The sequence below is a fragment of the Hemitrygon akajei genome, unplaced genomic scaffold, assembly GCF_048418815.1.
Source record: "Hemitrygon akajei unplaced genomic scaffold, sHemAka1.3 Scf000048, whole genome shotgun sequence".
Classification (NCBI taxonomy): Eukaryota; Metazoa; Chordata; class Chondrichthyes; order Myliobatiformes; family Dasyatidae; genus Hemitrygon; species Hemitrygon akajei.
The window spans coordinates 2,610,100-2,682,188 of record NW_027331934.1 but is presented as its reverse complement, the minus strand read 5'-3'; the positions used below and the strand labels follow the sequence as shown (position 1 = coordinate 2,682,188).

Sequence of the window (72,089 nt, the reverse complement as noted above, 5' to 3'; positions counted from 1 at the left end):
GCATTCTGACAGGCTGCATCACTGTCTGGTGGGGGGGGGGGGGGGAGGGCGGGAGCGTTGCTACTCTACCGGAAGGAGAGATGGGGAGATGGGGAGTCTTATGATCATGCGGATGAGAGCTATGGATGGGGAGAACAAGTGAGCACTCAGTACTCAGTCGGTGAACTTTCCATGAGCGAAGCTGGCAGGCGACAATTACAGTCTGATTATTAAAGGAACAGCGGCATCTTACCATTCTCCGGCGGAAATCAGTGTCGAGACTTGGATGGCAGTGTCGCAAGGACGTGGCGGTGGAACGAACCCAAGTGCTGAACACGGGCGCGGAGGCCGAGTCTGGAGGTGTTACCGTCGTAGCGAGCGTGGACTGAGTGCCAAGGGAGTCTTTACCCGGAGTCTTGGTTTCAGTACAGAATTCAGGAACAATCCTAGACTTAGAACCGATAGTCCAAAGAACCATGGAACGAGGCTACTCGTACACGAGTCGACCAACAAACTGGCAGCTCCTAGTTGTGGTCACAGGGTTTTTACACTGCTTTTGCTGATGGAAAGCAGGTGTTTGTAGGTAGTGGAACCTGGGAATGATTGGGAATTAAACGAGATGATTCAGGCACAATTCCTGAGCCAGGTGCCAGAGGGGTCAATGATAGGCATCCTTTGATATGTTGGAATAATAATGCTGGAACTCTTCCCTGGTTGGGAACAGATTACTTGATGTTAATCTTCATCTTCTCCTGAATCTTTCCTTGTACGTTGTTACTCTGTGTGTCCAGACGCCACATTATGGCTGAAAATTTTTAAATTTCATTTCAGTTGATTATCCACTCGCACTGCTACATTTTCTCAGCCAGATCATGTGAACGTTCATTTACCTTTCGCACTTGAGATCCCTCCAATAATATATCATCAATGCCGCTAAATCTGGGGCACCAAGTGAGAGACAGCTAGTTACCGACCCGCTACCTATTGGATCGTGACATTCAGTCAGCCTATGTCAATCTGTCCAGTAATACTGAGAAAGTAATCATTTCTCAAACTCCACAGTGCTTCTCATTGATAATCGCCTTGTCAATTAGGCTCCATCAAATTCGCAATTTCTGATACAGCACAACAAGACAAAAACAGACAGCAGACGACAGGCAGCAAGACAGACGAGTAGATAGATAGATAGATAGATAGATAGATAGATAGATAGATAGATAGATAGATAGATAGACAGACAGACAGAGACAGATAGATAGATAGATAGATAGATAGATAGATAGATAGATAGATAGATAAATAGACAGATAGATAGACAGATAGATAGATAGATAGATAAATAGATATATAGATAGATAGATAGATAGACAGACAGACAGACAGACAGATAGATCGATAGATAGATAGATAGATAGATAGATAGATAGATAGATAGATAGATAGATAGATAGATAGATAGATAGATAGATAGATAGATAAAAGCACACAGACAGTTATGCCGACCGGCCCTGTGGCTCAAAAGGATAGGGAAAGGAAGAGGAAGGCAGGGAGGCAGTAGTAATAGGGGACTCTATAGTCAGGAGTTCAGACAGGCGATAATGTGGACACAGGAAAGAAACTCGGAAGATAGTTTGCCTCCCAGGTGCCAGGGTCCGGGATGTTTCTGATCGCGTCCAAGATATCCTGCGGTGGGAGGGAGAACACCAAGAGGTCGTGGAACATATTGGTACCAATAACGTAGGTAGGAAAAGGGAAAGGGTCCTGAAAGAAGACTATAGGGAGTTCGGAAGGAAGTTGAAAAGCAGGACCTCAAAGGTAGTAATCTCGGGATTACCGCCTGTTCCACGCGACAGTGAGAATAGGAGTAGAATGAGGTGGAGGATAAATGCGTGACTGAGGGATTGGAGCAGGAGGCAGGGATTCAGATTTCTGGATCATTGGGACCTCTTTTGGGGCGGGTGTGACCTGTACAAAACGGGCGGGTTGCACTTGAATCCCAGGGAGACCAATGTCCTGACGGGCAAGTTTGATAGAGCTGTTGGGGAGGCTTGAAACTAGTTTGGCAGGGTGAGGGGTGGGAATCAAAATGTGAGTGCAGGGATTATGGTAGAAAGACAAGAGCATGATGCGACGAGTTCTGAGTTGATGAGGAAGGGGACAGAACATAATTGTAGCCAGTTATAGGGGTTTTAATGTGTCTATTTCAATGCTAGGAGTATTAGGAACAAAGAGGATGAACTTAGAGCATGGATTAGGATGTGGATCTACGATGTTGTGGTTGTTACCGAAATTTGGTTGAAGGAAGGGCAGGACTGGATGATGCAGGTCCCGGGGTTCAGGTTTTTTAAAAGGAATAGGATGGGAGGTAGAAAAGTGGGGTTGGGTGAGTGGCATTGCAGGTCAGGGATAATATCACGGCTATAGAAAGGGAGAACACTGCAGAAGGAGTGTCCACTGAGTCGGCGTGGCTGGATGTCAGAAATAGGAAGGGATCAATCACTGTGCTGGGAGTAGTCTGTAGGCCCCCAAATAGCCCGCGAGACACCGAGGAGCAGATAAGCAGGCTTATTTTAGAATGATGCTGGAAATACATGGTAGTAGTTATGGGTGACTTCAACTTCCGTCATATTGACTGGCACCTCCTGGGTGCAAGGGGGATAGATGGGGCTGAATGTGTCAGGTGTGTTAAAGAAGGGTTAGTGACACAGTATGTGGACCTGCCGACGGGAGGAGAGTCTATACTGGATCTAGTTCTGGGGAATGAACCTGGTCAGGTGACAGACTTCTTGGTGAAGGAGCATTTTGGTGAGAGTGACCACAACTCCCTTAGCTTCAGCCTAGCTATGAAAAAGAAATAAAATCAGACTAAATGGTAAAGTGCTTAACTGGGGAAAGGCTAACTTTGAAGGGATGAGGCAGGAACTAGCAACAGTAAATTGGAAACAAATGTTCAAAGGGGAAAGCACAGAAGTAATGTGGGAAATTTTATGGATCACTTGAGCTGGGTTCAGGATAGGTTTGTCCCACTGAGGCAAGGAAAAAATGATAGGAAGAGGGAGCCGTGGCTGACAAAGCATGTGAGGCAACACCTCAAGAGGAAAAAGGTAGCATATATTAGATATAAGAAGCAGGAAGTAGGAGGAGCTTATGAGAAATATTGTGTAGCCAGGAAGAAACTAAAGAAAGGACTTAGGTGAGCTCGAGGGCGGTATGAGAAGGCCTTGGCATGTTGGATTAAGGAGAACCCCATGGCGTTCAATGCGTATGTGAAGAATAGGAGGATGACGAGAACGAAGGTGGGACCGCTAAAGGATGAAGAGGGCAACATGTGCCTGAAGGCAGAGGAGTTAGAGGAGGTCCTAAATTAATACTTTGCTTCAGTATTCACAAGTGAAAAGGATCTTGATCAGGATGAGGTCGAAGTTGAGAGGGCCTGTGCACTTGACAATGTGGAGATTAAGGAAGATGAAGTGCTTAAGACTGATAAATCCCCAGGGCCGGATATGATGCACCCCAGGTTGTTTTGGGAATTGAGAGAAGAGATCGCAGGAGCATTAGCTATGACCTTTGAATCCTCTTTGGCTGCAGGGGAAGTGCCGGAGGACTGGAGAATGGCAAATGTAGTTCCCTTGTTTAAAGAAGGCAATAGGGAGAAACTTGTGAACTATAGACCGATGAGTCTTACGTCGGTGGTATGCAAACTACTGGAAAGGATCCTTAAGGATAGGATCTACGAGCATTTGGCGAAGTACATTCTACTCCTGGATAGTCAACATTACTTTGTGAAGGGAAGATCGTGCCTCAGGAGCCTGATTGAGTTTTTTGAAGCGGTAACAAAAGAAATTGATGAGGGTAGGGCCGTGGATGTGGTCTACATGGACTTTAGCAAAGTATTTGACAAGATCCCTATTGAGAGACTCATCCGGAAAGTCATGAGGCATTGGGATGTGGAACCTTAGCTGTTTGGATAAAAAATTGGCTTAATGGCAGAAAGAAGAGGGTAGCTGTAGAAGTGTACAATGTACAGGGTATGTTAATTAAAATGGCTTCTTTGGTTTTCTGGAGTAGGAATGCTTTTATGTCTGATAAGTGTTTTCTCTCGCAGTTGTTTGGCTTTGGACTTGCTGATATGGGGATTGTATTCATTTTTTAACCAATGGGGAATGTTATTTTGGCTTGTGGGGCTGGGAGCTTGGGGGTTTTCGCGGGTTTTCAGGGGAGTCGGGAAGAAGACGCCGAGGAAGGTGGACGTGCGCCGCACTGCTCGGTCGACCAGCCGGGTGGTCCCAGGTGCGAGGACGTGGAGGTCGGAGGAGAGTGACGAGGGGTCGAATGGTTCGATGGTTGAGCTCCAACGATGTGCACTAAACTGACTGAACTTTGATAAGTTGGCGCCTTTTACTTTATTTATTTTCCTTCATATATACTGTATTGCATAGTACTCTTTTAGTTTTAGTAAAATCTTTAAAGTGTATTCCATAAAGGTATTTGGTGTGAGTTTGATATTGTGTGTGTATGCGAGGCGTAAACTTGATTCTCACAGCACCTGCGTGTACGGGAGGTGGAGTTGGTGAGCGGTTGGATCTCCTTTTCCCCTAGACATATACCGGCCTGTTGGGTTAGTGTTACAGAAGGAAAGTATTCTGCCTGGAGGTAGGTGACTACGGGAGTGCCGCAGGAATCCGTCCTGGGACCCCGCCTTTTGTGATTTTTATAAATGACCTGGATGCAGATGCGGAAGGATGGGTGAGTAAGTTTTCGGATGACACGCAGATTGGAGGAGTTGTGGATGGAGCTGTAGGTAGTAGAAGGTTACAAGAGGATATACACAAGCGGCAGAGTTGGGCAGGAAAATGGCAGATGGAGTTCAATCCGGACAAGTGTGAGGTGATGCAGTTTGGAAGCGCAAACCAGAGGACTGAATACAGAGTTAATGGTCAGTTACTTATCAGTGTAGATGAACAAAGGGACCTTGGGGTGCAAATCCATACATCCCTCAAGGTCGCTGCACAGGTTGATAGGGTAGTTAAGAAGGCCTATAGGATGCTAGGCTTCATTAACAGGGGGAATGAGTTCAAGAGTAGAGAGGCCATGTTGCAACTCTACAATTCTGTGGCGAGTCCGCACTTAGAGTATTGTGTTCAATTCTGGTCACCTCATTATAGGAAGGATGTGGAAGCTATGGAGAGGGTGCAGAGGAGATTTACCAGGATGTTACCTGGTTTGGAGAATAAGTCATATGAAGCAAGTTTAGCAGAGCTGGGACTTTTCTCTTTGGAGCGTTGAAGCATGAGTGGGGACTTGATAGAGGTCTACAAGATTATGAGAGGCATAGATAGGGTGGATAGTCAGTACCTGTTTCCCAGGGCACCAACAGCAAACACCAGAGGGCATACGTACAAAATTAAGGGAGGGAAGTTTAGGGGAGAAATCTGGGGTAAGTTTATTACACGAAGGGTTGTGAGTGCCTGGAATGACTTGCCAGCGATGGCGGTGGAGGCTAAAACATTAAGTGTATTTAAGAGCCTCTTGGAAAGGCACATGGATGAAAGAAAAATGGAGAGTTATGGGGTGGTGTGGGATTAGTACTTTTTTAAAGAATTACATGGGTCGGCGCAACCTGGAGGGCTGAAGGGCCTGTACTGTGCTGTAGGCTTCTATGGTTCAATGGTTCTATGGGAAGAAGTATAGTTCAGGTAATTGTGTGAGACGATGGACTTATGATGTACGACAGTAGATAAGCTGGCTCGGAAGACAGAGAAAGAGAGATTGGAAATGGATCAGGTAAAACTAAAGGCGTGTTGGAAATTGGAGCTGGTTGATGAAATCAACGAGCAGCGTCCAGGAAGTAGCAGCAATGCTGTCGTCTGTGTCCCGCGGGAGATTTCGGACAGTGACACCGCTGTCGGCTTGGAACACGGACCGTTCCACGTAGCCAATAAAAAGGCAGGAATAGCCGGGATCCATGCGAGTGCCTATGGCTACAAGGGTCTTCAAAGTGGGGGAGGGGTGGGTGGGCGGGGGATGTGAATATTTTTACAGGTACTGTACCTGTTATTCGTTCAGCGACAATTGCCAGTTCAACACATTTATTCGAATCTAATCTGAATTGGGTCTGGATGACCGCTGTCCTTACTGCCACTGATATCTGCGATTCATGTTTAGTAGTATGGTTTAGCTGACGGACGTGTTCGTATTCAGGTATTATCGTTATGTTTAAGATTGACAGGATAAGCAGTTTGATTCATGTGTGAAAATGTCACCACTAGTAGAACTATTTATGTATCGTGAAAAGACCGGGTCACATCAGATCCCTCCAAGTATAAACACAATACCATGTGATACTTAAAAATAAAACAGCGAGCTTTTTCTGTGAACATTTTGGGCTATTCCCGATATTATTGAGATCAGAATAACAACAAATAATGTTCCTATCTCCCTCTGTCCGTGTGGGCACTCAATGGGGCCCTTGTTCAAAAATATCTCTCCTCCAAACTCGATAATATCTAGCCCATAACAACTTTCAGGACCATTCTGTCCGCGGCAACAGGGATTGTAAATGACATCATTGATGACAATGGGTTTTTGACGATTGTAGCTGGATGGAATATCAGCATTTTATTTCTTGCAATACAGCGGACACTGGAAATGCATTTTTTTCGCCAGTGTGATCTCCGTTGTCCAGGAATAACCAGTACCTGCTGGAAATAATGTCTGCAGTACGGTTACAGGAACAAGGGAGACTTGTGCGGACCGCTGGTAGTCAATGGAGTCGCGCAGAGGACGATCAGCAGAAACCGGAGATGGGGGAGGGAAAGTCGTGCCTGGTGGTAGAGTGGCTATGGAGATGGTGGAAGTTACGGTAAAATATCTTGCATGTGGAGGCTCGTGGCGTGTTACCTGAGGACAAGGAGACCCAATCCTTTTTTATTATTCTGGGTGGGATGGAGTGATGGTACCTGGGGGAAATGCGTCAGAGAATGGTGATAGCAGCATCGATCGTGGCGGAAGGGAATCTCCATTGACTGTAAAATGTCTGGAGATGAAATTCTCATCAATGGAAATGATAGAATGGAATAGCACTTTGGCGAGTGTCCGTTTGGCAGAAAGTATCATCAGGATGACTGTTGGAGTCAGTAGCATGGCTTTGTAAAAGATGTCGGTAGATAATCTCCCCCTGGAGTTGGGAACAGAGAGATCGAGAGACAAGATTGGTGTCAGAACGGGTACAACCTGATCTGAGGGCGGTGTGGCAAGTTGTAGGCCGGGTAGATGAGACTGACGAGCTCAGCGTGGCTGCAGGAAGAGGCACCAATTCAGTTGTCAATGGACTCGCAGCAGCAATTCAGCCGCCACTGTCGGGAATGAACGGGTTGGTTCTGGAACACGGATGCCCTCGCAGGAATATGGCCTTGCAGCTGGACCAACGAATCGGGAGGACAGAGGAATGTACTGTGGAACCGTGGGGCGAAATGCACTACAATCAGTAGAGCAAAGAAGGGAAATGAGCCAGCGAATTCGGGACCAGCATTGCAGCTGCATAAGGGGCTTGTCTATGCAATTTCCGCTTGTTAGGTGTGATAGGAATAAGGATATCGCCGGGCCAAGAGGGACAGAACGTGCCCGCAATATATAGAACGTAGTGGTATCCGGACGGGCGACGCCGCTAAGTCACGACTTTTTCGGAACAATGAGGGCAAGCGGAGATTTTACCACATTCTTTAGCTGCTCCCTAAACTTGGCCTGTGTAACGGCGTAAAGGGCCGTGTTTGTACAACAGCTCAGAAGCTGCAGAATGATGCCCAGCTCTCGAAGGGAATCTGGCGGAAGCAAACGTATGGGAAGATAATTCAGCCGATCCCACGCAGAGAACACACTGAAAGGTGCCCACAGCAGGATGAAATTACCCGAGACCATCAGCAATAAAACGAGGGATTTCCTGCGTTTCTCCATCTCCGGGTCTCTGGCACTCTGTCCGTTACCGGGAACTCTGAGTCTCCTGCGGGCTCTGCTGGTGACTAAGACGTGCCTGACAGTGATTCCATTCGTAACCAGAACCAGCACAAATGGGAGTACAGGGGTGAGGAAGGAATAAAATAGGTCAATTTGATTCGTGAAATGTAAAAACTGATATCTCTGTTGACAGATGAATGGAGCAATTATCCATGTGTATTTCTCTGACAGTCGAAAATACCAGTAAATATTCTTTAAATTGCTGACCACAGTGATTGTCCCCAAAACCACGGACGCAGTTTTCCGCGTGCAATATTTCGTTTTCAACTTTTGACAACAAATGGCGACAAACCGATCAAAGGTGAACGAGACGGTGAACCAGACAGAACAGTCGGTTGCGGTGCAAATCAGAGCAGCGTGGATATTACACCCCTTGGGCATTGAGCGGGTGAAGACGAAGGGATGAATGTACTTAAGTGGAATCTTGCTCAATATCAGGTCCAGGATAAGAACCAGAAGATCCGCCGCTGCCATGGCAACCAGATAGCAAGTGACAACTCTGGAGAGGCCGCACTTTCCCCGAGACAGGATGAATATGGTCACCATGTTCACTGCGAAGGAGAATAAACAATCAGGGCAAATACAACAGGAAGAGCTCTCTTAAAACGAGTGTAATGTGTGTCAATGATTGAAATGAGTGTACCTGACGGAATAATGTAATCGTAGCGATTACCAGTTGAATAAAATTGAACCATTTTGCAAAGTAGTGTAATCTTAGCGCAATCTGTTCGATCGAAAATCAGCAACGAAACGGAAAGCGAAGAACACAGGTAACGTCGGCCGATGGTTGTGAAATTCCGTACATGCTGAGGGAAAAAGATCCGAATGATGCTCCGCGGAATCTCCGTGAAATAATTATCCTTGACACTCACCATCTCTGGCTGAGGCGCAAATTCCCGTCCCTGATCCTTAGCCAGGGCGGCTGAATTTGCAGATGTAGTCCAAAACCTTATTTTTGCACGTCACTTCCTGTTTGCCAACATTGAGTGAGTATTACCTTGAAATCGTACCACGAGTCTCACCAGCTCCTCCTTGTACTTCTGCCTTTACAATCCTATGCCAGTCATTAATGTCTCGAAAATGCCTTATTTGTTCAGCAACAGTGAAACTGATTTGCCACCAGAACAATTCGTCATGGTCAGCATTTCAAGAACTTACAGTGGTCTATCATGTTTTCAGGGGAAAAAAATCATGTTTTCAGAAAGATGTTCCTTAGGCTTTACGCACGGTCAAATGCAGCTGGCGTGAAAATATATATTAAAGATCATTGCATTTTACAATTTTTGGGTCCCAATCGGAAAATGCATTTGATGAACACAGTGGGCAGGAGGGTGGCCAGAGCCAGAAGATGCAACCAGTGATTATATTCCGGAGACAATGCTTCCTTTGCTTCAGCGGCACCTCGGTCAGCACATGGAAGTTGGAAAGGAACTAACGAATTTATTAACTTTCTAATCCGACCGATGTTGTTGGAGATGATCAGAGAGAAACGGAGGAGGGGTCGTCACACTAACGTCATTCTTTCTGCTGGAAGGCAGATAATTAGACGATTTATCCAACATAATTCTGCGGCAGCCTCACGCTGCCAACTGAAACGATAGGAAAAGAAATGTGGATACAGAGCTGGCGAACGCAAAACGCGCGGAAGCGGAGCCATTAAGATAAATGTTCACAGTTTAGAGAACGTAATGCCGCTGCTGAACGACACCCAATGTGGAAACGTGTAGAACGAACGGCGTTTTCTAAGGAACTCCTGCAAGCCTATAGGGCGAGATAGGAGCCAAAATGCGAAAGACACTTCGATAATGTGGTCGCCACGGCCGAAGGTCCTGACAGCGGAGTGACCTGGTTAAGTTCACGGGAATCCTGGACTGCAGATGACCGATCAGATCGATTAGCCACGGAAAGACTAGGGGTTGGAACCCAGTTTAATTGCAATTGACCCTCAAGTGAGGGGAAACAAAATCTTGATTCATCGCAGACATTCTCGCGGCGAGGAGAAAGCGAATGGAAAGCGGAGATCCATTTTAACATGCAATGATTCAACGTTTCGGTGGTAGGCTGCTGTGCTGAGCGACTGTCAGTAAGTTCACTCGTCAGAAATTTAACCATTACATCAGGAGCATTAACTGAACCAGCCTGACCACGCCACAGGACCATAAGCTACTTAAATCATGATTGACGTGTTTCCCTTCCAAAACTGTCTTCTTACCTTCTCTACATAAACGTTGATGTCTCAGTTAAGAACCGCTTAAATTACGCAAATACGGGCACAGGGCCATCAAACGCGCCTCATACATGAGATCGTTTAATCGCTGGACCATTCTCGTAAACCTGCTCTGTATCAACACCACTGCCAACACATACTCTCTTGAACAGAGATCGTCGGGACAGAAAACTACCAAAGTGCATAGGAAAAAGGTTTGTTTAATTAACACATTGTAGTGCGACAGCATCATTAATTATTAGAATGAGAGGTACACGTGATAAGAAAAATGCGGTGACGTATTAAAGAGAGACTCACCAGGAAGAGCAATAATGGCGAGGACGGGGAAGAAAACCACTTGAATGGCGACGAGAACATATGTAACTCGAAAATCTACCGGCACCCAATAGTCTGTAGAAATGTATGGAAACATCCAGAAGACACTTCTCCCATTTCCCGTTATATTCCAGGCTGCGCTTCCCGGATTCCGATCCATGACAGAATGAGCCAGTCCGTCCTCACTCTCCCTGACACTGCAGCTCCGCTTATCTGTCCGTGGCAGGGGAAGCTGCTCTCGCTGAAACTGAGGGAACCGAGTGATCGGGGCTCTTATTAAACAGAGAGAAAAATAATCTCCGGTGACGTCAGTAGCCTACCCTGAAAAGACTCTAATTATTTTCCGCAAAGCTACAGGAAGAGTTAACCCTTGGTCTACCAGGTGGCTGAGGAAGAAGTGTGTAGATAAATGCTGCTGTGGCCACATATCCTGAAATTACTAAAATAAATTTTAAAAATATCCCACTGCACTGGTTTAGCACAGTTTGAAGTGGAAATAAGTCCAAAATGAGCAAATATATGCATTTTCCTTAAAACACCCGGGTTAGCAAAGCGGTAAATTAGTCAAAATCACATTTGATCCATCTTGGCTGGTGTAAGATGAATGGAAGAAAACAGCGGTTCTGAAAGAGAGCGGCATTAGCGTGGAAAGTAGAGGTTTTATGAGACAGAAAAGGACTGTCAGCCCTCTGTGCAAATGTGCTCTCATGTTCGACAGGAGTAGCAGGTGGACAAGAAAGGTAGACAAGGGGAGGAAGGGAAGAGTGAGAGTGAAAGAGACAGTCAGAGAGAGAGAGAGAGAAAAAGGGAGGGAGACAGAGAGAAAGGGTGAGAGAGAGAGAGAGGTGGGGACAGAGAGAGACACAGAGAGAGAGAGATAGAGAGAGAGAGAGACAGAGAGAGATATACAGCGACAATAACGATGGAGTTAACTGTCGGCAACTGGGTTCCCTCCAGCGCAATGCGGATCAGATCACTGAGTGGTCAATAAGTATTCTTTGCGACGGTTTTTCTGTGGTTTCACAAGAGGCTGTTTATTATTTTTCATGTCATCCTGATATACTAGTAGATTACCAATCTTCAACATGGGCACTGTGTCTCACTTTCCTGTAAAATCCTGATGCTGTTGAACCAGAAATTAGCAAGAAAAATAGAGTGTTTTCCTTACGGCCCATAAGCCTCCCCACATCGCATACAAAGCCCAGGCCGCAGACAAACAGAGATTTCAACTGTATGGCAAATGATGCTGTTCCGCTGTGTGCAATGTGTCCGTGTGATTGGATGTGCTTTAATCCAGGCAGAATCAGCATTTTTCTGTAAAGTGACTTTTTATTTGTTGGCAAGCAAACGTGCCGCTGTAACTTTGTACAATTTACCCTCGATTGAAGATCACACAGAAATAAACATCCACCAGTGATCTAAATGTGTTATTCGGATTATTTTATTATTATTTTTTCCTCTTTATTCGGTTCTTTGGAATGTTTCCTCTCACTTGAGCAGTGTCCGCAATCCTATGGTATTTCAACAAAGTCTATGGAAACTAGAATTGTTTTCATTTTCCACAGACATGTAAGCCTGCAAAGGCTGAACAAAAAATTCTCTTCCTTACTGTTATTTATCTCTGTTGCGTTTGCAATGAATTCCCTTAGAATTCAGCTCAGAGATCTAGAAGCAGCGGAACGGGCACGTTTATTCGAATTGTCGATAGCAATAAATTTGAAAAAGAATGTGTTTCAAGCTGGGAAAATTTTGATTAAAAGTATATATGTTCTATTAAACATATTTCTTTGCCACAAAAAAAAGTCAGGCAAGCACAGTCGTGTAACGTTCAATAAACCATTGCAGAGTCAGTGCCGAAGAAATATATCATTGCATGCTCCTGTAGGCACCCTTATGTCCAGCCATTGGATACTAACGGCAGATGATTATGTAACTTCCGGTTCTTTATATGCTAATCAACTGAACAGCAATCACATTTAGATTTGACGTATTAGCCCCAAATTTCTTCGGTGTGTGTGCAAAGAATCCCTTTAGTCCTACTGATGTGTAACCCTGTGTGATAAGAACATGGAATTGTACAGCACATTACAGGCCCTTCGTTGTGCCGACCCTCAAACCCTGCATCCCACATAATCCTCCCCCCCACCTTAGATTCCTCCATATACCTGTCTAGTAGTCTCTTAAACTTCTGTAGTGTATCTGCATCCACCACTAACTCAGGCAGTGCATTCCACGCACCAACCACTCTAAGTAAAAAAAAACTTTCTTTAATATCCCCCTTGAACTTCCCTCCCCTTACCTTAAAGCCATGTCCTCTTGTATTGAGCAGTGGTGCCCTGGGGAAGAGGCGCTGGCTGTCCACTCTGTCTATTCCTCTTAATATCTTGTACACCTCTATCATGTCTCCTCTCATCCTCATTCTCTCCGAAGAGGAACGCCTTAGCTCCCTTAATCTCTGATCATCATCCATACTCTCTAAGCAGGCATCATCCTGGTAAATCTCCTCTGTACCCTTTCCAATGCTTCCACATCCTTCCTATAGTGAGGCGACCAGAACTGGACACAATACTCCAAGTGTGGCCTAACCAGAGTTTTATAGAGCTGCATCATTACATCGCGACTCTTAAACCCTATCCTCGACTTATAAAAGCTAACACCCCATAAGCTTTCTTAAATACCCTACCTACCTGTGAAGCAACTTTCAGGGATCTATGGACATGTACCCAGATCCCTCTGCTCCTCCACACTTACAATAATCCTGCTATTTACTTTGTACTCTGCCTTGGAGTTTTTCCTTCCAAAGTGTAACACCTGACACTTCTCCGGGTTTAACTCCATCTGCCACTTCTTAGCCCACTTCTGCATCCTATCAATGTCTCTCTGCAATCTTCAACAATCCTCTACACTACCAACCTGTGTGTCGCCTGCAAACTTGCCAACCCACCAGCATGCGCTTTCTCCGGTCTATTCGGTGTGCTACCCCTGCCCAATATAATGATAAAAATTAAACACAATAAACGTTCTTCCGCAACGACTTCAGTGTTTACTGATATTCTTGCGATAAAAATCAGCATATGATCATGCTGTTGAGGGTACAGGAAATCCCATCAATGATGTAAATGCTGACGTGTTGACTGTTCAGTTTGGTTCTCGCTGAACAAACAGCTTTTATATTTGCCGGCGTGTGAGCGGCCATTGATATTATGGATATTGTTACACCTGTCCTTCGTAACCTGTGACAATGCAATACTCCGCCAGATGTAATGTAGTAAATGCTGATTATGATTTATCCACTGCATATGTTTATGGTAGACAGGTAGAGTATTAAATATTGTTTGTGTGGAAGCTAAAGTTGAAATGAGTAACGTGTCTCCACGAAACTGCATTACTGCGATCTTAAATCACAGCCTCGTCGCTCGTTCTGTAAAAAAAAAGAACTATCTTTTGATGTGCATTTGATATAATTTCCAATCTAGTGCGCAGTGGATACCTATACTGCATAAAAACCAGACCAGATGCAATTTGACAAATTCCAATCTTTTAGCATTGTGATAACGTGATATGAACTGCACCTTTAAGGGAAAATCCAGTGCACGGTGTAGGCGGTGATCCTGCTTTAGAGATTAGCGGTGAAGCTGCAGGACAGTAGCAGCTGGAATAATTCTCTACCTGTGCTGCTAGTTCCGCTGTCACTTTGAGCAGTATTGTCATTGCGGTCCACGCAGATAAAAACGAAACAAGTAATGTACAGAAAACAGGATTGCACTCTGCTGATCACTTTCATCTGGAGAATCGAAAATCAGCTGGCTGCAAGGTTCACAACAGCAGTGAATAAATCGCCAATTGAATTCTATGCATAGAGGAGGAATTTCAATTATTGGTGTCTTTGGAATGGAGTTCAGCGAGTGACCAGGAATCGCAGTTACATCATCACTGTGGTCAGATTTAAGACTCCAGACACAACAACATGAGTAACATGGTCAACGATGGGCGTGAAATAGTAATGAGTTTATCCGCGAGGCCAGTAGTGAGATCATCATCTCAGTTCAGTCGGCTGAGGTTGAACCGCAGTGACAGTGATGTAATTCAAGCAATGATAACTTCAGTGTGAGCAGTGACCTGTTTGACAGTGTAGAACATTCTACCTATTGAAATCAAGAACCCGTGATCATTCCGACGTTACATCATGACACTCTGCTTCCTGCAACACTCACACAATGCTGCTGGAACGCAGCAGGCCAGGCAACATCTACAGTCGACGTTTCGGGCCGAGACCCTTCGTCAGGACGAAGTGAAAGGAAAGATTGTAAAGGATTTGAAAGTGGGAGGGGGAGGGGATATCCAAAATGATAGAAGACAGGAGGTGGAGGAGCTGGAAAGTTGTTTGGGAAAAGGGAGAGGGAAAGGATCATGGGACGGGAGGACTAGGGAGAAAGAAAGGAGGAGGGAGCACCAGAGGGAGATGGAGAACAGGCAAGGCCCGGAACGTCAACTGTACTTCTTCCTATAGATGCTGCCTGGCCTGCTGCGTTCCACCGGCATTTTGTGTGTGTTGCTTGAATTTCCAGCATCTGCAGATTTCCTCGTGTTCGACTCTGCTTCCTGTCCGCTGATCTGTAGTTCCATTCCAGAGAGTGGCTGTTCATGAGGTCCCAGAGATGAGTCTGATTGTGATCGGCGAAGATTTCGGGCAGATTGATCAAGACCGTGTTTCACATCCGTCCCCTTTTCCAGAGAACTCTGTCTTGAATGTTCACTCCTATTGGAGCAAACATGTTTAATTATTGAAAAATCATTATCAATAATGTGTGTTATTTCATTCTATACAAACATGCGGCGTGTTCCATGCTTCTGCATGTGCTGAACTAAGAAGGGTTAGCTACATCTATTTCTGACAGTAATTAATCTGATATGTGATGTGAAATAATTATCTTTCTTTTTGTGCATAGCCTGGTTGAAACGACATTTATTTGCAGTATCACAATATGTGAAACGTGTTAAACGTATCTTTAGACGCAGAGAGTATATGTTAACAATTATATTTACTACATCATTGACACCTTTGGACATCAGAAAAAAAATACATCTGAAGAAAGCTGTAATTGAAGTAAACAGGATATTTTTATTTTTCCCGGTGTGTTCCATTATCTGCACCACTGAGAACAAGCTGCACCGTTTTCATACTTTAGGTTCTTTATCCTCTTCTCCACTGGAAAATGCCCAGAGATTTTTTTTTCTGCAGATGGACCAAATAAAAGAGTTGTAAAGATCTCCTTTCCTCCGCTAGACTGCAGGTCACATTTGAGCAAACATGGTTAGCAAACCTGCTTAGCCCACTTCCACCCTCCACCCCACCGATCAGGGGTACATGCAGTTATGTGAGTTGGTGGAAGATGGTCGTATGAGCAGTTGGTGTCTATCACAGGACCCGGTTATGCGACGATCCACTAACGTCGGACAGATAATCTTTGAAGTGTGCTGATTGTCGCTGGGGTAATCGAACACAGGGACGATTTATTGTCGTTTTAGTCAATTGACATTAACGATTAGAATGAGATCGTGTTGCAGTTTCTGGAGGAGATTCTGGAGAGGGAACGATCTTTACCAAAGGGACGGGTTACCCTTGAATCAGAGGGGTCTAATGGGCTGGTGGGCTGGTAGGCTGGAATTTTCATGTGGGTTTAAACAAAATTGCATTCAATCGGATAAGATGGAACGTAAAAGGCGAGAAAAATAGGAATGGGTGAATACCGGACTGAAGGCGTTCTATTTGAATGCACCGGACATGGTTGAAGAACTTCTCGCACAGTTGCATATGGGAATACGTGTATAGCATGGTGTTAGAATCACTGAATCATTGCTGAAGGAAGATTGTAACTGGGAGATTAATTTCAATGATATACATTGCAGTAAAAGGTTAGCCAAGAATGGAGAAGGGGCAGTGTTGCTCTTTTGGTTAAATGTGAAGTTAAATAATTTAAAAGAGGTGACATGGGGTTGCAAGGTGTTGAATCCTTGTGGATAGAATAATGAACTGTGAGGATTAAAAACCATTAAGTGAGTTAAATTTACAGACAACCCAAACCAGAATAAGGATTTGGTCTACAAAATATAACATGAGATAGAAAACGCCTGTCGAAAGGACAGTATGATAATCGTCATGAGGGTTTAAAATATTCCGCAAGACTGGAAACATCATCTTGATCCCGGAGTACAAGAGACAGAATTTCGAGAATGCCTGCGCGGTGGCTTTTCAGAGCAGCTCGAGGTTGAGCCCACCGGGAGATATTGTGTAAAGAGCCGGAATTGATCAGAGGGCTTTGGTGAAAATGATCACGATATGATCGAACTCACCCTCAAATTTGAAAAAAAAGGATGCATCAAAATTACAGCGGAGTAGAGGGAATTACAAAGCCTTTTGAGAGGAGTTCCCCAGAATCGATTGGAAAAGAACACAGGCAGGCATGACAGCAGAACAACACTGGCTGTAGTTTCCGAAAGGAATTTCAAAAGCACACGATATATACTTACTAAAGAGGAGATGTGTTATAAAGGAAGATGATACAACCGTGGCGCAGAACTCTATTCAACGCCAACATCATAGACATAGAGAAGGCATGCAATACAATAAGTATTAGCGGGAAGTTAAATGATTGGGAAATTTTATATGCCCGCAGAAGGCAAAATAAAACACATTGAAAAGTTAAAGAAGGAATGCAATATAATGCTAGCCAATATGGTTAAAGAAGATACCAAAAGTTTTTTTGTTCAGATACACAAAGTGTACGAGAGAGGCGAAAGTGGAAAGCGATGATCGAGAGGCAGTAATGGGCGATAATAAAATGGTGGACGCACTGAATAAGCATTTTGCATCAATTTTCAAGTCGAGTCAAGTCACTTTTAACTGCCATTTCGACCATAACTGCTGCTACAGTACATTGAAAAAACGAGACAACGCTTTTTCAGGACCATGGTGTTAGATGACCATGGTGTTAGTCTAGTACAAAAACTAGACTGAACTACGTTAAAAAAAAACTACACCAGACTACGGACCTTCCCAGGACTGCAAAAAGTGCACAAAACAGAGCAGGCATTACATTAAATGATAAATAAGACAGTAGGGCAGTAAGGTGTCAGTCCAGGCTCTGGGTATTGAGGAGTCTAATAGCTTGGGTGAAGAAACTGTTACATAGTCTGGTCGTGAGAGCCCGAATGGTTCGGAGCCTTTTCCCAGACCACAGGGGGGAGAAGATTTTGTATGAGGGGTGCGTGGGGTCCTTCATGATGCTGTTTGCTTTGCGGATGCAGCGTGTAGTGTAAATGTCCATGATGGTGGGTAGAGAGACCCCCGATGATCTTCTCAGCTGACCTCACTATCCGCTGTAGGATCTTGTGATCTGAGATGGTGCAATTTCCGAACCAGGCAGTGATGCAGCTGCTCAGAATGCTCTCAATACAACCCCTGTAGAATGTGATGAGGATGGGGGATGGGAGATGGAGTCTTCGCAGAAAGTAGAGACGCTGCTGGGCTTTCTTTGCTATGGAGCTGGTGTTGAGTGACCAGGTGAGATTCTCCGCCAAGAAATTTGGTGCTCTTGACGATCTCTTAACGAGGAGCCGTCGATGTTCAGCGGGGAGTGGTCGCCCTCCTGAAGTCAACAACCATCTCTTTTCTTTTGTTCACATTCAGAGACAGGTTGTTGGCTCTGCACCATTCCGTTAGCCGCTGCGCCTCCTCTCTGTAAGCTGACTCGTCGCTCTTGCTGATGAGACCCATCACGGTCGTGTCATCGGCGAACTTGATGATGTGGTTCGAGCTGTGTGTTGCAGCACAGTCGTGGGTCAGCAGAGTGAACAGCAGTGGACTGAGCACACAGCCCTGGCGGGGGGCGTGTTCAGTGGGATGGTTTTGGGGATGCTGCTCCCGTTCCGAACCGACTGAGGTCTCCCATTCAGGGAGTCTAGGATCCTGTTGCAGAGGGAGGTTTCGGATGAAATGTATGAATGTCGGAATTTTTACTGTATTCGCGGGTATTAGATAAAGGTTGGGAGGCGATGGTACTCGCTGCTATTTACATCATTGAGAGGACACTTTATCCGCTTGTTTACATAAATGGGTTGAGCGGTTGCTAGTAATATGTAACATGACGAGACATCTTGACAGCAATGTGGACAATATGTTTGCTGTTGTAGGGGAAACTCAAACAGGTGAAGATAGACGAGATTATTTTTACGAGGGGGACTAGTGTGTCTTTGGAATTCTCTTCCTCAAATAAAAAAAAAGAAAAAGCAGGAGATTTTTTTTAATGTTTAATTCCGCAGAACAGTCAGTTTCTTGACAGGCAAGGGAGTGACGTGTTGCAGGCTGTGCAGGCTTGGGCCGCTGAAATCAGAGTTCAGTTGAGGTCAGAGAATCAGAGAATGGTGGAACAGGACTGAGAGGCCGAATGTCCTGCTACTAATCCAATATGCCAGCAGCAGCCTCGGCGAAATAAGAGTCCAGGTGAAATTAATGTTCAGAGTTTTTCCATCCGTCACTGATAAAAAACGTTTGATGTAGGTGTAAATTAAATGCGATGTCAGGCAAATTCAACAGCCAGGAAATGGTCTAAATTTCATATGATTGCGCTGTGATCCTGCAATTTGTTTCCAGTCAGTGAACAATAAACTGAAGGAGAAATGCATCCTTGTCTTGCTGTCGACTTTGACGAGTAGTTATCTCTGTAAAATGGTAATCTCGGCACAGCTGCTCCCGAGTTTCCCATTACCAAAATGTTACAACTGCAGACAACTGTTAAAGATAGCTTTTAAAAGGACCAACTTAATATCAGTGCATGTCCAGGCTACGGGGGCACAGTTAAATCTGGAGAAAGGGAATGTCCGCTGATCGAAAGAGAAGATTATTTCAAATGCATAACATTCCATCAGAGTGGAGAGCGCCCTTCCTTCTGCTGTCTCTGTGCAATAAACCCACAGCGATCTTTGCCCTGAGCTGTTGCTGGAGTTTATAATCTGACAATAAACTGGTCCCTGGGTGAACAATAAATTCAACGTGACGGCACCAACCAAACTGAACCAGGATGCGGGTTGTGATTCCCCTATGGAGGTGGCAAAATTTCGCGCACTTAAGTATTAATTCTGCTTCGGACCACAAGTTAGAAAGACTCATTCAAGCAAGGTGAGTTTTTGTGTGGTTTAACACAAGCGTTGTAGAACAGGGTGTGGTGTTACATTCTGAATAGGGTGAAGTTCAGATTTATGAGCGTGTTATCAACTGAACATTGCTCAGGGTGTGTTCACTTACTGTTAGGGACATAACATTCAGAAACTTGGATTCGCTGAAACCAGACCCAGGAATCCTGCATCAGGTAGGAGCTTGGACTGTATTCGGCCGTTTTATGGTGTTTTAATAAGCACACTTGCAACGGCAGTATTTCTAATTTCTACCATATCAATATTATCATTGAAATCGTACGGCTTCACGGATCTGGGTGCTCGATTATTTTGTATGTGTGTGGTTTTTTAGGGAAGACGAGGAAGCTCTGGCACTGATATTTATATTAACAAATATTGTGGTAATTCTCACTGGCCGTAGACAAAAATAGCAAATTCTACACTCAGTGGGCACTTTACCATGTACCTCCTGTCCCTAATAATGTGGCCACGGAGTGCATGTTGTTCCCCGTCCATTTCAACGCTGACCACTGCGCTGTATTCGCTGGTATTCGATTACGACGGGGTTTTGATTGCATTCGCTGTTATTTAGATGGAGGTGAGGAGATTTTATCCGCTGGTGGTTACATAAATGAATTAAGCTTTTGCTGGAGACATTGAACATCACGCCGATTCTGAACAGGAATATCGAGAACATGTTTGCGACTACAGGGGTAGCTGAAACAAGTGAAGATAGATGAGGTTATTTTTCTGAGGTGGAATTAGTACGTCTTTGAAATTCGCTTCCTCAAAGAAAAAGTGTTTAATGTGTTTAATTCCGCAGAACACAGATTATTGACAGGCAAGGGAGTGCACTGTTGCAGACGGTCGCAGGGATCTGTCACTGAGATCACAGTCCTACTGTTATCATAGAGAATGGGGGAACAGGACTGACGGGGCGAATGTCCAGTTACTAATTCAATATACCTGCAACACACTCTGACAAATAAGAAACACAGTGAATTTAATGGTTTTTCCCCATCGTACTCTGACGAGGAATGTTACAAGCATTTGTAAAATAAATGCAATACTGGTTGATGTATGTGTGAATTAAATGGGTTGCCCGGCAAATTCGCCAGTGGGAAATGATCATAATTTCAGATGATTGCTGCTGTGGCATGGTAGATTGTTTCCAGTCAGTGAGCAATAAACTGAAGTAGAAGGGCGTCCTTATCTTGCTGTCGACTTTGACCAGTTGCTATCTCTGGGAGATGGTTATCTCGGCACAGTTGCTCTCCAGTCGGCCCATTACAGTACTGTCCAACTGCGGCAACTGATAAAAATGGCTCTTTATAAACAGGGTGACTTTGAAGTCAGCTCCAGGCCGGGGGTGGGGGAGGCACAGTAAAATCTGGAGAAAGGGAATGCCTCCTGTTCAAAACAGAACATTATTCCAAACACATAATATTTCATCAGAGTGGAGAGCGCCCTTCCTTCTGCTGTCTCTGTGCAATAAACCCACAACGATCTTTGCCCTGAGCTGTCGCTGATGTTTATAATCTGACAATAAACTGGTCCTGAGTGAACAATAAATTAAAGCGACGGCACCAACATTAGCGGAACGGGATGCAGGTTGTTCTCGTTCTCTGAAACAGATCAAATGTTAGAGAGAAACGTAATCTTTGTCTCGCTTGCACTGAAGTATTAATTCTGGCTCGGACCACAAGTTAGAAAGGCTCATTGAAGCAAGGTGAGTCTTTGTGTGGTTTAACTCAAGCGCTGTGGAACAAGGTGTGGCGTTACATGCTGAATAGGGTGAAGTTCAGGTTTATGAGCGTGTTATCAACTGAACATTGCTCAGGGTGTGTTCACTTACTGTTAGGGCCTCAGAGGCTCGTATTCGCTGGAGTCTAGCACCAGGTCAGAACAGAACCTATACGGGGAAATGTTATGGTGTTTTATTACGGTAGTATTTCTAGTGTTTCTACTAGTTCAATACCGTGGATTAACGGATTCGTGTGTTTTTTTTTTCGATTCTGTGTATGTTTTAGTAAATAATGTGTATATCTGTCAGTGATAAAATAAAAACCCAGCAGTAAACCCCACCGGCAATTGAAAGAAACATGGCAGTCTACTCTCAGAGGGCATTTTATTTTGTTCATCTTGTCCCTAATGACGTGGCCGCTGAGTGTGTGTTCGGGGTCTCCTGCTGCTCTACCCCGTCCAAAATCAGCGTTCGGCGTTCAGTGACGATCCTCTGCACCCCACTGTTGGACGCGTGGTTATTTGAGTTACAGTCGGCTTCCTGTCGGATTTAATTAGTCTGGCCAGTCTCCTTAATATCTCATTAACGAGGCGTATTCACCTTAGATCTGCCGCGATTTTGTTTCCGCACCATTCTCAGTAAACCGAGAGCGATGTGTGCGGGCAAATCCAAGGAGAAGGGCATCCAATTTGCTATTTTTCGCTACTAAAATAAAGAACTACATAAAGGAAATGTGTAATGCAAACAGATAATATTTAAAATGATTAGCAGATTGAGGAACATCTGTAGCGGCCAATTCTAAGCAAACCAAGTTGACATTGCTGGCGACTCCCACGGACTTGATATACTTGTATGACGGGCCCTCGGCTCCAATAAAGGTTGTTTTAAAAGTCAGAGGTATGTTCTCGATCCTTTATTAGCAATCTGCAAACGTACAATCTTGAAGCAAAGAAGCGAAAAGGTACACAAGTTTAACTTCAGCGTAAGTGAGCCGATGATAACAAATGATACGGTCCCCAGCTGAATACTGCACCGAACAAACGACAAATACGTAACTGATTGTCCTTGCGTTTACCAAGTCCCCACTGATGCGACTAGTTACCATAAAAAGCATCATGAACACGCAGCACAGACTGGAATGCAGATGGAGAACAGATACATGGCTCCTACAGACAGGCTCAGCTCTCATACGGGGTTTTCCACCTGGAATATTAACAGCGTCTGTTTTGTTGAATAATTCCAGTATTTTTGTTTATTTATTTTAGATACGTTTTTGTCAGCTTGCACTTTTGGGTGTATGGCGGGACTACATTGTGTTTAACAGCGTCATGTAACTCTGATAATAGCCAGCAGAATAGCCAAAGAAATCTTGAACGGAGTTTAGGCGTTAATTATGGTCGTAAAATCCTGCTGGACAAACTATAGTGCTTCAGGACAATGCCAGGCGATGTTAAACTGAAAGGAGACGGTGGGAATCAGGTGAGACTGAGAAATCTGTATAATTCAGTGACGAGAGGAATAGATGTTCCATTGGTCAGCAGAAATGTTTCAACCCACACTGCTGTAACGGTCATCCATTACTCACCATAGCGCCTCCAGTGGTAGGAGGACCACAGTGGAGCAGTAGGCGCTGTCTGCTCAACCTGCCTTGCCATTCCATTGACACATCATCCCCGGTCCAGGACACAAGATTGGTTCCTAAAAGGGAATTGCTGGTAATATAGTGAGTAGCTGCCCTAGAAAATCCTGGCTTAGTATACAATCCATGGAGAGCGCGGAAATGGACATTGTGTGGTTGTGGGTCGATGGCCGCAGGTAGATCAGGCCATGTCAAGTGTTCAGTGGATAGGTTCAAGATGTTTGGAAGCGTGCGACTCAGTTAAAAAAAAAGTGTTCGCATTTACACCTCAAATAATGTCTGAGCATCCTGTTAATTTTGTTTGTTAGAAAGCAGTAGAATCTGACCAGAACTGTCTTCGAAATGGGTAACGGAGCGAGCAGTGGTGGAGTTCCAATGACGTCAACATCGGGAAAGGACACAGGTATGCTGGCGAAATACATTAATTTATAAATATTGTCTTGACTGTGAGTCTGGGTTTAATTCAATATCGGCAATTCACAAAATATCTGTGAAGGGACTGGGTAGAGACATGACAGAGAAGGGGCATTAACTGAGTTAGAGAAGACACTCCTCTTCATAAACATTGACTTCCCTCACTTCCGCTAATTTCCCCCTCCCCTTCGTAAACTTTGACTTCTCTAACTTCCGTTCATGCCTCTCCTCCTCTTCGTACCCCATCCCTTATTCATTTATTATAATTTTCCCCTTTTTTTTCTCTCTCTCTTTTTTCTCCCTCTGTCCCTTTCTCTATAACTCCTTGCCTGCTCTCCATCCTCTGGGCTCCCGTCCCCCTTTCTTTCTTCCTAGGCCTCCCGTCCCATGATCCTCTCCCTTCTCCAGCATTGTATCACTTTTGCCAATCAACTTTCCAGCTCTTAGCCCCATCCCTCCCCCTCCTGTCTTCTCCTATCATTTCAGATCACCCCTCTCCTCCCACTTTCAAATCTCTTACTATCTCTTCTTTCTGTTAGTCCTGACGAAGGGTCTCGGCCTGAAAAGTCGACTGTACGTCTTCCTATAGATGCTGCCTGCCCTGCTGCGTTCACCAGAATTTTTTGTGTGTGTTGCTTGAATGTCCAGCATCTGCAGATTTCCTCGTGTTTGTATATATATTTCGGACTGTGTTTGGTGACCTGGCGCACCACCTTTAGGTTCCAGAGGAACCCAATAGGAGTTTGGTAATAACGTTAATCTTCCCCATTTTCCTTCACAGGTCGGAGCTCAGTGATCACAGAGCTCCTGGCGAGCTGGGACGATTTCCAGCTGCTGCAGTTGACGGACTTCTACCGGGACAGGCTGGAGCAGGCGATGGAAGGAGGGGTGCACGGAGTGAGCCTGGCGTTAACGGCCGAGAATCAGTTCAGCGGAGAGGAACATCGGGTGAGTGGAAGGGAGAATGGGTTTGAATTTTCACACATCACAGGACTGATGGGTGTCGGGACTCTCACTCATCGGATATTAAATGAGATAAAGGAACAACTGGGAAATAAATACCGTACAGACAATCACAAAAATGTGAATCTGAACCAGTGATAGAAAAGGTGAAACGACCCTGCGGACTGCTGGGTATCCCCTCAATATTCAGAGCGAGTTGAGTCGTGTGTGCTTGAAGTATTAAATTGAAATATTACTGGAAGTTTCGGTTTGGGAAAATGTGCAGTGTGATGGCAGGATGACAGTGAGAACCGGGACATCATCAGTGGGTGCCACAGGAGCTCGAGTGTGTTCTGTTCTGGGTGGAGATGATTGTGTTTCAATCTGTAACTGCAAACAGTCTGGATCGTAGAATACTGCCATGTTGTAATGTGTGATCACAGAATAATCCTCCACTGGAAAAGGCAAAGGAAAGGCATCAGGTGTCAGCCAGTAATCCGCTGTCATGTTCGACACTGGGGAACTGAGGGGATGAATCACATCATCTTTTCTGCAACTTCTCCGAGACTGCTCACTCTGTTATAAAAACCCTCCTGACTTCTTTCTTCATCTGTGATCGTTATTTTCTGATTTCTGTTTTACACCGTCAAATCCAGTGAGGAATTATTTATGGATTTGGAGTCACGTCAATAAAGCGGTCACAGACCAGCCAGGATCTCATTGACTGGTGGACCAGGTTCACGGTGAATGTCCCTCCGTGTGCTCTGCACTCAGAATGTACAGTCCATGTCCAGACAGGATCAGCACCCGTCCTGGTGACTGCTCAGTGTGATCCCGTTACAGAGCACATCATTTACTTCTCATTCTCTGTGTGAATCTGTCAGTCCCCAATATGTTCACCGTTACTCTTCACAGAAAATCTCTGATCTCGCTGATAAGGGAGAGCGGGCGGACAGTTCTAAACTCCTCCTGAGCCTGGTGATGGAGAAAGGCTCCCGCGCCCGGAGGGTGATGTGGGAAACCTTTGTGAAAATGCGGATTGGTGTCCCAAAGTTGGACAAAATACTGAAAGAAATACAGGAACATGGTGAGATATCAGATGTTAATTTACTTTTGGATTCAAATATTTCATACTTAAAATTTGAGGAATTGAAACGTGTAAAATTATTTTAAATCTGAACAGGTTGTGTTCCGGTCCATCGACCCGTACCGGAAATTCCCAGGGAGCTGAAAGGTAAGTGAAGAAACCGCTGTTTCCATCAATGGTTGATGTTGTGTAGGGAGCTATCGTTGCTGAGCCAGGAGGATTTGATCAGGAAAATGTTCCACCGTGTCACAACACACAGTGAGACACATGGAAAAATGTTTACTGGAGGGAGAGTTTTCACAAGACATTATGAGGAAGCACGCAAAGAGTTGGAGGCTTTGCTGAAAGAGATCACTCATCCCTGGGTCCTGCAAAGACAGGTCCCCCTACCGTGGTCAGAATGGAGAAGAGGGCAATCTGAGGAGCGAAACTATGGGAAATTTCTCACTCCGAAAAATGAAATAATATCCCTACAACCACCCAACCCAACACCCTAATCCTAAATCACATTTCTAAACTGCCTCAGATGCGACAGGTTATCATTTTTTAGAATTGGGAGTCCATTGAAGTCCTCGTCACAGAATAAGCATGACAACGTCCATTTAGTGAGAAAAGCAGGTAACACCCCAACTAGTCTGTTTAATCCCAGAGCTGCATATGAACCCCACTCTCTTCACATTGGCAACCCCTTAGTGCAAACACTGCTAAAGTTATCCAGCTCAATCTCCCACTCAATAATCCTGGAATTCCATCAGGAAACAATGTTAGTGAGGGGGAGATCAGAGACTAAATTCTCAGCTGAAATTCATGTGTGCCTGTGTTGTGTGGACACTGTGGAAGGGTGAGAGATGGGAATTAGGACAGAGAAACCGAGGGTTGTGGGATTGTAGCAAAAAGGTGGAAAGGACTGAAAATATCTATAAATAATATTGCAATTAATTAAATTGTGACCGTCTGGATAAGAAATTCACTACATCCGTTAGCACATTGTGTCACCGAAAATGCAACTGGAATCTCTTGGGCTCAAGAGATTGTGAGGCTTCATCATCGCAGACAGAGTTGGACCACTCAACTGCACATTCAACAGAGGAGAGGGCGAAGGAAAGACAGATATCGTAAAGATTATTAATCTCACAGTAGCCCATGCTTTAACTGATTACTCGAAGCCCTTGAACAGAAATATAAGGCCACAACCTTCATTCAGCCTGTCTCATTTCCAAGAACAAATTCCAAGGAAGTTAATTTTCAAATGGTAACAGGATGTTTTCAAACTGTTCACGCCTCTGTCGTCTGTTATTGCTTTCACCACCGACAGGGTCCTGACACACTGTTAGATCCCAGACACCACTGATAGGTTCCTGACACTCCGTGAGACCCAACACACCCCCTGACTGGGTGCGGACACACTGTGAGATACCACACACCCTTGACAGGATCCTGATACACTGTGAGACCCCGCACACTACTGACTGCGTCCTGACACACTGTGAGACCCCGCACACCCCTGACAGGTTCCTGACGCACTGTGACGCCCCACACAGCCCTGACAGGTTCCTGACACTCTGGGAGACCCAACACACCTCTGACAGGGTCCTGACACACTGTGGGACCCCACACACCCCTGACAGGGTCCTGACACACTGTGAGACCCCACACACCCCTGACAGGGTCCTGATACACTGTGAGACCCCACACACCCCTAACAGGGTCCTGACACACTGTGAGATCCCACACAGCCCTGACAGGATCCTGATACACTGTGAGACACCACACACACCGGGCAAGGTCCTGACACACTGTGAGATGTCACACACACATGACAGAGACCTGACAGTCTGTGAGACCCAACACACCGCCGACAGTGTCCTGGCACATGGTGAGACACCACACTCACCGGGCAGGGTCCTGTCAAAGTGTGAGACCACCCACACGCCGGGCTGGGTCCTGAGACACTATGAAACCCCACACACCCCTATCAGTGTCAGAAAACACTTTGAGTCCCCTCACACCTCTAACCGGGTCCTGAAACAGTGTGAGACACCACCAACCCCTGAAAGGGTCCTGCGTCACTGTGAGACACCACACTCCTGACAGGGACCTGACACACTGAAAGACCCCACACACCACAAACAGGTATCCGACACGTTGTGAGACAGAACACACAGCTGATATGATTCAGATCCACTGTGAGACCACGCATGCCCGTAACAATGTTCTGATACACAGTGAGACCCCAGACACCTCTGACAGTATCCTGACACTGTGAGACCATACACACCCCTGACAGGATCCTGAAACACTGTCATACCCCACACACACCAGGCAGGGTCCTGACACAGTGAGTGACCCCACACACCCCTGACAGGGTCTGACACACTGTGAAACTCCACACATCCCGGATAGGGTCCTGACACACTGTGAGAACACACGCACCCCGGACAGGGTCCTGACACACTGTGAGACGACACACAACCCTGACCGTTTCCTGACACACTGTGGACCCCACAAACCCATGGCAGGGTCCTGACACACAGTTGGGCCCCACGCATCCTGACAGTGTTCTGTCACACTGTGAGTCCACACACACTCCTGACAGAGTCCTGAAACATTGTGAGACCCCACACATACCTATCAGTGTCCTGAAACACTGTGAGTCCCCACACACATCTGGCAGGGCCCTGACACACTGTAAGACCCCATACACTTCTGACACTATCCTGATACACTGTGAGTCCCCACACACCCCTGACAGGGTCCTGACACACTCTGAGACCTGTCACTCCACTGCTAGGAACCAGTCACACTTTGAGACCCGACACACTTCTGACAGGTTCCCGACATGCTGTGAGACCCCACTCATCCCTGACAGCGTCCTGACATACTCTGAGACCCCACCCCCCTGACAGGGTTCTGACACACTGTGAGACACCGCACACCAGTGACCGGATAATAAAGGACTGAAAGACCCCACATACGCCTGCTAGGGTCAGAATACTCTGTGAGACCCCATGCAACCTCGACATGGTCCTGACACATTGACAGTACCCAGAAACACATGAGAGGGTACCGACACACTACGAGATCCTACAAACCCCTGACAGGGTCCTGGCCCACTGTAAGACCCCACAAACCCCTGGCAGCGTGCTGACAAACTGAGAGACTCCGCACTCACCGGGCAGGGTCCTGACACACTGTGAGATGTCACACACACATGACAGAGACCTGAAACTCTGCGAGACTCAACACACCTCCGACAGTGTCCTGGCACATGGTGAGACCTCACATATATTGCGCAGGGTCCTGAAACACTGTGAAAACCCACATATCCCCCGGAGAAGGTAGGATTCAAAGGGGGTAAATGGGCCACAGTGGTTTGTAAAGGAAGTCAGAGATTGCACAGCATTAAAAAAAAAACGTAGTATGACAGAGCTAAGGTGAGTGGGAGAACAGATGATTGGGAAATTTTTAAGGAACAACAAAACTTAACTATAAAGGCAATACAGGGAGAAAAAATGAGGTACGAATGCAAGCTAGCCAGGAATATAAAGGAGGATAGCAAAAGCTTTTTTAGGTATGTGAAGAGAAAGGAGATAGTGAAGAACAATGTTGGGCCCTTGAAGAAATTGTTATGGGAAACAATTGGGCGAAATTGTTATGGGAAACAGAGAGATGGCAGAAGAATTTAATAAGTACTTTAGATCTGTCTTCACTAGGGAAAACATAAGCTATCTCCGAGATGTGTGGATTGGCCAATGACATAGGGTAACAGAGGAAATGAAACAGATTGACATTAGGAAGGCAACGGTGATGAGTAAACTGATGGGACTGAAGGCTGACAAATCCCCAGGTCCAGATGGTCTGCATCCTAGGGTACTAAAGGTGGTGGCCCTGAAAATTGCGGATGCATTGGTAATCATTTTCTAATGTTCCTTAGATTGAGGATCAGTTCCTGAGGATCATAGAATGGCTAATGTTATCCCACTTTTTAAGAAAGGAGGGAGGGAGAGAACAGAGAACTATCGTCCTGTCAGCCTAACATCGGTAGTAGGAAAGATGCTAGAGTCCATTATTAAAGATAAAATAGTGGCATATCTAGATAGCAGTGATAGGATTGGGCCGTGTCAGCATGATTTACCAAGGGCAAATCATGCTTGACGAATCTATTGGGAGTTTTTCGAGGATGTAACCAGGAAGTTAGACAAGGGAGATCCAGTGGATGTAGTGTACCTCGCTTTTCAGAAGGCATTTGATAAGGTCCCACATAGGCGATTGGTGTGCAAAATCAGAGCTCATGGCATTGGGGGGAACATATTGACATGGATAGAAAACTGGCTGGCAGATAGGAAGCAAATGGTAGCACTGAATGGGTGTTTCTCGGAATGGCAGGTGGTGACTATTGGGGTGCCAGAGGGCGCTGTATTGGGACCACAGCTGTTTACGATTTACATCAACGATTTAGATGAAGGCATTGAGAATAACATCAGCAAGTTTGCTGATGATACTAAGCTGGGTGGCAGTGTGACATGTGATGAGGATGTTAGGAGAATTCAGGGTGACTTGGATAGGCTGAGTGAGTGGGCATATACTTGGCAGATGAAGTTTAATGTGAATAAGTGTGAGGGTATCCACTTTGGGAGTAAGAACAGGAAGGCAGATTATTATCTGAACGGTGTAGAGTTAGGTAAGGGAGAAATACAAAGAGATCTAGGAGTACCTGTTCATCAGTCACTGAAGGTGAATGAGCAAGTGCAGCAGGCAGTGAAGAAGGCTAATGGAATGTTGGCCTTTATTACAAAGGGAATGGAGTACAAGAGTAAGGAAATTCTTTTGCATTTGTACAGGGCCCTGGTGAGACCACGCCTGGAGTATTGTGTACAGTTTTGGTCTCCAGGGTTAAGGAAGGACATCCTGGCTATAGAGGAAGTGCGGTGTAGATTCACGAGGTTAATTGCTGGGATGTCCGGACTGTCTTACGCACAGAGGTTAGAGAGACTGGGCTTGTCCACGCTGGAATTAAGGAGATTGAGAGGGGATCTGATTGCAACATATAAGATTATTAAGAGATTGGAAGAGATAGAGGCAGGAAATATGTTCCAGATGCTGGGAGAGTCCAGTACCAGAGGGCATGGTTTGAGAATAAGGGGTAGGTCATTTAGGACAGAGTTAAGGAAAAACTTCTTCTCCCAGAGAGTTGTTGGGGTCTGGAATGTACTGCCTCGGAAGGCAGTGGAGGCCAATTCTCTGGATGCTTTCAAGAAGAAGCTAGGTAGGTATCTTATGGATAGGGGAATCAAGGGATATGAGGACAAGGCAAGAACTGGGTAGATGATCAGCCATGACCTCAGAATGGTGATGGAGGCTCGAAGGGCCGAATGGTCTACTTCTGCACCTATTGTCTATTGTCTATATCCCTAACAGAGTCTTGACACACAGTGAGAGCCTACACACCCCTGATAGAGTCCTGACACACTGTGAGACTCCACACATCCCTGACAGGGTCCTGGCACACTCTGAAACATGTCACTCTCCTGCTAGGGACCTGATGCACTTTGAGACCCGGCAGATTCCTAACAGGTTCCCGCCATGCTCTGACCGGGTCCTGACACACTGTGAGAACCCTCACCCCTGACCGTTTCCTGACACATTGTGGAACCCACAAACCCATGGCAGAGTCCCGACACAATGTTGGGCCCCATGTATCCTGCGAGTGTCCAGTCACACTGTGAGTCCCCACACACTTCTGACAGAGTCCTAAAACATAGTGAGACCCCACACACACCTGGCAGGGTCCTGAAACATTGTGAGACCCCACACATACCTTACAGAGTCCTGCCACTTTGACAGAACCCAGACAGACATAAGAGGGTCCCGACACACTGCGAGATCCTACAAACCACTGACAGGGTCCTGGCACAATGGAAGACACCACAAACTCCTGTAGGGTCCTGACACAGTGTGAAATCCCACACACACCTGACAGGGTCCTGACACAGTGTGAGATCCCACACACCCCTGACAGGGCCTTGACACAGTGTGAGACCCCACACAGCCCTGACAGTGTCGGGAAACCCTGTGAGACCCCACGCACCCCTAACAGGGCCCTGATACAGTATGAGACAGCACCAACCACTTTCACGCTGTGAGAATCCACACACCCCGACAGTATGCTGTCACACTTTGAGACCTCCATACACAGTCCAGGTACATTGCGAGACCCCTCACACCCATGGAAGGGTTCGAACACACTTTGAGATCCCACACACACCAACCAGTCACACACAGTGCACGTGCTGATCAGCAAAGCTGCCTCTTTGCAATTTGAATCAGTGATGCTAGGAGGGGGAAGCTGTGATTCCCTGACCTGTTCCTTTGGTAGAATTCCCACTACCCTCTTTGCTATGTCTATACACAACATCAACACAGGGGATTAAAAGTTTCTTCCACAGGAACAATGATATCTGTGGCAGTAGTGGGAGTTTGACAAGTACGGGACAATCTGGGGTCAGTAAACTACCAGGGAAATTCTTACCTTCATAGCACAGTTAATGTGGAAATGTGATGACCTGGTGTTTATCTGGACCAGGTCTCTCTGTCCAGTCAGCGGTCTGTTAATCAAATTTACTTTACTGTACGAACATCCGTTGATGAATCCAATAATGCAATATCTTTGAGATAACTCTTGTGTGCTTAAATACTGAGTTCTGAGTTGAGGCATCTAACAGTTTGTCCACTGTCTGTTCCCATGGAAGATGTTCAACAGAAACACAAGGAGACTCTGCGGGCACAAACTGAAAAACTCAGAGTGAACACGATCCTGATGAGGGAGAAGGTGAAGGTTTTCCAGCTGGTTGATCGATACGCTGAGCTGACGGTCATTTCTACTGTTCGAGATCGGAGACTGGTGGAACATGAGCTGCTGGCAAGAGGCAGAGACCACGAGAAGTGGAGAGAGCAACATCTCCACAGAAAGCTGGAAAAAATCCGGACTGATCAGTTGTTCCAGAGCAGCTTTTCCCGGAATAAATCCAAATCTGGGAGTTCGGCAGCAATGGCTGGAGTCCCGGGGATCGGGAAAACAACAATGGTACAAAAGATTGTTTATGACTGGGCCACGGGGAAAATATACCAACAGTTCCAGTTTGTCTTCAGTTTCAAATTCAGGGATTTAAACTCCATTAACTGCAGAATAAACCTGAAGGAACTGATTCTGGATCAGTATCCTTACTTTGGGAATATCCTGAAAGAGGTCTGGAAGAACCCAGAGGGATTGCTGTTTATATTCGATGGTTTGGATGAATTCAATGACAAAATTGTTTTTACTGACAGTCAAAGAGACACAGCACCTCGGTCCACATGCATAGATCCTGATTTCAAGTGCAAGGTTTCTGACATTGTGTACAGTTTAATCCAGGGCAAGCTGCTCCCAGGGTGTTCAGTGCTGGTGACCACCCGCCCCACTGCATTACATTTACTGGAAAAGGCTGAGATCAGTGTCTGTGCTGAAATCCTGGGATTTGCTGGTGAGGAAAGGAAAGAATATTTCATCAGACATTTTGAAGATCAGACGGTGGCGGCAGCTGTTTTCAAACACGTGAAGGAGAACGAGATCCTGTACACCATGAGCTACAACCCCTCCTACTGCTGGATCCTTGCTCTGGCACTGGGCCCCTTCTTCACACAAAGAGTCAGGGACCCGCAGCGAGTTCCCAAGACCATCACCCAACTGTACTCCTACTATATTTACAACATCCTGAAAAACCACGGCCGTGAGATTGAGAACCCCCGTGATGTGTTACTCAGGGTTGGTCAGATGGCCTTCAGAGGAGTGTCCGAGAAGAAGATTGTGTTTACAGATGGAGACCTGATCAACTACAATCTGCTGCCGTCCCAGTTCCTGTCCGGGTTCCTGATGGAGCTTTTGGAGAGAGAGGATTCTGCCCGGAGCGTGGTGTACACATTCCCACACCTCACCATCCAAGAGTTTGTAGCTGCAGTTGCACAATTCCTGAATCCACATCCCGGGGATATCCTGAAATTCCTCACTAAAGCCCACAACATGACAGATGGGCGATTTGAGGTATTTCTCCGTTTTGTTGCTGGTCTCTCCTCCCCAATGACAGCTCGGGGCCTGGAGGAGTTTCTGGGTCCATTTCCTCATCAAACAACCTGCCGGGTGATTGACTGGGTGAAGGAGGAGGTTAAACGTCAGAGTAGAAACACGGGGAGTGAAGCTGGTAAAAGGAGCCGCCTGAACACATTGCACTACCTGTTTGAGTCTCAGAATCGTGGACTGGCTCAGGCCGCACTGGGATCTGAGGAAACATTTTCATTCAGTGGAATGACACTGACCCCGATTGACTGCGCGGTCCTGTCTCATGTCATCGGACTCTGTGATACAATAAAACACCTCGACCTGGAGAACCGCCACATTCAGTGTGAAGGAATCCAGCGGCTGGGACCCGGGCTGCACAAGTGCCAGGAGTTGAGGTAACTTGATTTATCTCTCACTCTGAACAGTGAAATTGTTCCAGTGTGTTGTTTCAATGTAAAGGAATTTCAGTAAATTTGTAGTAAATCAGATTGTGAAGAATTGTGACAAATCCCCAGGGGATCGGTCAGTAATTCCCCAAGGACGGGAGGGTTCTGTGGCTCCTTGTGAAGGGATGTTGGAGACTTCATCAGATCAGTGAACAATGGGCCATTGGTTTAATGGTAGTAAGTCACAGGAATAGCCGTGTTTCTCACTGCCTGTGACACGTCCATTGACAATGTTCCTTCTCACTGTTACTGACACCCAGACCGACACTGACTGTAGCTGGTGGGTCAGAGATTCACAACCCCTTCCCAGTGAGGGACAAGAGACCGTCAGCACACTGTCCCAGTGAGAAAGAAATAAATACCATTGTGAGATTGTCCTCCCCTGCCATTCCCCGTGTGTGACTTTGCTCAATTCCAGATACGGAAAGAGCAAGGGCGCATCTCCTCTGGGTCTCTGTTCAGACCCAACACACACGTACAAAAAAATTCTGCATCCTCTCGTCTTGTAGGATAATTGTTTACCCTTGGAATCCTCCTGTGGGAATTTTCATCCCAATCCCCCTTCCATTCTTTGGAATCTCGCCCTCATCCCCATTCCTCCTGTGGGTTATCTATTACTCTTTCCTCATCCTCCTGTGGGTTATCTATTACTCTTTTCTCATCCTCCTGTGGGACGCCTTTTCCAAACTTCCCCTTCCTATGCGATCTCTCTTCCCCATCCCCCTTCCTTCTATGGGATCTCTCTTCCCTATCCCCTCTCCACATGTGGGATCTCTCTCACCCATCCCCCTTCCTCCTGTGGGATTTCTCTTCCACATCCCCCTTCATCCTCTGGGATATCTCTTCCCCATCCCCCTTCCTGCTACGGGATCTCTCTTCCCCAACCCCTTCCCCCTTTGGAATCTCTCTTCCGCATCTCTCTTCCTCATTTGGAATTCTCTTCCCGAACCACCATCCCTCTACGGGACTTCAATTCCCCATCGCTCTTCCTCCTGTGGGATTAATATTCCTCATCCATATTCCTCCTGTGGAGTCTCTCTTCCCCTTCCCCCTTCCTCCTACAGGACCTCACTTACCCACCCCCTTCCACCGGTGGGTTCTCGCTTCCCCATCCTCCTTCCACTGTGGTGTCTCTCTTCCCCATCCCCCTTCCTCCTGTGGGATCTCTGTTCTCCATCCCCTAATCTTCTTGTGGGATCTCCCTTCCACATCTTCCTTGCTCTTCAGGGATCAAACTCTTCCCCATCCCCCTTCCTCCTGTGGGATCTCTCTTCCCTATCGTCTTTCCTCCTGGGGGATCGCTCTTCCCCATCCTCCTTCCTCCTTTGGGATCACTATTGCCCCTCCACCTTCTTCCTGTGGGATCTCTCATACCCATCCCTCTTCTTCCTGACGGATCACTCATTCCCATCCCCCTTCCTCATGTGGCGTCTCTCTTCCCCATACCCCTTCCTCCTACGGGATCTCTGTCCCCCATCCCCTTCCTCCTTTGGAAATTCTCACTCCCATCCCCTTCCACCTGTGGTATCTCCGTTCCCCATCCCCCTTCCTCCAGTGGGATCTCTTTTCCCCAGCTCCCTTCCTCCTGGGGGACATCATTTCCGCATCTCCCTTCAGCCTGTAGGATCTCTCTTTCCCATTCCCCTTCCTCATGTGGCGTCTCTGATCCCCATACCCCTTCCTCCTACGGGATCTCTCTTCCCCATCCCCTTCCTCCTTTGGGAATTCTCATCCCCATCCCCTTCCTTCTGTGGGGTCTCTCTTCCCTATGCCGCTTCTCCGCTCTTTCCCATCTCCCTTACTCCTACTGGACTTATCTCCCCCAGCCCCCATACTCCTGTAGGATCTCTCTTCTCCATCCCTCTTCCTCCTGCGTGATCTCTCTTCCCCATCCCCTTTCCTCCTGTGGAATCTCTCTTCCCCATCCCCCTTACTCCTGTGGGGTCTCTCTTTCTTTTTTCAATCTTTTTATTAGTATTAAAAATATTATGAACAAAATACAGTTAATATATTAATAAAGGGATTACAAACATACAAATTCCCATTACACATGAAGGAATACATAAGCAATGAATACAGTATAAATAAGTTTTCCCAAAACATGAAGCATATAGTATATATATGAACAAGGTAAATCTAGATATTTCATAATATGTAATATATAAAAAAAGAAAAAAGAAAATAAAATATATGCAAAGTTACTAACCTACGAATCTAATATCTAAGGAAAAAAAAGAAAGCAAAAAAAAAGAAAAAAAAACTAAAGAAAAAGAGAAAAAAAAGGGGCTGTTTATAGTATCTCACAAGAATACATAAACATCAATGTCGTCAACTCCGATCCTCTCAACATACATACAATTAAAGCTGAAAAAACCAATAAGCTTGGCACAGGGCCATATTACATCATATGAAAATATTGAATAAATGGTCTCCATATCTTTTCAAATTTAATAGAAGTATCAAATACAGCTTCTATTTTTTTCTAAATTTAGACATAACATAGATTGAGAAAGCCAATGAAATACCGTGGGAGGATTAATTTCCTTCCAATTCAACAAAATAGATCTTCTAGCCATCAAAGTGAGAAAAGCAATCATTCGACAGGCGGAAGGAGATAAATGGAGTGAGTCCATCATCGGTAAACCAAAAATTGCGGTAATAGGATGGGGTTGTAAATCGATGTTCAGTACCGCAGAGATAATATCAAAAATAGCTTTCCAATATTTTTTCAAAAGCGGACATGACCAAAACATATGAGTTAAAGACGCGATTTCTAATTGACATCTGTCACAAATAGGGTTTATATAAGAATAAAAATGAGCTAATTTATCCTTGGACATATGGGCCCTATGTACAACCTTAAATTGTATTACTGAATGTTTGGCACATATAGATGATGTATTAACTAATTGAAGAATTCTATCCCAATTCTCAATAGGAATAATAAGATTGAGCTCTCTTTCCCAATCATTTTTGGTCTCATCAAAGGGCACTGAACGTAGCTTCATAATTATATTATAAAGTTTTGATATAAGCCCTTTTTGAAAAGTGTTTAATTCAAACAAACTCTCCAAAATATCTAAAGACACAAAATTTGGAAACATAGGAAGTACCGTACTTAAAAAATGCCTAACCTGTAAGTATCTAAAAAAATGAAATCTAGGCAAATTATATTTGTTAGATAATTGCTCAAAAGACATAAAACAGTTGTCCAAAAATAAGTCGGAAAATCTTAATAAACCCTTAGTTTTCCAAGCCGAAAAAGCTTGATCTATAATTGAGGGGTGGAAAAAACAATTAGATACAATAGGACTATTTAAAACGAATTGAGTCAACCCCAAAAAATTTCCGAAATTGAAACCATATACGTAAGGTGTATTTAACTATCCGGTTGTCAATTCGTTTCGGCAATTTAGAAAGAGCAAAAGAGAGAGATGTCCCTAAAATAGAACCCAGAGCATAACCTGATACAGATTTAGTTTCCAAACTCACCTAATGAGGGCCAAAAGGACCATCCCATTCTTTCAACCAACATAACAAATATCTAATATTAACTGCCCAATAATAAAATCTGAAATTGGGTAATGCCAACCCACCTTCCTTCTTTGTCTTCTGTAAATATGTTTTACCTAACCTGGGATTTTTATTCTGCCATATATATGAGGAAATTTTTGAATCAACATTAGTAAAAAAGGATTTCGGAATAAAAATTGGTACCGCTTGAAAAATATATAAAAATTTAGGTAAAATAACCATCTTAATAGCATTAATCCTACCTATCAGAGATAAAGATAATGGTGACCACTTAGTAAGCAAGCCTTTAATCTGATCAATTAAGGGTAGAAAATTAAACCTAAATAATTCTTTATGGTTTTTTGTGATTTTAATCCCTAAGTAAGTAAAAGAATCATTAACTAATTTAAAAGGTAAAATACCATAGCTTGGTACCTGTCTATTCAAAGGAAACAATTCACTCTTATTAAGATTTAACTTATACCCAGAAAACTCACTAAATTGAGCCAACAATGATAAGACTGCTGGAATAGATTTCTCAGGGTTAGAGATGAATAATAATAAATCATCTGCGTACAAAGATACCTTATGAATATCTGTTCCACGATTAATACCCAAAATATCCTGTGATTCTCTGATGGCAATTGCCAAAGGTTCTAAAGCGATTTTAAATATTAATGGACTAAGATGACAACCTTGTCTAGTGCCCCGAAATAAACGAAAAAATTGAGATCTTTGATTATTAGTAAACACCGCGGCTATTGGAGTTTGATAAATCAGTTTAATCCAGGAAATAAAGGTCGCACTGAAATTAAACTTCTCCAGCACATAAAATAAGTAAGGCCATTCAACTCTATCAAATGCTTTCTCCGCATCTAATGAAATAACACATTCTGAAGTGTTATGTGAAGGAGTATAAACAATATTCAGTAATCTCCTAACATTGAAAAAAGAATAGCGATTTTTAATAAAACCGGTTTGGTCTTCCGAAATAATTTGGGGTAATACCTTCTCCAACCTGGAAGCCAGTAACTTGGAAAAGATCTTAGAATCCACATTCAATAAAGATATTGGTCTATAAGATGCACAGTCAGTAGGGTCTTTATCTTCTTCACTATTAAGGAAATGGAAGCTCTATAAAAAGATTGTGGCAAATTCCCCAATCTAATTGCTTCTTCAAAAACCTTGCATAGCCAAGGAGAGAGAGTAGCAGGAAACCATTTAAAAAATTCTACCGTATACCGATCTGGACCTGGTGCTTTCCCAGAATTCATTGAGGAAATAACCCCTTTAATTTCCGCATCCGTGAACGGAGTACCTAATACTGAAAGATCATCGGATGATAATTTTGGAAAATTCAATTTCCCAAGAAAATCAGGGATTCAGATTGATACAGGGAGGTATAAAAGTCTTGAAAAGACTTATTTATCTCATCATGGTTAACTGTCAAATCCCCATTCTGCTGACGAACCTTAGTGATTTGACATTTAACCCAAACATTCTTCAGCTGACTAGCTAACAGTTTTCCCGATTTACCAATATGTATATAGAAATCAGATCTGGTTTTCATTAATTGATTTTCAATCGGAGATGTAAGTAATAAACTATGTTTCATTTGGAGTTCAACCCTCTGTTTGTAAAGCTCCCTACTAGGAGTAGTCGAATATTTCTTGTCAATCTCTTTAATGTTATCAACCAATAAAAGAGTTTCCTTCTTAATGCGTTTTCTCAGACCAACAGAGTAAGAGATAATCTGTCCACGTATATACGCTTTAAAGGTGTCCCAAAGTATTCCGCAAGAACTATCTTCCGTGAAATTAGTTGAAAAGAAGAAATTGATCTGCTCCTTCATAAATTTAATAAAGTCCGGCTCTTGCAATAAGGTAGAGTCAAATCGCCATTGTCTAGCACTTAAAGCTGTATCCGTAAAATTAATAGAAAGTTTTAATGGAGCATGGTCAGAAATAGCTATAATATCATAATTACAACCAATTACCGATGGAATAAAACAAGAGTCAATAAAAAAATAATCAATTCTCGAATAGGAGTGATAAACATGTGAGAAAAAAGAAAACTCCTTATTATTAGGATGACGAAATCTCCAGATATCAAAAACTCCATTATCAGTCAAAAGGGAGTTAATACAAGTGGCCGACTTATTGGGTAAAGTCTGAATAGATGTAGATTTGTCCATCAAAGGATTTAAACAACAATTAAAGTCACCACCCATTATTAACTTATATTCATTTAAATTACGTAAAGAAGTAAATAAGGACTTAAAAAAGTCAGGACCATCCACATTTGGAGCATAAACATTAACCATTGCAACCTTTTTATTACAAAGTAAACCCGTAATTAACAAAAATCTACCATTCGGATCCGAAAGGATATCATGTTGAACAAATGCAATAGAGGAGTCAATAAAAATTGAAACTCCCTTAACTTTGGCATTCGAATTCGAATGATACTGTTGATCCCGCCAAGACCTAAAAAAGCGATATTTGTCCTCCTTCCTCAAATGAGTTTCTTGTACAAAAATGATATGAGCATTAAGTCTTTGGAATACTTTGAAAATCTTCTTTCGTTTAATCGGATGGTTTAAACCATTAGTATTCTAAGACACAAAGTTAATGGTTTGAGCCATGGTTCTAAAGTCATCCATTTGGTATAGAAAGGGTTAACCATATTATAAACTCATGCACCCGGAAGAGGAACAAAAATAAAGAGCGGACCCGTAAGTGACGACATCGTAGACATATTTGTAGTTCAAGAACTGCCCGAGTGAAAAAACTAAAACAAATTGATAAAATAAAAATAAAAAAGGAAAACAGACCAACCCCCACCCCCACATGAAAAAGAAAAAAAGCCAAAATATGGCTAGAAAAAGGAAAAAAATGAGACTAATTCTACCCCCATATCAGCGGCAGACCACTCCGTATTTAAAGGATATATGAAAAAGAACCACCCCAACTTTAAGAATTATGATCGCAATACTAAAATCTGCGCTTCTTAATATGCTTAGTTGTAAAAAAAAAGAATATAATCACTAAAAGTTTATAAATCGGGTTATAACCCAAACAAATCAAGAAGTATTTAAACTATGATAAGCGATGCATTATAGGAAGAAGACGAAAAAAGAATCAATAACGCCATCTTATACAAAACCAAGAATATTTTGCAAAAAACTACCATCTTGATAATAAAAAAAAAAATTCCCTTCGAAAGGTTTAAAATATACCTTCAAGGGAACAAAAATAGTAGTCAAAAATATAGTATAGTGGTTAAAGTGTATGAGACAGAGCGATTAATATAACGAAAGCACACTTTAACTTAAATATGAAGTATAGGATAACCCTACACCAATAGCCAGAGACTAACCCTGGTTTAAGGAATCGAAAACCATCTTTCACGATCAGAATCACTCATTTAATGGAGAGTAGTGTCTATATCAGTAGGGAAGTTCTCCTCCAAATACTTTTTCACTTCAAAAGTAGAAAGAAAAACCTGGCGAGGAGCGTTCGGCGGGGAGATTCTGAGCTTCGCCGGGTATAAGAGCGCAGGTTTTAGATTTTTCTCATAACATTCAGACATCAGAGGTTTAAAAAGAAGCCTTTTTTTCATAATTTCAGGACTAAAATCTTCCTCCAAACGGAAGTAGTAATTTTGAAATTTAATCATCCCAGCCCTCCGAGCCTCACGAATGAGTTGTTCTTTGTCGTGTACATAGTGAAACCGGACAATTACCACCGGGGGTTTGGCTGAAGCACTCGATGAACGACTCCAAATTCTATGTGCTCGGTCAAGTACCGGGGGGTTCTCTGGAAAAACCGACGGAAACGCATCTTTTAAAAATTGAGCAAAATATTTCGAAGGATCGCCTTTTTCTATGCCATCTGGGAGACCAAGTATGCGTAGGTTCTGTCTTCTGGACCGATTCTCCAAATCGACACTCTTGGCTTTAAGTGTTTCCACCAGTTTAATGGTCGAAATTAAATCCTGTTGCAATTTTTCAATTGTCAAATCTCGTTTCCGAGCTTCTTCTTGCAGAGACGCGATAAGCACTTGCTGCTGGTTAATTACTGAATCCGTCTTAACCATATAATCTTGAAAAGCCTTTATATCTTGTTTAAAAGCTTGATGTTGTTCATCAAATTTTCTATCCAAAACCTCCATAAGCAGTTCATAAGTTAACTCAGTGCGTTGCGGTTGAGCTTGCTTCTTTCCATTGCCGTTCGGGTTACGCCCCGGTTCTCGTCCTTTGGATCTAAGAGCCATTTCTGTTTGCATATCTTCAAGAATTCACAATAAAATCTTAACGATAAGCCCGAGAAAGTTGGCAGGAATCTTTTGGTGTAGGAAACAATAAGTTGAATAAGGGTGATCAAAGGTTAAAAAAAAGTAAAGGTTATGGAGCGGATCTGAAACAGTACTCACTCCATGAGCGTCTCCCGCTGACCTGGGGATCTCTCATCCCTATGCCGCTTCTCCTGTGGGATCTCTCTTTCCCATCTCCCTTTCTCCTCTAGGATCTCTCTTGCCCATATCCCTTCCTCCTGTGGAGACTCTCTTCCCCTTCCCACTTCCTCCTACTGGACTTCTCTCCCCCAGCCCCCATACTCCTGTAGGATCTCTCTTCCCCATCCCTCTTCCTCCTGTGTGATCTCTCTTCCCCATCCCCCTTACTCCTGTGGGATCTCTCATCCCCATCCCCCTTCCTTCTGTGGGATCTCCTTTCCCCATTTATTCCTCCTGTGTGATCTCTCTTACCCATCCCCCTTCCTCCTGTGGGCTCTCTCTTCCCTATACACCTTCCTCCTCGTATACCCTTCCATTTTCTATATTCTTCAAATCCCTAATTTGTTCCTTGTTGCCTATACCTGCTAAACACCTACTTAACCAGATCGCCAATATACCTTGATTTCCCTTGAACAAAGGTTCACTCTGCCTGTTAACTTTGCCTTTAATCCTGGCAGGAACATGCAAACTCTGCACTCTCAAAATTTCACCCTTGAAGGCGTTCCACTTACTGAAAACATCCGTGCCAGAAAACAACATATCCCAATCCACTCTTCCCAGATCCGTTCTCATTTCCACAAAATTGGCCTATCCCCAATTCAGAATCTGAACTGGTGGACCAGTCCTATCCTTGTCCATAATTTTCTTGAAACTAATGACATTATGGTCACTGGACCCAAAATGTTCACCTACACTTGGAGTATTATGTTTCATTCTGGTCACACCATTATAGGAAAGACGTGGAAGCTATGGAGAGGGTGCAGAGGAGATTTACCAGGATGTTGCCTGGTTTGGAGAACAAGTCATATGAAGCAAGGTTAGCAGAGCTGGGACTTTTCTCTTTGGAGCATAGAAGAATGAGAGGGGACGTGATAGAGGTCCACAAGATTATGAGAGGCATAGATAGGGTGGATAGTCAGTACCTGTTTCCCAGGGCACCAATAGCAAACACCAGAGGGCATATGTACAAAATTAAGGGAGGGAAGTTTAGGGGAGACATCAGGGGTATGTTTTTTACACAAAGGGTTGTGAGTGCCTCGAATGACTTGCCAGGGATGGTGGTGGAGACTAAAACATTAGGAGTATTTAAGAACCTCTTGGACAGGCACATGGATGAAAGGAAAATGGAGGGCTATGGGGTAGTGTGGGTTTAGTACTATTTTTCAATGATTATATGGGTCGGCACAACATGGAGGACTGAAGGGCCTGTACTGTGCTGTAGTGTTCTATGGTTCTATGGTTCTACACATACTTCTGTCCCCTGACCTATCTGGCACCTTAATAGGAGATCAGGTATTGCATCCTCTCTCGTTGGAACCTCAATATATTGATTTAGAAAACGTTCCTGAACACATTTGACAAACTCCATGCCATCTAACCCTTTCTGAGAATGGGCGTCCCAGTCAATATGTGGAAAGTTAAAATCCCCTATGATTACAACTTTCTGTTTCTTACATCAGTCTGCTACCTCTCTACAGATTTGCTCCTCCGTTCTCTCTGCCTATTGGTCGGTCTATAATACAACCCTATTCGTGTGGTCACTCCTTTCCCGTTCCTCAGCTCCACCCATATGGCCTCTATAGACGAGCCCTCTGGGCTGTCCCGTCTACGCACAGCTGTGATATTCTCCCTGACTTGTAATGCTACTTTTCCCCCTTTCATCCCTCCCACTATCACGTCTGAAACAAGGGGAACCCGGAACATGAAGCTGCCAGTCCTGCCCCTCCTGTAACCAAGTCTTACTAATAGCAATAATGTCGATATCATCGTGTGCCATTCCTGTCACGTACAAACCTTTGATGTCTGTCTATACAGGCAGTCATCGCATGACCCTTATCCTCCTCCACCTCACTTTCTGCTCTACATCTGCGACCCTCCCCCCTCCCGCCCCCGCCCCCCTATCTAGTTTTAAACTTCCGGAGCAGAACTTGCTAACCTACCGGCAAGGATGTTAGTCCCCTCCAGTTCAGGTGCAAACTGTCCAATTCGAACAGGTCGCACCTCCCCTGGAAGAAAGCCCAATTGTCCAGAAACATGAACCCCTCCCTAATGCACCATCCCCTCAGCCACGTATTTAGCTGCATTATCTTCCTATTTCTACCCTCACTAGCACGTGGCACGGGTAGCAATCCACCTGTGGGATCTCACTTCCCGATCCCACTTTCATCCTCTGGGCTCTCTGTTCCAACTCCCCCTTCCTTCCAACTGTTGGATCTCTCCTCGGCATCCACCTTCCTCCTGTGGGATCTCTCTTCCCCATTCCCCTTCCTCCTGTGGCGTCTCTCTTCCCCATATCCCTTTCTCCTACGGGATCTCTCTTCTCTATTCACTTCCTCCTTTGGGAATTCTCATTCTTATCCCCTTCCTCCTGTTGCATCTCTCTTCCCCGTCCCCCTTCCTCCAGTGGGATCTCTCTTCCCCGTCTCCCTTCCTCCTGTGGCGTCTTTCTTCTCCATACCCCTTTCTCCTACGGGATCTCTCTTCTCTATTCACTTCCTCCTTTCGGAATTCTCATTCTCATCCCCTTCCTCCTGTGGGATCTCTCTTCCCCGTCCCCCTTCCTCCACTGGGAGCTCTCTTCCCCATCTCCCTTCCTCCTGTGGGATCTCTCTTCCCCATATCCCTTTCTCCTACGGGATCTCTCTTCTCTATTCACTTCCTCCCTTGGGAATTCTCATTCTTATCCCCTTCCTCCTGTAGGATCTCTCTTCCCCGTCCCCCTTCCTCCAGTGGGATCTCTCTTCCCCATCTCCCTTCCTCCTGTGGGATCTCTCTTCCCCATCCCCCTTCCTTCTGTGGGATCTCTCTCCCCCATCCCCCTTCCTCCTGTGGTTTATCTCTACCCCATTCCCCTTCCTCTGTTGTTATCTCTCTCTCCTAACCCCCTTCCTCCTGTGGGATCTCTCTTCCCCATCCCCCTTCCTCCAGTGGGATCTTAATTCCCCATCCCCCTTCCTGTCAGATCTCTATTTCCCATCCCCCTTCCTCATGTGAGATCTCTCTTTCCAAACCCCCTTCCTCCGGTGGAATCGCTCTCCCCCATCCCCCTTCCTCCTGTGACGTCTTTCTTCCCCATACCCCTTCCTCTGGTGGTATCTCTCTCTCCCAACCCCCTTCCTCCTTATGGGATCACTCTTCCCCATCCCCCTTCCTCCTGTGGTATCTCTCTTCCCCATCCCCCTTCCCCCATTGGGATCTCCCTTCCCCATCCCTTTAGCTCGGTTGGGTCTATTTCACTGTGTCCCAGTGACATTTCTGCACTTCTGTGTGGAACATGTTGTTTAGCCATCTGGAAATGAGAGAGAGTATGTGGACTTTACATAGTCATACCGACAGACTAAATTACTGACATTCGGTGAATACGCTGGAGTTGGGCAATGAGGGACATTGGCAGTGATGGGAACTCCGATCAGTGATTTACTGAAGAGTTTAATGTTTCCTGAAATATCCGAGAGATTGAAATTCCCCCAGAACCACGGTTTGAATCACTTTGTTCATCAATCTGTCTGTTTGTGTTTAGACTCAGTGGGAATGACCTGGGAGATTCAGGAATGAAACTGGTGTCTGCGGCTCTGAGGAACCCGGCGTGTAAAATACAGAAACTGGGGTAAGTACCAGACTGTGGGAGATTGTGTTTACAGTCACTGGGTGACTGACACTGAACATTAATGTGATCAGCAGAAACAAACAAACAAACATAGAAAACATGCAGCACAATACAGGCCCTTCGGCCCACAACGTTGTGCCGAACATGTCACTACCTTAGAATTACATCGATTTTACACGTAGCCCTCCATATTTCTAAGCTCCATGTAGCCATCCTGGAGTTAAAAGATCCTATCATTTCCGCCTCCACCACCGCCGCCAGCAGCCCATTCCACACACTCACCACTCTCTGTGTAAAAAAACTTACCCCTGACATCTCCTCTGTACCTACTTCCAAGCATCTTAAAAGTATGCCCTCTCGTGCTAGCCATTTCAGCCCTGGGGAAAAGCCTCTGACTACCTACACGATCAATGCCTCTCATTATCTTGTACACCTCTATCAAATCACCTCTCATCCTCCGTCACTCCAAGATAAAAGGCCGAGTTCACTCAACCTATTCTCATAAGGCATTCTCCCCAATCCAGGCAACATCCTTGTAAATCTCCTCTACACCCTTTCTATGGTTTCCACATCCTTCCTGTAGTGATGCGACCAGAACGGAGCACAGTACTCCAAGTAGGGTCGGACCAGGCCCCTGTTTAGCTGCAGCATATATCCATATAACAATTACAGCACAGAAACAGGCCATCTTGGACCTTGTAGTCTGTGCCAAACGCTTACTCTCACCTGGTCCCACTGGCCTGCACTCAGCCCATAACCCTCCATTCCTGTCCTATCCATATACCTATCCAATTCTACTTTAAATGACAATACCGAACATGCCTCTACCACTTCTACTGTTAGCTCATTCCACACAGCCACCACTCTCTGAGTAAAGAAATTCCCCCTCGTGTTACCCTTAAACTTTTGCCCCCTTATTCTCAAATCATGGCCTCTTGTTTGCATCTCCCCTACTCTCAACGGAAAAAGCCTATCCACGTCAACTCGATCTATCCCCCTCATAACCTCTCAACTCTTAAACATTACCTCTCGACTCTTAAACTCAATCCCACGACTGGTGAAGGCCAATACACCGTACCCCTTTTTAACTACAGAGTCAACCTGCATAGCAGCTTTGAGTGTCCTATGTACTCGGACCCCAAGATCCCTCTGATTCTCCACACTGCCAAGACTTACCATTAATACTATATTCTGCCATCATATTTGACCTACCAAAGTGAACCACTTCACACTTATTCGGGTTGAACTCCATCTGCCACTTCTCAGCCCAGTTTTGCATCCTAACAATGTCACGTTGTAACATTTGACAGCCCTCCACACTATCCACAACACCCCCAAACTTTGTGTCATCATCAAATTTACTAAGCCATCCCTCCACTTCCTCATCAAGGACATTCATAAAAATCACAAAGACTAGGGGTCCCAGAACAGATCCCTGAGGCACACCACTGGTCACTGACCTCCATGCAGAATATGACACATCTACAACCACACTTTGCCTTCTGTTGGCAAGCCAGTTCTGGATCCACAAAGCAATGCCCCCTTGGATCCCATGCCTCCTTACTTTCTCAATAAGCCTTGCATGGGGTACCTTATCAAATGCCTTGCTGAAATCCATATACACTACATCTACTGCTCTACCTTCATCAATGTGTTTAGTCAAATCCTCAGAAAAATCATTCAGACTCGTAAGGCACAACCTGCCTTTGACAAAGCCATGCTGACTATTCCTAATCATATTATGCCTCTCCAGATGTTCATAAATCCTACCTCTCAGGATCTTCTCCATCAACTTACCAACAACTGAAGTAAGACTCACTAGCCTATAATTTCCTGCGCTATCCCTACACCCGTACTTGAATAAGTGAACAACATTCACACCCTCCAATCCTCCGGAACCTCTCCCATCCTCAGTGATGATGCAAAGATCATTGCCAAAGGCTCAGCAATCCCCTCCCTCGCTTCCAACAGTAGCCTGGTGTACATCTCTTCCGGTCCCGGTGACTTATCCAACTTGATGCTTTCCAAAAGCTCCACCACATATTTCTTAATATCTACATTCTCAAGCTTTTCAGTCCACTGCAAGTCATCCCTACAATCGCCAAGATTCTTTTCCGTCATGAATGCTGAAGCAAATGATTCATTAAATACCTCCGCTATTTCCTCCGGTTCCATACGCACTTTTCCATTGTCAGACTTGTTTTGTCCTATCCTCTCACATCCTATCCTCTTGCTCTTCACATACTTGCAGAATGCTTTGGGGTTTTCCTTAATCCTGTCCGTCAAGGTCTTCTCATGGCACCTTCTAGCTCTCCTGATTTCATTCTTAAGCTCCTTCCTGCTAGCCTTATAATCTTCCAGATTCATATCACTACCTCGTTTTTTGAACCTTCCATAAGCTCTTCTTTTCTTCTTGACTAGATTTACAACAGCCTTTGTGGACGACGGATCTTGTACCCTACCATCCTTTCCTTGTCTCATTGGAAAATACCTACTCAGAACCCCATACATATATCCCCTGAACGTATTCTACATTTCTTCATTACGTTTCCCTGAGAACATCTGTTTCCAATTTATGCTTCCAAGTTCCAGCCCGATAGCCTCATATGTCCCTTTACTCTAATTAAAGGTTTCCCTAACTTGCCTGTTCATATCCCTCTCTAAGGCTATGGTAAAAGAGATAGAATTGTGATCACTATCTCCAAAATGCTCTCCCACTGAGAGACCTGACAACTGGATAGGTTCATTTCCCAATAGCAGATCAAGTACAGCCTCCCCTTTTGTAGGCTTATCTACATATTGTGTCAAGAAACCTTCCTGAACACACCTAAGAAATTCCACCCCATCTAAACCCCTCACTCTAGAGAGCTGTCAATCAATATTTGGGAAGTTAAAATCTCACACCTCAACAACCCTGTTATTATTACTCCTTTCCAGAGTCTGTCTCCCTATCTGCTCCTCGATGTCCTTGTTACTGTTGGGTGGTCTATACAAAACTCCCAGTAGAGTTATTGACCCCTTCCTGTTCCTAACTTCCACCCACAGAGACGCCGTAGACAACCCCTCCATGACGTACTCCTTTTCTGTAGCCGTGACACCATCTCTGATCAACAGTGCCAGGTCCCCACCACTTTTGCCTCCCTCCCTGTCCTTTCTGAAACAATTAGATCCTGACACTTGAAGTAGCCATTCCTGCCCCTGCACCATCCTAGTCTCTGTAATGGCCACTACATCATAGCTCCGAGAGCTGATCCACGCTCTAAGCTCATCCGTTTTATTCATCAGACTCCTTGCATTAAAATAGACACATATCAAACCATCGGACTGACTGCCTCCTTCTCTATCATCTGCGTATCCTTCCTTCACACGGTCTCCAAATCCTCTCTAATTGTGAGCCAACCTTCCTCTCCTCCATCACATCAATTTGGCTCCCTCCCCACAGCAATTCTAGTTTAAACTCTCCGCATTAGCCTTAGCAAACCTTGCTGCCAGGATATTGGTCCCCCTGGGATTCAACTGCAACCCGTCATTTTTGCACAGGTCACACCTGCTCCAAAAGAGGTCCCAATGATCCAGAAATCTGAATCTCTGCCTCCTGCTCCAATCCCTCAGTCACACATTTATCCTCCACCTCATCCTAATCTTATTCTCACTGTCACGTGGGACAGGCAGTAATTCCGAGATCACTACCTTTGAGGTCCTGCTTCTCAACTTCCTTCCTAACACCCTGTACTCTGTTTTCAGGACCTCATCCCTTTTCCTACCTATGTCACTGGTACCAATATATACCACAACCTCTAGCTATTCTCCCTCACACTGCAGGATATCTTGGACGTGATCAGAAAATCCAGGACCCTGACACCTGGGAGCCAAACTACAATCCGAGTTTCGTTCCTGCGTCCACAGAATCGTCTGTCTGACCACCCTAACTATAGACCCCTGTCTCTGCTGCCTTCCTCTTCCTTTCCCTCCCCTCCTGAGCGACAGGATCAGACTCTGTGCCAGACGCATAGCTGTTGTTGTTCCCTCTCCAGCAGTACTCGAACAGGAGTACTGATTGTCAAGGGGTACAGCCACAGGGGTACTCTCTATTCCCTGCTTCTTGCCCTTCCCTCTCCTCACTGTGACCTATATCTTCAGTCTCCCGTGGCCCCGGTGTGACCACCTGCCTGTAACTCCTCTCTATCACCTCCTCGCTCTCCCTGACCAGACGAAGGTCATCGAGCTGCATCTCCAGTTCCCTAACTCGGTCCCTAAGGAGCTGCAGCTCGACACACCGGGTGCAGATGTTGCCGTCCAGGAGGCTGGAAGTCAACAGGATCTCCCACATCTGACACCGAATACGGAAAACCAGTCTCACACACATACACTCTGTCTGTATTGTAAACAGATAACCTACCTCGCCTCGACCCTTTATCGCCGAAGCCCCGTTGAGCCAAACCCTTCCTACTCTGTCTCCCGCTCCTCTGAGGCTCGCTCTGTAAATCTGTCTTCCTTTTAAACTCTTCTCGCTGTTCTCATTGGCCGACTTGCGCAGTCGTGCTGAAGAAAAAAAAATCAGTAATTGTGTTATTGATAAACACTGGGGTTTTGTACCATCTCCTGTCTGTCTGTGTCCTTCACCCTCACTCTCTCTCATCTCCAGGCTGAACAGTGTCGGTCTCACAGATTGTGGTGCCGAGGATCTCGCCTCCGCTCTCAGTACATACCCATCACTGACGGGGCTGGACCTGAGTTATAATAAACTGGGAGATTCAGGAGTGAAACTGGTGTCTGCGGCTCTGAGGAACCCGGAGTGTAAAATACAGAAACTGGGGTAAGTACCAGACTGCGGGAGATTGTATTTACAGTCACTTGGTGTCTGACACTGAACATTAATGTGATCAGTAATTGTGTTACTGATAAACACTGGGGATTTGTACCGTCTCCTGTCTCTCTGTGTCCTTCACCCACAGTCTCTCATCTCCAGGCTGAATTATGTCGGTCTCACAGATTCTGGTGCTGAGGATCTCACCCGCTCTCAGTACAAACCCATCACTGACCCATCTGAACATGGGTGAGAATAAACTGGGAGATTCAGGAGTGAAACGCGTGTCTGCGGCTCTGAGAAATGCGGAGTGCGAAATACAGAAACTGGAGTAAATACCAGACTGTACGAGATTGTGTTTTCAGTCACTGGGTGTCTGACACTGAATATTACTGTGATCAGTAGAAACAAAGAAATATAGAAAATAGAGAGCACAATACGGGCCCTTCAGGCTCGTAAGGCACGACCTGCCTTTCACAAAGCCATACTGTCTATTCCTAATCATATTTTGCCTCTCAAGATGTTCATAAATCCTACCTCTCAGGACCTTCTCCGTCAACTTAACAACCACTAAAGTAAGACTCTCTTGGCTGTAATTTCCTGGGCTATCCCTACTCCCTGTCTTGAATAAGGGAACAACATCCGCAACCCTCCAATCCTCCGGAACCTCTCCCATCCTCAGTGATGATATAAAGATCATTTCCAGGGTTCAGCAATCTCCTCCTGCACTTCCCACAGTAGCCTGGGGTACATTCCGCCATCTCCCGGTGACCTATCCAACTTGATGCTTTCCAAAAGCTCCAGCACAGCCTCTTTCTTAATATCTACATTCTCAAGCTTTGCAGTCCACGGCAATTCATCCCTACAATCACCAAGATCCTTTTCCGTCACGAATACTGAAGTGAATGATTCATTAAATACCTCCTCGATTTCCTCCGGTTCCATACGAACTTTTCCATTGTCAGACTTGTTTGGTCCTATCCTCTCACATCTTATCCTCTTGCTCTTCAGATACTTGTATAATGCTTTGGGGTTTTCCTCAATCCTGTCCGCCAAGGCCTTCTCATGGCCCCTTCTAGCTCTCCTGATTTCATTCTTAAGCTCCTTCCTTCTAGCCTTATAATTTTCCAGATTCATATCATTACCTCATGTTTTGAACCTTTTGTAAGCTCTTCTTTTCTTCTTGACTAGATTTACAACAGCCTTTGTGCACCACGGACCTTGTACCGTACCATCCTTTCCATGTCTCATTGGAACGTACCTACTCAGAACCTCATACAAATATCCCTTGAACATTTTCTACATTTATTCGGTACGTTTCCCTGAGAACATCTGTTTCCAATTTATGCGTACAAGTTCCAGCCTGATAACCTCATAGTTTCCCCTTCCTCTAACTTGCCTGTTCCTATCCCTCTCTAATGCTATGGTAAAAGAGATAGAACTGTGATCACTATCTCCAAAATGCTGTCTCACTAAGATACCTGACACCAGGCCAGGTTCATTTCCCAATAGCAGATCAAGTACAGCCTCCCCTCTTGTAGGCTTATCTACATATTGTGTCAAGAAACCTCCCTGAACACACCTAACAAACTCCACCCCATCTAAACCCCTCACTCAAGGGAGATGCCAATCAATATTTGGGAGATTAAAATCTCACACTTCAACAACCCTGTTATTATTACTCCTTTCCAGAATCTGTCTCCCTATCTGCTCCTCAAAGTCCCTGTTACTGTTGAGTGGTCTATACAAAACTCCCAGTAGAGTTATTGACCCCTTCCTGTTCCTAACTTCCACCCACAGAGACGCCGTAGACAACCCCTCCATGACTTGTTCCTTTTCTGTAGCCGTGACACTATCTCTGATCAACTGTACCACACCCCCACCTCTTTTGCCTCCCTCCCTGTCCTTTCTAAAACATCTAAAGCCTGGCATATGAAGTAGCCATTCCTGCCCCTGAGCCATCCAAGTCTCTCTAATGACCACCACATCATCGCTCCAAGATCTGATCCACACTCGAAGCTCATCCGCTTTATTCATCATACTCCTTGCATTAAAATAGACACATCTCAAACCATCGGACTGAATGTGTCCCTTCTCTATTTCCTGCTTATCCTCCCTTTCGCATTCTCTCCAAATTTACTCTATTTGTGAGCCAACCTTCCTCTCCTCCGTCACATCAGTTCATATCCCAACCCCCAGCAATTCTATTTAAACTCTCCGCAACAGCCTTAGCAAACCTTCCTGCCAGGATATTGTTCCCCCTGGGATTCAAGGGCAACCCGTCCTTTCTGTGCAGGTCACACCTGCTCCAAAAGAGGTCCTAGTGATCCATTAATCTGAATCCCTGCCTCCTGCTCCAATCCCTCAGCCACACGTTTATCCTTAACCTCACCCTATTCCTATTCTCACTGTCTTGTTCCACAGGCAGTAATCCCGAGATTACTACCTGTGCGTTCCTGTTTCTCAACTTACATCCTAACGCCCTGTAGCCTGTTTTCAGGACCTCTTCCCTTTTCCTACCTATGTCATTTGTACCAATATGTACCACGACCTCTGGCTGTTCTCACTCCCACCGCAGGCTATCTTGGACGCGATCTGAAAACCCCGGACCCTGGCACCTGTGAGGCAAACTACCGTCATTCATATTTTCCATTCCTGCATCCAAAGTTTCGCTTGTCTGACCCGCTATCTACAGAATCCCCTATCTCTACTGCCATCCTCTTCCTTTCCCTGCCCTTCTGAACCATAGGGCCAGACTCTATGCCACAGGCACGGCCACTGTTGCTTCAACCCCCCCCCCCCCCTCCCGCTAGACCGTCCCTCTCTCCAGCAGCACTTGATCAGGAGTACTTATCGTCAAGGGGTACAGCCACTGGGGTACTCTCTGGTATCTGCTTCTTGCCCTTCCTTCTCCTGACTGTGACTCACTTCTTCAGTCTCCCGTGGCCCCGGTGTGACCACCTGCCTGTAACTCCACTCTATCACCTCCTCGCTCTCCCTGACCAGACGAAGGTCATCGAGCTGCATCTCCAGTTCCCTAACTCGATCCTTAAGGAGCTGCAGCTCGACACACCGGGTGCAGATGTTGCCGTCCAGGAGTCTGGGAGTCTCCAGGATCTCCCACATCTGACACCGAGCCCAGAAAACCAGTCTCACACACATACTCTCTGTCTGTATTGTAAACAGATAACCTACCTCGCCTCGACCCTTTATCGCCGAAGTCCCGTTGAGCCAAAGCCTTCCTACTCTGTCTCCCGCTCCTCTGACGCTCGCTCTGTAAATCTGTCTTCCTTTTAAACTCTTCTCGCTGTTCTCACTGGCCGACTTGCACAGTCGTGCTGAAGGAAAAAAATCAGTAATTGTGTTACTGATAAACACTGGGGATTTGTACCGTCTCCTGTCTCTCTGTGTCCTTCACCCTCAATCTCTCTCATCTCCAGGCTGATGGATGTCGGTCTCACAGATTCTGGTGCCGAGGATCTCGTCTCCGCTCTCAGTACAAACTCATCACTGACGTTGCTGAACTTGAGTAATAATGAACTGGGAGATTCAGGAGTGAAACTGGTGTCTGTGGCTCTGAGGAACCCGGAGTGTAAAATTCAAAATCTGTGGTAAGTACCAGACTGTGGGAGATTGTGTTTACAGTCACTGGGTGTCTGACACTGAACATTAATGTGATCAGTAATTGTGTTACTGATAAACACTGGGGATTTGTACAGTCTCCTGTTTCTCTGTGTCCTTCACCCTCACTCTCTCTCATCTCCAGGCTGTACAATGTCGGTCTCAAAGATTCTGGGGCCGAGGATCTCGCCTCCGCTTTCAGTACAAACTCATCACTGACGGTGCTGAACCTGAAATCAAACTGGCTGAAAGACCGATCTGTCCCGGCTCTCCGCCGCCTCATACTGACCAACCTGAGTCTGAAGTGGATCGGGTGAGTGTTTGTGTTAATGTTCAATGTGATAAAATATCAGCGGATCCGCGGGTTTTCTGGTGATAGTTGTCTGTGAGTGTTGTTGAAACATTAACCCCAGTCCCCTGTTACTGACACTGTTGTGTAATCTGTTTATTTCATCTTTATTCTCCCATCTGTTTCAGGCTGGAGGGGAATCGGTTCAGTCGGACCGGGAAGAAGGAACTGAGATCTCTGCAGGGAGTCAGACCCGGACTGAATGTGAACATCTGAATGTGTGAACATCTCCGCCCGCGGGATGGAGACATTTGGCCGATTCCCCGCCCTCTCCTTTAACTCCCGCCCTTACCTTTAATGGCCGCGCGCCAGGGCTGATCCCCAACGGTTTTAACGAACCGGCTCAGGCCTCACGCTGTGTGTCACTCGGAGCGGTCCCACAGTGACGTGTTTCCGCCTGTTGTTCGGCGCGGCAGCTTCCGCCGGATGTGCGTGTTCGAGACTCCCGCGTGAGACCCGGGAGAATTACCCAGACAGGAAGAGTCCCGGAGCCGGGGCTCAGTCTGGGACACCGGTATCCCGGGGTGGGATTATCCCGGGAGAGAATCCTTTTGCTCCCTTTGCTTAGGACGGTGCATTCGGCAGCCTGGCCTATATAATGATGTTAAATTGACAAATCCCTCGGCAGTGACCCTGGATCTGCAGCGATCCCGGACTTGGCCCAGAAGTGTGATTTTATAATCATCGGTTCCCCGATGCGGAGTGACAGTGTGAAACTGGACTGAATATTCAAACTGTCACTCGTTGTGTCCAGTCAGTTAATTGTGTGTGACTGTGAGTGAGTCGGGAGCAGATTATTTATTCCCGCACGTCAGCAGCTCACAGATTGTTTAACTTACATTTGTCATGATGAAATCAATAAATCGCTTTAACTTCCTGTCTTGGTGTCGGACTTTGGTCTCATTAGAGGAGAAACAGTGACCTGGGGTTACTGCTGACCCCCACCCCCGCACCCGATGAACTGTAATAATGTGTCTGAGCTCCTCACACTGGTACAGCAGCATCTCAGCTCCAGGCTGAGGGATGTCAGTCTGATAGTGTCTGATCCCCAGGATCTCCTCACTTTCCATCCACATCCAGGCTGACCACCGCTTCCTCGCACCTCAGATACTCGCATTATCCTGTCCCCCACCTTCCTGCATGCTCTCCTTGCTCTCACAGACAAAGACGAGTAAAGAGATTGGAAGCTCATATACAGTATAATATCTGACCGGCGTCCACAAAGGTCGCGAACAAGAGAATGGAACAGAAGCAATCAACATGGGGTGTCAGACACAGACTGAAGCTCCGTATGCATCGCCCCATCAATCTCACTCAGAGACACTGAATTACAATATTCCTGTGTCAGACAGAGTGAAGCTCTCTCCACACCGTCCTATCACACACTCACAGGCTCAGACATTGAGTGCATCTCCCACCGCAGCACATTATCTCACAATCCCCGGATCAGACACAGACTGAAGCTCCCTCTACAGCGTCCCATCACACACAGCCCGACTCTGACGCACAGTGAATCTCCATCAACACCGTCCCATCTCAGAATCTCTGGATTAAACAGAAAATGAATCTCCCTCCATACAGTATCATCACACTTACGGGGTCAGACACAGAGAATTCCCTCCACACCATTCTATGATACACTTCCAGGATAAGACACTGGGAAAATCTCAATTCGGGCCGTACCATGAAAAAAGTCCTGTATCAGACACAAAGCGACGCTCCCTCCACACTGTTACATCACATAGTCACAGCGTCAGACACTAAAAGAATCTCCCACCGCACCGTCCATCACACACTCCCTAGACCACACACAGGGTGAAGCTCCCTCCGTGTCTGCCATCAATCACTCCTTTGGTCAGACACAGACAATAAACCACTGTAACATACTGTTTTGATGTCAGACTCAAGTCACATTAAAGGAAAAACAGTGACCTGGTGAACTGCAGTAATGGGTCTCAGCTCCTCACACTGGTACAGCAGCGTCTCAGAGTCTGGGTGCCGAGGATCTCATCTCCACCCTACCCTCATCGTAACTAACTACTCCCGCAGACAGTTAAAATCGACTGTAATGTCAGATGTGATTTCACTGAGGTCCCGAGTACGATAGGGATGGGGGAAGGAATACCGGTGTTGAGCCACATCATTCCATCACACACTCCCGGGGTCAGACACAGAGTGAATCTCCCTCCACACCGTCCCATCACACACTCCCGGGTCAGACACAGAGTGAATCTCCCTCCACAGAGTCCCATCGCACACTCCCGGGGTCAGACACAGAGTGAATCTCCCTCCACACCGTCCCATCACACACTCCCGGGGTCAGACACAGAGTGAATCTCCCTCCACAGAGTCCCATCGCACACTCCCGGGGTCAGACACAGAGTGAATCTCCCTCCACACCGTCCCATCACACACTCCCGGGGTCAGACACAGAGTGAATCTCCCACCACACCATCCGAATCACACATTCCCGGGGTCAGACACAGAGTGAATCTCCCACCACACCATCCGAATCACACATTCCCGGGGTCAGACACAGAGTGAATCTCCCTCCACACCGTCCCATCACACACTCCCGGGGTCAGACACAGAGTGAATCTCCCTCCACACCGTCCCATCACACACTCCCGGGGTCAGACACAGAGTGAATCTCCCTCCACACCGTCCCATCACACACTCCCGGGGTCAGACACAGAGTGAATCTCCCTCCACACCGTCCCATCACACACTCCCGGGGTCAGACACATAGTGAATCTCCCTCCACACCGTCCCGTCACACAGTCCCAGGGACAGAAACAAAGTGAATCTCCCTCCACGCCGTCTCATCACACACTCCCGGAGTCAGACACAGAGTGAAGCTCCCTCCTCACCGTCCCATCAAACACAACCGCAGTCAGAGACAGTATGAAGCTACCTCCACATCGTCCCATTACACACACCCGTGGTCAGACTCATAGAGAATTCCCTCCAATTCTCCCATCACACACACTCGGGGTCAGACACAGAGTGATTGTCCCTCCACACCGTCCCATCACACACTCCTGGGGACAGACACGGGGAAGAAAGTTGAAACAGATTTATAGAGGAGACTCTCATTATGTTCATCTTGGAGCTGTAGCACAGGAAACCACACACACACACAGACACACACACACACACACACACACACACACACACACACACACACACACACACACACACACACACACACACACACACACACACACACACACACAATGAATATATGTAGAAAGGTCACAGAGACGGGGAGAGATACAGTGTGCACAGACCAGGGGAGGGTGGGAAGGGGCACAGACGGGCAGGGGAGTACAGATGGGATTCATAAACATAGTGGTTAACAATCACATTTGACTTCTGGGGTCGAGAAGTTGCCCAGGATGAAATCGAAGTTGCGGATAATTTTGCATAACGGGACTCCACCCCTTCCCGTCCTCTCCCACGGTCCGCGATCCCAATCAAATACCGTTCTTTCCCATTCATTCCCAACAACTGCATTCCCAATGGCACTCCCCCTTCCCATTCACTCCACTCATCCGCATACCTAACGGGACGCACCTCTACCCATTCGCCTGCATTGCCCAAATTTCCAATGGACCCCACCCTTTCTCATTCAGTCCCAATGTTTGCCTCCTTGTGGGCCCCGTCTCTTCCCATTCCCTCCAACCGTTTGCCTGTCAATGGGGACCCGCTCCTTCCCATTTACCACCACCGTATGCACCGCTTCCCATTCATTCCTATCGTCCGAACTCCCAATGGGACCCAGCATTTCCCATTCACTCCCAATGGGACCCAGTACTTCCCATTCACTCGCACCACCTGCCTCCCAATGACACCCCTTCCAGTTCATTTCCAACGGGTCTGTGAACCGGAAAATTGGGGGGGGGGCCCTAGTTTCGTGTTTCACAGAACTCAGGGCAGCGTTTAGGGAATTTGACGGGAACGCCGATGGTTTATTAGTTACAAGGAAAGTCGAGGGTCTTGTGGATGTTGACGACTTTGTAACACTGACGAGGTTCTAACATTTGGCGGAGATTTTGGATATGATCGGACTGATGGACGTTCGGCACGCCTTCCTGAAGATGGCCGGGGGGCGGGGTGGGTATGAGAGAGGTTTATGTTTTCCGTGTCCCCACGCCGGGAGATTTATTACACCCGGTTCCCGGTGTTCACATAGCACACAGGAAGTTACGTTTTGAGTAGTCTCCAGCCCCTTGGTATGAACATCGAATTCTGCAACTTCCGGTAGTTCCCTCCCTCTCCCTTTCCCCATCCCACTTTCACTCAGTCTCCTCTTCTTGCTGCCTATCACCTCTCTCATAATGCTGCCTTCTTCTACTGCCCATAGTGCTTTCTCCTTACATTCCTTCTTCAGCTCTCCTGCCTATCCCCTCCCCCACCCCTTGATCTTTCCTCTGATTCGTTTTCCACCCTCCCCCACATTCTTTATAGGGCCCCTGCGACCTCCTTCTTTAGTCCTGACGAAGGGTCTCGGCCCGAAACGTTGACTGCTCATTTCAACGGATGCAGCCCGACCTGCTGAGTTCATCCAGCTTGTTTGTACGTGTTTACACAGGAAGTTAAACAATGCACGGTTCCCGATCTCTGTCTCCACACTGAGAGTTTTACCGCGCACGGTGTCGGGTCTCTGTATCGACACCGGGAATATTACCGCACACGTTTCCTGGTGCCTGTATCCTCCTCTCTCCACGACACTCGGAGTGATGACGCACAGGATCCGGAGATGAGGATGTCGGATCGGTCTCTATTGTTTGCGATATATTTATTATTTGTGATAAACAGTCTGCGCAATCGAGTGGAGGGTGGTCGAGAGTGTCTGTCCTGCGAGGGGCTCCTGATTGAAAATGGTGAATAGGGAGGGAACGACAGAGGATTTAGAATGGTCACCAGGGAGGGAGTGAAAGGTTGACTGAAAATGGCCTCCGGGGAGAAAGTGATGGGCTGAGGGACAACGGGCGCCAGGGAGGGGCGATGGGCGGAATTAAGATGGCCGTGGTCACCTTGTTTCTCATGGCCGGCAGGGAGGGAGTGATACACTGACAAGAGAGTGGGAGTGGCAAGCAGAGTTTAAATGACTGACAGGGTGGGGATGACACACTGACTGAAAATTATCACCGGTGGGGGGGAAGATAAGTGGTGATTAAATATAGGATTCAGGATTAAAACCAGAATATAAAATTAATACAAGGGAGAGAGTGACGCCCCAATATAACATTTTCAATAGGGAGGGGGTGACGGGCGCTTTGAAAATTTTTTCCAGGGAGGGAGTGAGGGATGCACTGAGAGAAAATGGACGCCAGGAGGTGACAAGTCAGAAAGAGTGGCGGCCCGACCTGAAATAGTCCCTGATACCTTGGTTACAATGGCCGACGGGGAGAGAGTGATGGACAGACAACAGAGCGGGAGAGACGCACCGGGTAAAATGGCCAAAATGGAGTCAGTGGCACATTGAGAAGCGAGAGGAGATAATGGGTCGATATAAAATGAGCTATTGCTCTGACATAAAATGGCCGCTGCTTCGCTTAAACTGTCTGACGGTGTAGGTTAGGGTTAGTGATGTCCAGTATAGAGTGAGCGCCGGGAAGGGAGGGAGTGAGACGCCGATTGAAAACTGCCGTCAGCATCGTTAATTTGAATCTCTGTAGAGGAGATGAAGTGGAATGACGGGGAGGGACACAGGGTGCACGGAGTGGGCGATGGTGGGAAGGGGCGCACAAGGGCAGGGGAGAACAGATGGATATCACAACCCTAGCGGTTAATAATTACATTTGATTTCTGGGATCTGGAAGTAGCCCCGGATGGAAACGAAGATGAGGATAATCTTGCAAAAACGGGACTTCCAATCCACTCCCAGCGTCCGCAATCCTGAGAGAACGCCGTCCCTTCTCGTCCACACACACGGGCCGCGCTCCCAATCAGTCTCCACACTTTCCCATTCACCCCCATCGCCCGAATTCCCAATGGACCCCTCCCCTTCTCGTTCCCTCCCATCCAGCGCACTCCCAGACCTTCCCATTCACTCCGACCGTCTGCTTCCCAATAGAGCCCTGATCTGAGGGGAGAGAGTGACGCTCTGACATAAAATAGCCGCTGCTTCGCTTAAAATGTCTGACGGGGAAGTTTAAGTTTTGTGGTGGGTTAGTGATGTCTTGTTGAAAGTGAGCGCCGGGAAGGAAGGGGGTGAGACTCCGATTGAAAATTACCTCCACCATCATTAATTTTGTCGAGGAAAAGGGAGAGATGTATTGACTGTAGGAGACCCCGTTCGGCCGGTTTGAAACGGGACCAAGGAGGGAGCGACGCCTTGGATAAAATGAACGGCAGAGAAGGAGTGAAGGACACGTTGAATTCAATTAATCCCACCCTGCAAAATCTCATTTCAGAGAGGTAGCACCATCAATTTGCGGGAGACTCCCGGAGCTCTCAGGAAAGTTGGGATGTCTGAACTAGAGCAGCTCCTTAGCGGCCAGACAGCTAGTTTAAATAGCGTTAGCTATGCTAATGAACGAATGACACCCGTTAAACTCACCTCAACAGTGATTTAACCCATCATGAGCAATAGAAAAGTCACTGTTGCAGACAGTGCAGCGAGCAACACTGTCATGTTGTTATTGAATAAACTAATGTATATAGCTCAGATATTCACACATACACATATACATGTGGGTTTTGGGGAGGAGGGGAGAGGGGTTTGGGAGGAAGAGGAGTGATGGGACGAGGAGTGGACTGATGAGCCGGTGAGCGTGGGGAAGTCAGGGGACGGAAAGGGGAGGGGCGAAAGTTCCTGTCACAAACTGGTGGTCGACGTGGATCAGGTAAAGACGGGGTGAGGAGGAGGGAAACGACAGGAAGGGAGTGTGATGTGATGTGACGGGGAGGGAGGGGAGCTGATGGGACGGGAAGGGAGAGGAAGTGATGTGACGTGGAGGGAGGGGATGTGATGGGACGTGGAGGGAGGGGATGTGATGGGACGTGGAGGGAGGGGAAGTGATGGGTTGGGAAGGGAGGGGAACCGATGGGACGGGGAGGGAGGGGATGTGATGGGACGGAGAGGGAGGGGAAGTAATGGGATGCGAAGGGAGAGGATGTAGTAGGACGGGAGGGAGTGGGTAGGAACAGGATGGGGAGAGTGGGAGGAGTGTCCTTTTCAATAGTGGAGGAAGGATGGGTGGTGACATTTCCTTCGCAAATAAGACGACCTGCAAGAAATGGGGGCGTGGACGGGGAAATGGGGAGTGAGTGGTTGGGATGCGGTCAGGGCTGATGGGACGGAGAGTTGAGTGTCTCAACGGAGGGAGCGGGTAGCGACAAACTCAACGGCGGAGGGAAGTGATTGGGTGGTGCAGCGAAATTTCCCATCAGAAAAAGTTCACCACGTCGGATGTGGTGGATGGCGGAGAAAGGGCAAGGGGACAGAGGGGGTGTGCCAGGTCTGATGGGGTGAGTAGGGGAGTGACTCACTGGGTAACAGAGAGAGGGAAGGCGATGAGGAGAAGTGAAGATTTGCATCGCTAAATAGCAGCCAACCAGCATAAGGTGCACAACATTGAGGTGGTGGGGAGAGGAAAGCGAGGGGAGGCAGGGAAAGGGTTTGCGAGTGATGGGATGGGAAGGAAGGTAACAAGATGGTGAGTGTGAGGGAGTGACACACTTCGTGTTAGAGGAAGTGTGACGGAGGGTCACACCCCGTGACAAAATGGCTGTCGGCAAAAGGTTAAATGGAGAGTTGGGAGAGCGATGGGGGGTGGGGGAAGAGGAGGGAAGAAGAGCTGAGTTTGAAACAAAAGGAGGGAAGTGAGTGGAAGGCGATGAAAAGGTTGTGAATCATTCTACGATGATGGGAGAGCAGTTGTCAATAGTATCCATCACAAAATGGCCGTCAGCCAGGGTGAGATTGGCGGTGACAGTGGAGAGCGAGGGAACAGAAGTGTTTCAGGGGTGGCAGGATGGCAAGGATGGGAGAGGGCAACTCGTAACACGGGAGATGTAACTGGGCGGCACCATGGGGAGGAATGTGGCTAGGGGAAAGGGTTGGTACCGTTAAACCACACCGACCCCCCCCCCCCAGACCACCACCGTCTCCAAAATCCCGTGTCGATGATTTTTTCCACCCTTTCTCAGGTCGCTGGGCCGAATCCTTCAGACTGTCTCGTAGAGTGGGGAGCGTGACGTCACTGGGGTCCGTCAAAGGCAGGAGTGGGCGCCAGCTTGCCGGAGAAGATGGAGGCGAGGACTGGTGGTGCGGGCTGGTTATCGTGGATCACCACTATACTCTGCGGGCGAGGCGGGGTGAGAGAGATTGAGGAGGAGAGGGGAGAAAGAAAAGTTGCAGAGAGGAGATGAGACGAGTAAATCCCTTCCCTACTCCCTCAGCCTCCCTCTCCCTCACTCACCTCTATTTCCCCCAATGTTCCCTTTTCTCTCTTCCTGTCTTCCCCCAACTCGCCCCCATAGCCTATACTTATCTCTCCACCGCCCTTATTGCCTTTCTCCCCCTGTCCCCATCACACTCTCTACCCCTCCTGCTCTCTTGCTCCCACCCGACTCTTCTGATTCTCTTTGACTCTTTGACTCTCTGGGCCCCCAGTCTCTCTACCCGCCCCCACGCCTCCTCGCCCCGTCTCTATATCCCCGGCCTCATCCTAGATCTCTCCCTCATCCCGGCTGCTCTCTCATCTGCGACTTTTCTCCTTCTCCTCCTGGTCTATCTCCCAACTTGGTCTCTCCCTCTCCCTCATTGGCCTTTCTCCCCGTCTCACTCTCCTCCCTTCCCGGTCGCTCTCTCTCTCCCAGATTCACCCTCTCCGACAGTCTCTTTCAAAGATGAAAGCAAATTTATTATGAAAGTACATCTATGTCACTATATGCAGCTCTGATATTCAGTTTAGAAATATAGAACATAGAAAACCCACAGCACAATACAGTCCCTTCAGCCCACAAAGCTGAACCGAACATGTCGTTTTTTGCAGGCATACACAAAAATAACATAAAATAATAACCATCATAGAATCAGTGAAATATATCTGCTGATGGTAATTAGGCAGGGTTTTCCTCCTCCAGTATCTCCTTACCCCGTCTGTCTGCCTCAGACTGTCAGTCCCACTCCTTACACAGAGCTCTTTCGCGCTCTCTCTCTCTCTCTCTCTCTCTCTCTCTCTCTCTCTCTCTCTCTCTCTCTCTCTCTCTCTCTCTCTCTCTCTCTCTCTCCTGTATCCCTCTCTTTCCCCCATCACTTCAGTGCTGACGTTGAGTGTGAGAAGATTGGTGGGGGTAAATGTCTCTCTGTCTCTATATCACACACTCTCACTCCCCCGGCTCCTTTCTCCCTGATGCCGCAGTCCTTTTCTCTCAATCCCAAACCCCAGACTCTCACACGGAAGTGCGAGGAGAGAGAGAGAGAGAGATCATTGTTATCCAGAAAGAGTTAGAGGCAGTGAGAAAAAAGAGAGGGACAATCAGACAAATAAGTGAGAGAGACAGAAACAAAAACAGAAAGCAAACCCGCGGGGGAGAGTGAGAGAGTAAGTCCGAGAGAGCAATGAGTGAAACCGAGAGAGGGAGAGATAGAGAGAGAGAGAGGGTGAGAGAGGGTGAGGGGGAGAGAGAGAGAGAGAGGGTGAGAGACAGTGAATGGAGGGAGAGATACAGAGAAAGACAGTGAATGTCAGGATCAGTGTCTATCAGAGACGAGATGTGGACGGAACTGCGACGCGTGAAAGGCTCAATTCAGAGCAGCAGAAACTCGCACCGCAGCTCGGGAACATGAGGAACTGGCGAACGGAGTGAGAAGGGAAATCCTCAGACCCTCCCCTTGTGCTACCTTGGTTACTGTGTTTGGGTCAGACAAAATGGAACTTCCCAATTCCCTGTCTGAGTGTGTGTAGCTCCCTCACCATCTTCTCTCCTTTTTCCACACGCCCCACTTCCTCCCTCTCCCTCCATCCTCCTCACCCGTCACCATCCTCACACAACAGAATGTCTGTAAATCTCCAGGAAAGCTCAATACTGACCACCATTAGAATAGTCGGAAAGTTGAGCGATTGAGAAATGAGTGTGCCCGGACCTCTGGTTTTATGAGGTTGAGCCGAGAAAAACAAGATAATACATATTGACATGTATAACACACATATCACATAATATCCCGATCTGGAAAACTTTACAAAGTAAAATAAGGACTGAAATGAGGAATTTTAGAAAACACCATGTACACTGGAACCCATTTACATTAACTCCACCTGGGAAAGAAGATTGAACAGAATAAGACATAAATACTTTACACAACGGTCAGATAAAACTTCTAAGGATATATTTTCATCAACGGAAAACTGATTAACCACTCCAACGAACATAGACTATTCTGATAAGAAGAACACGAAACTGAAATTAAATGAAAGCACAAGGATGAAAAGTGAAGGAAGTATCACGACAGAAGAAACTGTTAATCAATGGAACAGAATGAACTCCAGACCCGACAACATCCTTGTAAATTTCCTCAAAAATGTATCACACTACTTCAACGTGACGTCCCATCTCCTGTACTTAACTCTTTGATACATGGCCAATGTGCCCAAAGCTTTCTTTACGACCCTATCTACCTGTGACGCCACTTCCAACAAGTTATGGACCTGTATTCCCAGCTCCCTTTGTTCTACCGCACTCCTCAGTGCCCGACCGTTCAACCTCCCCTGGTTAGTTCTACCGAAGAGCAGCACCTCGCATTTATCTGCGTTAAATTCCTTCAGCCATTTTCCCAGCTGGTGTGGATCCCGATGTAAGTCATTACAGCCTTCCTCGCTGTCTACTACACCTCCAATCAGGTTGTCATCTGCATATTTCCAGTAAACCACATTATCATTCAGATGGTTGATAGAGACGAGAAACAAAAACGTACCCAGCACTGCTCCCTGCGGCACTGTAGGAGTCACAGGCCTCCAGTCAGAAATGCAATAATCTCCCTCCACTCTCTGGCTTCCACTACAAAGCCGATGTGTGATCCCATTTACTACCTCATCGTGAATGCCGAGCGACTGAACCTTCATGAACAACCTCCCGTGCGGGAGCTTATCATCTGGTTACTTACACGGACACAATCACGGGGAAAACATCAATCACCAAAATGTTGCTATAAAAGGCAAACTCATGAAAGGTGCCATACATTACTATAAATACAATCCGCGTCCGTTTTTAGACCCAGAGGCCTACAATAACATGACGAGCGACCCAGTATTGCGGGTAGGGCAATCCATAATACATGGGCTAGCACACCAGGACACCCAGTCGTGAACAGGAAGTAGAGGTGAGAATACGTGTGGAATTCGGAGATAGATATACGAATAATAATCACTATAATAGCAATAATAATAGAAGTAGTAGTAATACTTGAAGAATTCCTCCCAAATATTGCCCGAGACTGCCGAAGTTCCACCAATGTAGATCGGGTCAAATGTGTTATGTGACTCCGGGACCGCTTTGAGAAGTGAAATGAAGATGATACTGAAAGTCAGACCGTTACACTCGGTCACTTGTGAGGGGACGAGACGTTTCACGTCCTCCTGTGTCAGTGGGGAATTCGTTCGTGACCAATGACCGTCACTCCACTGGTGTCCAGATTGTTAGAGAGAAGAGAGAGAACAGACATTTCAGTCAAAAACATCATAGGTGTGAACCCGACTTTCGGTGGCATAAGGAAGGAGCAATGGGATCAACATGCGCGAAACAGCGCCCCCTAACGCCTTCACCGGCGATTTGGGGGATGTTAACCAGGCCAGTCTGAAAAAATCACCAAGCAATTACCATCAACAGACCGCTTGCAGTACCAGAGGAAACCACACACTGGACCACTCTTACACCACCATCTACCGTGCGGTTCCACTCCCTCACTTCGGGAAGTCTGATCACCTGGCTGTACTTCTGCTCCCTGAGTATCGGCCGAGACTGAAAACCGCAGCACCAGGAGTGAGGACCAGGAACGTTTGGACCAGGGAAGCGCAGGAGCGCCTAGAGGACGGCTTTGAATCGGCGGGCTGGACTGTATCCAGCGATTCATCTTCCAGCCTGGATGAATATGGTGTAGTTCTTACGGACTTCATTAAAACCTGTGTGGATGAGTATGTTCCTACAAAGAATTACTGTACAATCCCAAACCAAAGGCCGTGGATGAAACAGAGGGTCCGCCGTCTGCTGAAGTCTAGATCAGTGGCATTAAAATCTGGCCACCCGCGCCTGTAGCAGAAATCCAGCAGTGATTTGCGGAGGGCCATTTCAAGGGGCAAGAGACAATTTCGAACGAGGTTGGAGGCGACATCTGATGTACGACAACTCTGGCAGGGTTTGCAAGACATTACTTCCTACAAAGCGAAACCCAATGGCATGAATGGCAGCGATGGTTCACTACCAGATATACCCAACGCCTTCTCTGCGCGCTTTGAAAGGGAGAATATAACTACAGCTGTGAAGATCCCCGCTGCACCTGATGACTCTGTGATTTCTGTCTCAGAGGCCGATGTTAGGCTGTCTTTAAAGAGGGTGAACCCTCACAAGCTGAAAGGTTCTGATGGAGTTCCCGGTGAGGCTCTGAAAACTTGCGCCAAGCGACTGCCGGACGTATTTAAGGACATTTTCAACCTCTCACTGCTGCGGGCGGAATTTCCCACTTGCTTCAAAAAGGCAAAAATTATCCCAGTGTCTCAGAAGATTAATGTGAGCTGCCTTAATGACCATCGCACGGTCGCACTCACATCTACAGTGATGAAATGCCTTGAGTGGTTGGTCATGACTAGACGGAACTCCTGTCTCAGCAAGGACCTGGACCCAGTGCAGTCTGCCTATCGCCACAACAGGTGAACGGCAGATGCAATCTCAATGGCTCTTCACACGGCCCTAGACCATCTGGACAATACAAGCAGCTGTTCATGGACTATAGCTCAGCATTTAATAGCATCATTCCCACAATCCACCTCTCATCCGGTCTTCCTTTCCCCGTCCCTCGCTCCCATGTCTTTTCTGACCCTCTGCCCTCTCTCCGCCCCCAGTCTGATTCTTTCAACACTTTCTTTTTCTCTCTCCTTTCTCTCTCACTTTCTCTCACTGTAACTATACTCCCTCTCTCACATCCAGTAGCTGTCTCAATTTCCATTTCTTTCTTTCCCCCACTGTCTCTCACCCAGTCCCTCTGCACGTCTCTCTCCTCCTGAGTCCCTTTCCCTTTCGTCACTTTTCACCGAGTATTCCACGAACACTCTCCCTCTCTCTCTCCAGTTTCACTCTGTCTCCCTGTGTCTCTCTCCCGTGTTTCTTTTCCCAGTCTTTCTGCACTGTCTCTTTCACCCTCTCCCTTCTTACCCTCTCTTTCTCTCAGTTTTCCCAAAGTCTGTCTCCCATTGTTCTCCCTGTCCCTTCAGCCTCTCTCCCCGGTCTTTCTCGCTGACGGGTCTCTCTCTCACCCCCTCCTCCATTTCTCCCACTCCACCAGTCTATCTCTCACGCAGTCTTTCCCTTTCCAACAGTCCTGCTCACCGCCAGTCTCTCTCCCCAGTCCCTCTCTGTCCACCAGTGCCTCTCACCTCCAGCGTCTCTCTACTCAGTCTCGCTTCCCAGTCTCTCTCTGCCTCTCTCTCCAACAGACTCTCCTTTCCCCAGTTTTCCTCTCTCCTGTCTCTCTCCCCCAGTCTCTCACTCTCACCTTCTCTCTCCGTCTCAGTTTCACCAGTCTCCCTCCGCAGTTCCTTCCTCGCAGTCTCTCTCTCTTCCCAGCCTCTCTCTCCCCTATCTCTCTCCCCAGACTCTCTCCCCTATCTCTCTCCCCCATCTCTCTTCCCCAATCTCTGTCTCTCCAGTCTCTGTCTCCCCATTCTCTCTCTCCGCACTCTCTCTCCCGCTTCTTTCTCTTTCCCCAGTCTCTCTCTCCCCAGTCTCTCTCGCCTCCCGTCTCTCTCTCATCCCTAGTCCCTGTCTCTACATTATCTCTCTCCCTAGTTTCCCTCTCTCCAGTCTCTCTCCCCTCAGTCTTTCTCCCCTTAGTCTCTCGCTGCAGGTAATCTTTCTCTTCAACAGATTTATCACTTTCTCCCCAGTCTCTCTCTCCTTCTCTCTCTTTCCTCAGTGCTTCGCTCCCCCATTCTTTCCCTCTGCTAATGATCCTCCTCCAGTCTCCCGCTCCCGTATTTGTCTCACAGTCCTTCTCTCCCCATCCCTCGCTCCCGTCTTTCACCTCTCCCTCCTTCCGATTCTGCCTCTCACTACCTGCGTCTTTCAGCGTCTCCGCGTGACTCTCTTCCCCCAGTCTGTCGTTCTCCGTTTATTTATCACCCACATCCTTGAGGGTTCCTGCAATTCTCTACCTTTCCTTTTCCTCTCACCTGCCTCTCTTCCCCGTCTTCCCTCCTGACACTCTCTTTCCCAAACACCCCCCATTCCTCCTTTTCCTCTCTACCCCTCCCACTCTCAGTCATTCTGTGCCACCATCCAGTCTTCCTCTCTGGTCCCGCTGTCGTCTTTCAGTTCGCCCGTTTCTCTCTGTAAATATTGTCAACAATCGGTATCATCCCAAAGCCACTACACAATGGCATTAAACAATTATGCACGCCCGGCGGAATGTAAATCTCTAGAAAGCCACAATACGAAACACCGCTAGAATGGTCTGAAAGTTTATAACACTCGAGAAATCGGTGTACGTATCTCTGTCAATCTCTGAAGTTTTACCAGCTTTAATGAAAATAATATATCTGATAATAAACATACCATTGTACTGGGGTGAATGCAGAGAGATTCAGCATGCAGTTTCCTCGGACGGAAATTTATTACAAATCAGGAAGTGAGAAGACATTACATCCTTGAAGCAGAGTTCGCATTATGAAGCGAATGCACCAGTTCTCTGGTGTTAAACATTTCTTCATAACAGGTTTCTCTAATGCGAAGGGCAAATGCAAGGTTTACTGTACGTTCGTGCAGACTGTTAATTGTCTTTTTCATTTCATTACAGTGCAAAAGACTAAAGTAACAATTTTCAGAAGGCATTTGATAAGGTCCCACATAGGAGATTGGTGGGTAAAATCAGAGCTCATGGCATTGGGGGGAAGATATTGACATGGATAGAAAACTGGTTGGCAGATAGAAAGCAAAGGGTAACGGTGAATGGGTGTTTCTCGGAATGGCAGGTGGTGACTAGTGGAGTGCCACAGGGCTCGGTATTAGGACCACAGCTGTTTACGATTTACATCAATGATTTAAATGAAGGCATTGAGAATAACGTCAGCAAGTTTGCTGATGATACTAAGCTGGGTGGCAGTGTGACATGTGATGAGGATGTTAAAAGAATTCAGGGTGACTTGGATAAGCTGAGTGAGTGGGCAGCTACTTGGCAGATGAAGGTTAATGTGAATAAGTGTGAGGTTATCCACTTTAGGAGTAATAACAGAAAGGCAGATTATTATCTGAACTGTGTAGAGTTAGGTAAGGGAGAAATACAAAGAGATCTCGGAGTCCCTGTTCATCAGTCACTGAAGGTGAATGAGCAAGTGCAGCAGGCAGTGAAGAAGGCTAATGGAATGTTGGCCTTTATTACACAGGGAATTGAGTATAAGAGCAAGGAAATCCTTTTGCATTTGTACAGGGCTCTGGTGAGAACACATATGGAGTATTATGTACTGTTTTGGTCTCCAGGGTTAAGGAAGGACATCCTGGCTATAGAGGAAGTGCAGCGTAGATTCACGAGGTTAATTCCTGGGATGTCCGGACTGTCTTACGCAGAGAGGTTAGAGAGACTGGGCTTGTACACGCTGGAATTAAGGAGATTCAAAGGGAATCTGATTGCAACTTACAAGATTATGAAGGGATTAGACAAGATAGAGGCAGGAAATATGTTCCAGATGCTGGGAGAGTCCAGTACCAGAGGGCATGGATTGAGAATAAGGGGTAGGTCATTTAGGACCGAGTTAAGGAAAAACTTCTTCTCCCAGAGAGTTGTGGGCGTCTGGAGTGTACTGCCTCGGAAGGCAGTGAAGGCCAATTCTCTGGATGCTTTCAAGAAGGAGCTAGATAGGTATCTTATGGACAGGGGCATCAAGGGATATGGGTACAAGGCAGGAACCGGGTATTGATAGTAGATGATCAGCCATGATCTCAGAATGGCGGTGTATGCTCGAGGGGCCGAATGGTCTACTTCTGCACCTATTGTCTATTGTCTATTATAACAAATGAGCTGAATTTTTACCGATTTGGTCTTCAATGTTCTCAGATCCCGAAGCGCTCCTTCATTATGGAAACTGGTGTGGCTGTGACGGAAGCGGAGATGTAGTGAAACAAATAAAAATAAAAAAATAGTTTGAGTTTAATAATTGGTAGGAGGTGGATGTCTCGGGCTGCGGCTGACGTGCTGTGTTTCTCTGGGGCTCTAAACCAGATTTATTCTCCCTGCCGCCACATTCCCCGTTGAATTGTGAAGACGGAGAGCTCTCCGACCCCACTGAGAAGAACTTCTATATTACGTTTATTAATTAGTTGAGTAATTGACGTGAGCGGGTATTTTACTGCGCTGATGAACTGCTCTCTGAACTTGGACTGAGTTACCCCATAAATAAACGTGTTTGTGCAGCAACTTAATAGCATCAGCATGTATCCGGTGTGTTTAAATATGAATTCTGTTTCGTTATAATTACTTTGATTCAATCTCATTCTGATGTAGTAAAGGAATTCAGCAACATTCACCGACCAGAGGATGATGAAGCTGCCGGAGATGGAGAGAAGTAAGATCACAGACCTCCTCCTGCTTTCCATCTCCGGGTCACTGCGGTTCCCCGCCTTGTTCTGACCCCTCAGCCCCTTACGGACGCGATTCGTCACTAAAATGTGTCTGACTGTCAGAGCGTTGAACAGTAGTATTAACACAAACGGGAGTAATGGCATTAGAACAGTAGAAAGCCAGCTATATCCCACCCAGCCGGGGTCAGTATAGTAGTTCGGCTTTATAAGACAGTCCCAGGGTATATTGTCAATCACTTTCAGAGGACGATATCTAAAGAATTCGGGCACATTTTTAAAACAGAGGAGAACGCCAGTTGTTGTCAGAACCACAGCCGCAGTTTTCCCGGTGCAATACTTTGCTTTCCGCTTCTGGCAACAGATGGCGACAAACCGATCAAATGTAAAAGTGACGGTGAACCAGACAGAACAGTGAGTGGCTGACTCCCCCACGGCAGCGATCGCAATGCACACGGGGGTGATGTCCAGAAAAGTCCCGGGGAAGTAGTAATAACTGAGCCGCCACAGTATGACATCAAAGATGATGGTCAGTAGATCCGCCGTTGCCATGGCCACCAGGTAGCGAGTGGTGCAGGTAGAGAGGCCGCACTTTCCCCGGGACAGGATCACAATCGCCACTAAATTCACTGAGGGAACAGTAAAAAAGAATGAGTGAATTACTGTCTCACCACTCTGTGGGTCTCTGAGCAAAGATCAGCGAGGAATTGAGAACAATCAAACTTCGCAGACAGCTCATTTTTGGAGTTTTAAAAGGCGTAAAGCACGAGACAGAGATGCCTCAACCGCGTGCATGCTGGGTGAAAGGGAG

At 46.4% G+C, this 72,089-nt stretch overlaps 1 protein-coding gene across 1 annotated transcript; it reads left to right on the top strand.

Moving 5' to 3' along the window:
• The first annotated feature begins 23,433 nt into the window (after window positions 1-23,433).
• On the top strand, window positions 23,434-55,103 carry LOC140720887 (NACHT, LRR and PYD domains-containing protein 3-like). Its single transcript, XM_073035734.1, has 10 exons — window positions 23,434-23,494; window positions 24,287-24,453; window positions 25,363-25,534; window positions 25,631-25,681; window positions 32,284-34,021; window positions 45,621-45,707; window positions 50,353-50,523; window positions 53,955-54,125; window positions 54,281-54,448; window positions 54,613-55,103. The coding sequence occupies exons 1-10, from the start codon at window positions 23,434-23,436 to the stop codon at window positions 54,698-54,700; spliced, it is 2,874 nt and encodes a 957-aa protein (XP_072891835.1). The 3' UTR covers window positions 54,701-55,103.
• Window positions 55,104-72,089: the final 16,986 nt, after the last annotated feature.

Bases quoted from the DNA above. Each gene is read 5' to 3' on its own strand.
- LOC140720887 (XM_073035734.1), top strand. From the start codon at position 23,434: ATGGGTAACGGAGCGAGCAGTGGTGGAGTTCCAATGACGTCAACATCG. The intron at 23,495-24,286 runs GTATGCTGGCGA...TTTCCTTCACAG, and splicing joins AACATCGGGAAAGGACACAG to GTCGGAGCTCAGTGATCACA. The intron at 34,022-45,620 runs GTAACTTGATTT...GTTTGTGTTTAG, and splicing joins CACAAGTGCCAGGAGTTGAG to ACTCAGTGGGAATGACCTGG.